Consider the following 60948-nt stretch of genomic DNA (forward strand, 5'->3'; position numbering starts at 1 on the left):
TTTTCAGGTGCACTGCAAATAGTTCATAAATAATTTCCCCATTAGTCCAGGCGATGCACTTTTTGGGTGAATGTTTCGTCTGTTAGGTCCCTGCCACACCACTCCCTCCTCCTGGCCTCGACACCACCACTACCAACAACGAGAAATAGCCTCGCATCCTTCCTCAATCCCTGCACCCCCGTCAGCCCTAACCTTAGTCCTTTAGGAGCTTAAGGAGTCAAATACCATTTAGTGGCTGTGTGAGTTTTCTGTTGAAGCAGTGAGAAAGGCTGGCCATTGCTCGGCTCTGTCAATCCTTTAAGGAGCCCCACAGTCGGGGATACACAGCTTCGCCATTACAGGATTAGTGAATTAAAATAAATCCAGCCTGAAGAGGCCCAATCACCATTGGCTTATTGGTTGTGACCATGCTGCCACTTTGAATGGCTACCTGCTTTAGTGCACATTACCTCAAACATTCCCATAATCTGCCCGGCTGACCAAAAGGTGTCCAACTCCGGAGGCTTGATTTATATAAATTCCACCTGTAAGATCTCTAAGCATCTGAGTCACAAAGAAAAATTAAATAATTTAGTCAGTTTTACTAAATTATAGGATTTAACTCAGTTTTGTTCAGAAACCCTGGCATATATTAACATCAGAAATGGGTCTTAAAAAATGCGACATTTTTTAAGTTACACTAAATTCACATAATTATGCCTCCCTCAATGTTCGCATTAGTTCAGTATGATCATTAACAATGCTACCCTTTAAAAGTTTTCGAAGGCACCTCTCCAAAATGTGGTCTATTCTGTCAAATCAACATTTTAATGGATAGTGAAAGCCTCCCAGGATCCAGCAATCACAAGACTAATTCAAAACAAACTAATAATAAAAAAAAGAATTGATGCCATCAAAGCACATGTGTTTCCCATTTGCATTCTCAGAGAAGTAGTGGAATCTTGCGGGTCCGTGCCTCGACTTAGCAAGCCGTTAAACCACTTTTTCTTTCAGTCCAAGGCTTTCTGAAGAACTTCATAAAAAAAGAGAGACTGTGAGCACTTTTTGATAGGCAATAACACACAGAAAGCTCCAAGATGAGTTGGACAGCTCTGTAATCGACTGGGCACCGAATCCCACAGACAGGAATACCAAGCCGCGTGCCCATTAAACACCCCTTCCCCCCCTCACAACAACCCACATTCGTCCCCCTTTTTTACATTTCGATGTTATTATTGTTCTATAATTGCATTTCCTTCCCTGCAGCAGACCAAATTCTTTGAAGTGGAAAAAATGGAACACTTCTTTATTGTAAGCAGGCAGGTATTTTGCAATAAACTGGGCTGTTGTCATTGTACAGCTAACACGCTTAATGGGAAAACGGGCCATAAATCACAGCAGTGATAACTGATTACTCTCAGCTCCTCTTCCTCTCGCTCCTCTCTTATTTTTGTTCTCCACCGCTCAGTTTATCTGACACTCCCCCGTCCCACGCCCAGAATGCTGCGGTAGGGCTAAAATGTGGGAACGTGCGTGGCATGAGACTTCAGTGTTTGGTTTGTAAACAAGCTGTTGCATTGAAATGTTTTTTCGTTTTTTCATTTTTTAAAAGAAAAGTGTTATAAGTTAATATGGGTGGTATTTAAAAATGTTCTCTTTTATTTAAAGTGTCTCTTTTATTAACATGTGCACTTTTTACTTGTCCTGTTTATTTATGAAGTAATAATTAGCCGCCAATATAATTTAGGGAAGTTGTGCTCATTTGGGTTTGTATATTATGATACATTTTTTCCTCTTACTGTTATGTGTTGCTTTATCCTGTTGTTAATATAGTAAATAAGCTGACCATCACTCAGGACAGGATGATATTAATAACAGTGTTTCTTGGATTCATTATGTTGCTGTTGAACTATAATGATGGTGATATTAAATCTCTATTATGACCACTGTGTGCTTTATTTTACTGTTCTGTTGGTGTAAACACTCACTTACACTGTAACTAACTTGCTTAAAATATTCCCCCAAACTACTCTCTGTACCATATATATATGTATATGCACTATATGTATGGACAGCTGCTTCTCATATTGCCGCTTTGTTTGCCTGTGTTTGAGATCTGATCAATAATAAAAGACTGATGTGACTCATGATTCATGACTACAGCCACCCTAATTCCCTTACACACACAAACCTTCATTAATGAGTTGTTATTGGAAGAAAGAGAGCCCTCGGTATCTGTTAAACATACATGGGTCCTCTTAATGAGCCCTCTCTCAACACACACAGTCGTCTCTGTGTCAGCTCTTGGGCATAGTCCTACCTCGAGATTCTAACCCGCACTTCCTAAAACACGATGGAGGAGAGCCATTGTTCCACTGCTTTAGGTGAAAATGTTCTTATAGCTGAAAACATTACCTTAACCGTACCTTTGGTTCAACGGCACCTCTCATGTTCCTTGAAGGAAAATGAAAAGCATCTGCTTCAGCTGCTGGGACATTATTCCTCTCCACTGCTGGGATTGAATAGGTCCTTGAGTCGGTTTGATTTTTGATGGATGGAGATATGTCCAGACTGGCTCTGTGTGCTCTTGCAGGCCCTAATCCAGGCCCCAAGAGGCCCCTAGCCATGTCCTTTATCCAATTCAGCCAACTTCCAACAGGAAATGAGGGCTTCAGGGGGCACTGGTAAGGAGACAGGACACTGAGTCACATGGAGGGCCACAGATACACTGCACACCAAGAGCATATGTGAAACAAAAGAATGCACTGATAATATTCAGTGGATCGCTAATAGAAAACAGGACAGCTGCCAAAGAAATACATTCTTTCTTTCTTTCTTTCTTTTGTTGACATAAATCAGTTTGTCTGAACCAGACATGAAGAGCTCCAAATTTCCATCCAGGAATTACTTTCACTCAGCTCTGCCTAAAAAAAAAACACAGCAAAGAAAAGAAAAGGAAAAGAAAAAAAACCATTTTGAGTTCAAAGAATCCTTAAAAAGTTTGGGGGCTTTTGTCTTGTGAAAAGCAACCCGTCCGTAGCGGAGGCAGCCATTAGATGTTCCGGACATAATTAATCAGGAAGAGCAGCACGACACTGATCTGCATCAAACACTCCCCATTTCCAGATATCTCCTCCAGATTTTCCACTAACACTTTCTAATCATAAATAATCACACACAAAAAAGACTCTCAATTAGATTAGTCTCCAAAGTCCTGGCATTACAGGGGGAAAAAGACATTCCTCTGGTCCTTCGCTAACTTTCAAGCTAAAGCGTAATTGCTCTCTGGTGACTTCATGCCAGTTGCAAGCTCGGGGTTTAACTTGCCTTATTAGGGGTTTGCAGAGCTGCATGGATTGAGTATATTGAGTTTAGACTGTCTACTATGAAAGGGAAGATTGGAATCATCCAGTATATGGAGATTAAATTGGCCCTTGTTTTGATTATTGTGCGACATGTTGTGAAGTTATCGTCTGTAACATAATGATGTCTGGAATTTGTGCCCAGAGTTTTCCATTAGTTAGGCAGTTTTTCAGGGAAAAAACTCCAGTGAGTAACAGACAGTCTTAAGATGCCTACTGAGAGTTTTTTATGATGTTGTAGCGGCATTTGATATGTTTTTCAACTTGCATCTTTAATCAATATGACTGACCAGTACAGTGGTTTGCTTTGGAGAAAAGAAAAAAACTCGCCTCTTGGTGCGTCCGCTATGCTTTCACGTAACATCGCCAAAAAGGAAAGAGAACTGAAAACATCGATCACAAATGACAGTCCTGTTGTTGGAAATTGTACTTTGCTACAATCACAGCAAACCAGTTACGACATTGCATATCACAAGTCAGAAACTGTCCTCAAAAGAGTAATGGCAGCATCAGTCATTTCAGCAAGTGCCATTAAAACAACATATGTTTACATTCAAGCGGCTAAAGCTTTTCAGAAGCTATTATTTTAGAGTCTAATCAGGGCAGACGTCAGCGTGGATGGATGGGTTTTTGTTTGTGCATGTATGAGAATGATGGTTACATAACTTTTTGTTGTTTTTGTTTTTATTTTGTTTGAACCAGTAAGGGGGGAACTTTTTGGCTTACAAAAGACTGTTTTTTAGAAAAATGACCCAAGTTCTTAGTGAATATACTGTATGACTACAGTAAACAGTTTTCTAATAAATGTATTTTCTAAATCATGATTTTAAAGAGTTAGATAATACACCATGAGTTTATTTTAAGACATTTTAGGCAATAAAGCACGATAAAGTGCATGGCTACCGTGTGATTAAAGCTGCTATTCTCAGAAAGAGATATTAGAGCAGTATATTAACTAGAGATGCGCTGATCAATTGGCCTGGAACTGGAATTTCGTGAACGTGCAACATTTATGCAAAGTGGTGCTGACTCATAGCCACATGCTAACATCCCATCAGCGTAGAAGATCTATACTGTGAGTGAAGACAAAAAGTTCACCAGAGAAAACCTCAACTGGACCATCACAAAAATATTCATAACAGCAAACTGAAAAAGACATCTCCCAGCTGACCATGGATATTTTAAAGAAGCTAACAAAGGCAAAGTAGCTAAAGCTAAAGCTAGCAGTTAGCAGCAAAGAATGAAAGCAGTTATGAGGAAAATTACAGTGAGTGAAAAAACAGAAAAGGTTTGTTGACTGTTAAAGTTATAAACATACTAGAAAATGATGTAAGTAACTGATTCTATTTGTTATGTTACATAAATCTACTGAATCTGCATTTGTTTGATATGGTAAAATATAGTAGCTAAAGGTTGGTGCGCAGGAAGTCATTTTGAGTTAATGTTTTCTTCCCAATAAAAAAAGACTTTATTTTTGTTGTTTAAGTGAGAGTTGTTAGAGTTTGGGAGAAATTGTAAAGTCTATGATAATTTGTTTTTCATGACAAAAATATATTTTGCAATGAATAAAAGTAGATTTTTGCTTACATATGCTGTTAGCTACAGTTTTTAGAATTAAAATCAGTATCAGCAGGTCACACTTGGAAAAACATCAGAAATTGGAATCAGAAAAGAATATTGAATAGGATATTTTTAATTCATTATCACTACATATGATTTGAGATACCATTACTAGGAAGCGCGTGAACACGGATGGGACCTACAACATCATGTCCCCAGATCCCATCAGCAATAATAGGAGTGATTGGAGTGTTTGGAAGTGGTGTGGGATACTTACTGCCTGGTAAAGGAATCAAGGAGTCACTGCACTGAAAGGAATTCCTTTCCCCAAACCCCAGATTTTTGTTTCTTCCTATGCCAACTGAGATTACTGCATGAGGGTATTTCTCCCTGCATCAGCCCCCCCAGTGAAAGAAATTGCATTGACCTCTTCTATCTATTGCTTCCATATGCGAGCAGTTATCTCTCTTGCAAATGGAAATGAGACCCAAAATTGCAACAAATGGGGCCATGCCACTGAATGCAGATGTTCTCTGCTCCTCGCCCAGAGTACACATGCCCGATCAAATTAACTTTAACCCCTCTGCCGACAGAACAGACAGCTCTTTTACAAACTCTCCACTCCAGCAATTTGTTTTGAGTCGAAGCCCAGGGAACAACTGTATGTCCGCACGTGGTAAATAAGAAGTGATAGTATCAAACACCTGGATTCAGTGTTACCCCACCGGAGGGGCCCAGGCTTCTAAGTCTTCCCCTTCCTATGCAAGGGCCATGTTGGCCTCCTGGTCACTTTCCTCTCATTGCATTTTTCTCTACGCAGGCTGTGAGGAAAATTTTGACTGAGAACACCTGCTTGTGGGGTGATTCTAGGAGGTCGAGGCTGAGGAGCTACAGCGATGGAGGGATGAAAGAACCGCGAGAGAGGGGTTGAGGAGGAAGACCGCGAGAGGCTAACAGGTGCTTCCTCTATGGGACTCTGGGAAAGAAGACGACTGGTAATGTATGTAAATGAGAGCAGACTTTGCGTGCCCATATCCCTTCATGAAGTCCCTCTGTCTTTCTCTCTCTCTACTCCCCCGCCTTCTGAATAATAAGAAAGTCCTATAAAAGTGGCCTCACAGATAATTTACCAAATTGGTTAAATGTTGCTGAGAGCCTGGAGTGTTAATATGCTTCCATTCAGAGCAGGCAGAGGTCAGAGGAGTCACTGGTTACCAGGAACCAGACAGAAACACAACAGCACTCTGATGATCCCATCCCACACAATGCCCTTTAGGGTTGTTCTGTAATGACCAGCATGTCTGAGCACATTTACCGCAACATACATCTACACCGGGATATGAACTGTGTTTTGTTTACCCACACGCACACACTTTTGGAATGACCTTGGTACTATTGTTGATGGCTGTGTTCTTTATCTTTGGGTCATTTTGTGTGTGTTTTTCTTGCATTCATTCATTCATATACGTATAATTCTATAGAAAACAAATTTTTATTTTCTTTTGTCCCTGCCACCATCTGCTCCCCTTCAGGGACAATGATTATGGCTAATGAGTGTTTCCAAGCCCAGTCCCTCATCTATCTCAACATACCCAAAACACAGAACATGTCCCTGCTACTTCTCCACACATAGCCCCCTTTTGCCTCCACACATCCATCTCTCTTCCTCGCCCTCTCACACACAGCAGCAGCAGCAGCATCACGGCGGCTAAATCCATCCCATCATTTATAAGGCTGTCAGCTTAAAACACACACATATTACATATATGTAGAAGGCATGCCGAACTGGAACATACAGGTGCTAACTTATTTAGCCGGGTCTGTTCCTGGTCCAGGCTAATGAGGAGCAGGTGAGTGGCTGTTGCTTTAATCAAGTGGAGAGTGGGCCGCGCACAGATTTGCAGCTTGTTGAAAGGCCAGTCGTACACATGGGCTTCATTATAGGGTTAGGGGAAAATCAGTCAGGGACAATTGTTTTCCCACTCCTGCTGCTAAAGCGAAATACTTTTCTGTCTTTAAGTCTCATGCACACACACACACGACTATGCACAGAAGATGATAGTTTCCAACTCGCCTGCACTGGAGAAGAAGTAAGTCCAGTGTCTTCTCCAAGGGCCCAACACAGTGACTCATCAGCGAGGATAGAGTATTATCAGCTTTGTTAGATGTTGCTCAAGTCAAGTTAAGCATAATATGCAAATAAAGATGCTTTTTTCAGTTATATGCATAAGTAAAGTCCTGATGTGTGGTCGTCTGAACTCAAAATATAATTCATGAGTAAATGTAGGTAGCATTACAGTAGACTGTAACAGCTCTGCAAAGATGTTAATTTTCTGCAAAATGTTTAGGCTGATTTATGGCACGAGGCGGGGGCTTCAAACAAACCACAAAGAGGACTGTCTAAAAGGAATTAACGCACACATCTGCAAATGCTGCATCTTGTTAGAGTCGGGTGATTAAACAGTCGTTAAAGCTGCTCTGATCGAAGCATTCTCAACAAAAGAATTGCAGTTGTTTCAGCATAACACGAGAGTATCCACCACACGTACAATAAAAGGAAACTAAATGACTGAAAATGTCTGAATTTGGTAACTTCTTCTGAATGCAGTTGCACTAAGAAGCAAAAACAACAGTGATAATAGAGCCGTATATTATACATACACTATAAGGTGTGCATTGTTGAAGCTGGTTTAGCTACCATGTAGGTAACACAATATTTTACTTGTTCCTTCACCTGGAGGAAGGTGCGCAACTTCCTTACTGCTCTCTGACACCAACTGCAAATAAAGCTGAACAAGAACTTTCCTTTTTTTTTCATGATTTCTTTGTGTTTCTGGATAGCACGCTGGACGGATGAGCGTCAGACCTGTCTGTGGGGCTCAGGTCATCACCAAAGTCATCAAAGTGGAATGGTGGTGGCTCTGGCTAAAAGGAAATTTATGTCAAAACATATATCTAAAGTGACTCCGTGACAAATTCTGCAAGTAGATTTGTCACACTATGAATCAAGATTATAGTGTCTAAACAAAAGGGAAAATATATATATGTTGGTGGGCCACAAAGAGCCCTTTGTGATTTATGGATCACTGGGGAGGTATAAAAGCACATTCACACAAATTATTCTTACAATTCAGACAAATGAGCAAATAACTCTATGTTAGTCTTGATGGGAATATACGACTGTTTTAAGGAGCTACAACACGGAGCCCCCACATTTCTAGTTTAAATGGAGTGACTTTCAAGAATTATGATGTTAAAGGGTCTTGCGTGGAACTGAGGAGGCCTGTGTTTAAAAGGTTAACATCTGCATTTGATGAATGAAGGTACGAAACTGTTATAAATATGTCGCGGCTGGAAGTAAACAGTTACATTAGTATTTGACAAATTAAGATTTGATTTGCAAATTTATTTTTAGATTTATTAGATGAGTTTCCTGGTTATATTGCCACAGGAAATACACGTATAAATTGAGAAATTCTGCTTTAATTTGAGGTCTAATTTTTAAAAAGTTGCTGTGTCAAATTGTTTCTGAAGCGCATCTTTTTTTTACTGACTTTAGTTGAATATAAAATATAGTCACTGAGTTTATTTTTTCAGACAAAATACAGAAAACATAAATAAAACCCACAGAGGTAAACTCCAGCCTTCTCATTCTTTTTTTCCTCGTGCCGGTTCCTTAAAGATTTCCCATCATCCCAGCTCCCACATACTTAGCAAGGCCACAGAACTTATACCCAAAGCTTCTTCTCATGCAAACCGCATAATTTTTTTCTGTTTACCTTAACAAACTTAACTTCACATTCAGTGTTTTTACGTCTTTAATATTCACGAGAGGGACGTGTAAGGCAGAGTTGGCTTTCTGAGTCTAAACTTTAATGACTACCTAGTACTTAAAAATCATATGCTTTCTTCTGCACTTGAACTTCCTCGGGTGAATTTAAAGGAAGAGCGTGTGTGTGTGTCTAAAGGTGTGTGTGTGCATGCGCGTTTGGGGCCGCGTTAAGCTCGACGATCTCTGCGTGGCATCGTTGAAAAATTAAACTCGACCCAGCGCCGCATCTGCAAGACTTCTAGTGAACTTCGGAAGGTCATCTCCAAGTAAGCGCAAGGCCTGGCTTTGCATAAAACTCACCGGCTGATCTGTGACAAAGCTGCTTAATGTGTCACTCTGCTGACAGCCTCCCATCAGTCCTCATTAAGTCCAGCCGTGTCAAAAGTGTCAGCTGGAGTCTCTCACCATACACTAACACCCCTGCCATATGAAAGCAGGTGACAGGAGGAGTTACTGTCATTGAGGAGGGGCTGTGAACTCTCATCAACCCCTCTGTCTGCTGTTACCACTGGAAAAGTACTGCGCAAAGACGCGATGACAAGAAGCGTTTTTGGGACAGTCACTGGCGCTGAGCACGGGGCATCTGGGAGCATTTTTGTTTTTTCTTGCAGAGGTCTCTCCTTGGAGACAGGTGGCTGTTACAGCCTGCACCTGCAGGGTTGCTCTGGGCAGGCATGGCGATGTGAAAAGAACTTCTCTTCAACCTTTGACCCCTGATCCTAACCTTGCACGAGAGAGTAAAACGGGGGTGGCAGAAAATGACTTCACATGTGATAAAGAATTTGAAGTGGGAAGCGGGAAAACGAAGGAAAAGTAGCAGTTAAACTGATTCTCGTGAGCTGTGTTGGGGGAAATGTGATATCTCTGTGACGCTTGGGCTTTTCATGTGAAAGGGGTCGTGCTTTGCTACAGGTTTTATTCTTGTTTCATTCCACTCAAGGGAGAATTACTTGCAAAACTAAATGGTATATATTTATGCTTAATTTTTGATACACATTCCATACGTAAACTGTGACACTAACATCCAGCTAAACATCATCATCATCTTAGATTGAGCTGAATGACAAGGAGCTGAGCCGAACTCTGATTGTGCCTCTCGGTTGCCGGTAGGTGCAGCTGTAGTTCAAGACAGCAAAAAAAGAGACGCCAGTCCGGGGGCTGGTGGTGAGGGGGAGGAAGAGGGGATAATGTATGGTCTGACTTAAATTAGAGCTAATTGAGGGATGATATTAACAGACCGTGAAATTTTTTGGAGAGCCGTTTTGGAGCTAAACCCTTTGTACCGTAAAGGAACTGAACCACTTGGCAACAGACATGTTAAGGGGGACACTGGGAAACATTTTCCCTGGTATCCCATCGAAGCTGATCAGCTTTCCAAGTACTGAGAGAGAAAACAGACGCTGTTTGATTAGTCAGAGTAAGCATCCAACAGATGCTCGGTTGCAGAGGAGAGCAAATGAATCTTGACTGGAGGAAACTCCCGCAATTGTTTCTTATCACATTTTGTTCCATCTACTGTTGTATCATAGTGATTGTTTAGCTCCACACTGTGGATAAATAAACATGTTGGAAGGTCTTGGTGCACGTCAGGTGGAGTTCTTTGAGCTCCTTAGAGTAGGAAGTTTCACCAGCGGGGTCTGCTAGTCATATGAGCTGCTCCACTTCCTGTGGCTACAACCATGTTTCCTGTTTGGCTGTTGGCCCTCTTTGCACAGTCCTGCATGATGTATAACTGACCGAGTAGCAGAGTGTCTGTTCATGCTTCTACACTTGTGTGTGTCCGCCTGCCCGGCAGACCATAAAGCTGTCTTAGCTTAAGCAGTGATTAATACGCCCATCACTTTCTAAATGCTGCCTGCCTGTTCTCCGGCCTCGGCCTCCACAGAGTAGACCAATGTTTGCCTTTCCCAAAGCACCCTCCCTTTACGACAGCGCGGGGTCAGAGGGAGAAAAGAAGCATTCTTTAATTTGATAATTAGTCTGTGGACTCTTTGGGGTGAAAGAAAAGGATTGGCCTCATTAGCTGTAATTGTCTAATTGCCTTTCATCTAAATAGTCCCTAATTTTCACTTCATGGATTATACAAATACCATAAATGCACCTCTGTGTTATTTGTGTATCTTGCAAGTCACCTCACTGCAAAAAAAGCAAATTCTGCTGTCAGAGCCTGCTCCAGTGAGAGATGAGTGTGTTTAAATAGTGGGACGGGTGGAATGATTGAGAAAGAGACTGAAGGGGTACAATCAAACAGTTGATCTGCCAGTAGAGTTGCTAAGCAGGAAAAAGCAAAGCACTGGTCCTGTGAGTCTGTTATTTTTCACATTTAGTATTCTTCATTAAGTAATACAGTAAGATTGGACTCAATGAAATAAAATGACAAGTCCATCGCATTTATTTTATCACAACTAGTTTTTATCATTTCAATTTTTTAACTCCATGGAGAGAAATGGGCATAAATGTTGCATCCTGTTTTGTTAGTTTTAGGATAAGATGATGGTTTGGGTGTAAACACACCCTTTTAAATGCATGTAGGAAAACCCCATTTTATAAGTACAGGACTTTGTTCATTCTGAAGGTAACAGCACGTGTGTTACATGCACATACACCTCTATAATAGCCCTGTAAATATTTGATGTATCTTAGGTAAGTGCATGTTAGCAGCTGCGTCGTTAACTTTGATCTGTTTCGATATACCAAGCTTGTTTCTTTCTTTATTGAAGAACTTGTTATGCTGTCCTGTGGACAAATGACAGGATTTTGCTGGAGAAATATTTCTCATGCATTAACGCAGACATAAGCATGTCTACAGTACACTCAAGAGTCCCACCTCCTTGCGTGTTACGCCCACGGGAGGCATCATCACTCTCAGAAGGAAACAGGCCAGTAAGTGAGCAGTCTTTCCTTCATTCACACCCCCGCCTCCTTTCCCCCAAAACAGAAAACACACTTATCTATGCTGGGGCCACCTGCCAGCGCCAGCTTGTCCTTTGTGTAGATATCTGTATAAGCCTGGGATTCTGTTACCCTGCTCCCCAGAGGGTTCAGGCTCTGCTGCAGCCGAGCTCCCCTGTGGCTGGATGCTTGAACAGTAAGACACCCGCGCAGGTCAATCACAGGTGGACGTACACCACTTGTTATCTGTGCATTTAGAGCTTAAATCCCTGAACACGTTCAGGTCAGCTCATCTTGCACTAGCTCATTGCCAAGGTCAACTTCTCAACAAAGACTGGATCAGATGTTGTGCACGGAGTGTGGAAACATGTTTGTGGTTGAAATTGAACTATCATCTCCCACTATCTGTTACATTTAAACATCCTTATATTTTATAGGCATTCAACATCTGGTTTGGGATGTGGGTCAAGGTCATGAAGTGTGCTGCTGCGGTGTGCTAATCAACTCGCTTTAATTATTATTTGAATTAAGGTATCATACAATGTAATTAATCCTCCTAAAAAATGGTAGAACTTGAATCCATTAAATTCTCTTTCCCAAAATGGCTAGTGATCATGCATTAAGGTTATTTAAGCTAAGCTACCAAGGTTAAATGCTTCACTATCAAAACAAATATAAAAATAAAAAACAGCAGCGGTGAGACGGAGTCTGAAGTTTACGCCTGCTCTTTTTGAAACACTGCTGTTTCAGAGGGGCGCTAGCCTGAACTTAGCTCCATCAGTCAACCTGAACTCATTTAACTTTGGTAACTGTTACCTAACGGTATATTTGAGAAGCTGGAGAAGAAATGTTGGCCGAATGGGTAGAGTAGCTTGACAGTAAGCAGAAACATGACATTTCTCTGCCAGTATTCTGTGTATCTGAGTTAAGTTACACACTTGAGGTCTATATGCCTAAAATAATGTGTTTTGGGATCTGAGTCATACAAAAAAAGAAAAAGAAAAAAATGTACCACGCATGCTGGGATCTTGCTAGTGGTTATGTGCTGCTGGGCTATCCTGTGATGTTGCGGTTAATTCTGTTAACGCGGTTGTTCCAGCGACTGTAAACGAACATACTCATACAGTAGTATAGATACACAGATGGAGGCAAACATGATCTTAGGTTTAATCCTCCAGACCAACTGTCAAATGTAATTGTAGGAAAGTATTTGGAGGACGGCTCTTTTTCTTAACATCAGTTGAAATTATATAATCATAGGTCTCCAGCAGGAGTATATACGTAAGAAGTTTAATGACTTTTGCATGTCTGAATTAAGGAGCTCTCAGTCTCAGAGGTCTGAATTGGAATTATAGCCCATCTGCTGAACAAGGCAGCAGGGATAGAGATGATTGCACCCCGGGATCATCCATTAGTGCTGTCATCTGGAAGTCACAGTGGGACCACAGTGCAGTGAACTGCTATGCCTGGACCAGTTCACTTAGCAGCACACAGCGTTTACAGCAGCAGCAGTCTATCAGCAGGTCAGATGTTGCTCTGAGCAGCACAGCCCCAACTTTCCGATGAGGCATCTGTTACTTTTCTGATTGAAGCACTTTACTTCTGCTCCCAGCACTGATGCCACTGCAGCTTTTTCTTGTCCCTTTTGGTTGTTCCCTGTGGTCAACATCGCTTCCATAATCTGAGCACTATTTCTGTAATTTGTTGTAATTATATTAATTATAATAACAGTGGCTCAGGAGGTCTTCCGCTAATTGGAGGGTCAGTGATTCAGTCCTCTGCTGTAATGCACTTTAAGTGGTCAATAAGACTTGAAAAAAAGTCCATTTACCAGGAGATCATATCTGTTTCATTTAAAATGAGTCAGTTGTAATGACGAACCACTGAGACTGACACCTGAAGGCAGGAGAGAACACAGTGGAGATTTTATATTTAGCAAATATAATTCAACTCCAAATTAATCCTTAAAAACAAGTGTTTGCTCGCTTGCTCTCAATAGCAGTTTAAGATGGCATGGCGCAGTCTGTAAATGTTTTGCTCATGTCATTTTTATCCCTGTTTCAAATTTTAATACCTTCCTATAAACGCAGTGAGAGCTAAAGTAAAGTTAATTACAAGAACAGTTTTATGTCAGTATATCATACGTGGCATATCCCTCAATAGATTTAAATCTTATATATTTGATCATAAAATTGAAATGAGAGCGCCACAGCTAAGGGATTGGACACCATGGCGTCTGCCTTTGACTGCCACCCAGTCCACAAAGCATCAGAACTCCAAGCATCCTCCTCCTGATGGCCCCACAGGAACAAATCAAGCCTGTGGTACATGATAGCAGATTGGTTATTCAGGATTGGCTTATTGTAGAGTTACTGCTCTCCCACATCAGAGCCAGTTAACATGGTTCAGGGATCTAACTACAGTGCCCACTGGAAGCCTCCTAAGCAAAGGTGCTTAACATACTCATATCTTATCTTGGACACTATGGAGACAGCGATAGATGGATGTTAGTGGTGGGAATATCCGGACACAGCATGATAGAATATTATCACAATACTTCATGCATGATACAATGTTAGTGCAATTTGTAATTTTGTAATATGCTGATTATCATAATAACAAGTATTGTGATTTCTAACATTTTTTCAACTGCAAAGTACGTCCTCAAAAAGAAACTTTGTGAATATCTGTTTTACATCTGTAATATCTGTAAGACAAATTCATCTCGCAAATGAGATCGTCTGAGTCTGCCGGCTAACAGCCTACAATTAAATGGGGTCAGTTAACTATGATAAACTGTCGAAAATCACATCATATCTGTTGCTGTCTACACGGACAGAAATGTGTATTTAACTATTACATTTACTGTTCTGTAGAAATGTAACCAGAATACATCCGGTTGAGTCGAGTCTCATTCAGACTTTATGCAACATGTAATCTGTCTGCATTTATAGATTACCAAGCAATTACTTGCAAACCTTCAACAATGTTCAATTTAAGAAAAAATATTAACATAACAATAAATTTAATATACAACACAAGCTCTATGTGTGTGTAATTTTGCCTTTGTTTTAATGAAATGCTCATTAGAATTATTGGTATATCTCCAATTATTCACTGATAGAGGACAAATGCAGTATTTTACTGCATGTCCTATATATAAAAGAATCCTCATAGTTTGAGTCCAGGCTCTATGTTCTGTGTCACTTTGCATGTGCCATTTTCTTGTACTCTACAATTGCCAAAAAGCTCCACAAGCTGCATTTCTTGTCAATGAATATCATTCCTTTGTCGGCTAATGAGCAGTAAGCTGCTTGGCCTACTAACGAGGTTCTAGTGGCTGTTGACTTGAATAACAACATGTTAGTTACTGAGTGGAGAGAAGAACAAAGAATTTCTCCTCGTTACTGCTGGCGCCTGATTGTTCTCAGGCTTTCTCTGAAGACAGCTCCTAATATCATCTCATAATCTGCCATCTTCTCCTCCAGATGCCCCCGCCGCCACTCGCTTTCATGTCCGACTGTCGTTCAAAGCCTAATCATTAATGTGATTTATTTCTCCCTGTGTATTATTTTGTTCCTCTAATTTGTTTGGGTTTTTCAGCAGTGGTGTAAATCAGAATCAAAGCGATTGCCACTGTTTTTCTCTGTCACCTCTGTTAATGGCCTGTCTGCTGGAGGTTTGCTCTGAAAAGAAGCAGACCTGCTGTCTGCCTAAATCACCTTTCCATCCTCTCCCCTCATCATAAACACAAAGAGCCCATTGGCTACTGGTGCGAGCACCTTCCCGGTCCGACCTCTGGCTATAAATCAACAGCTCTGTGCAAATTCAGAGCCAAAAAGTGAACAAAATACAGCTATTAATCTTCATTAAGTTGGTGAAAGTTTTGATACCAAAGATATTACAGCTCGACACTTTTACCATGAATACAGTTTGACACTTTTTTAAAGATATAAATGGGAACAAAATCTCAGACACACGTATCCCAGAGATGAGGCGACTGGAAGAAACAATAGAGGGAGGGATGATTGTCATCTGTCCATCATGCGTGGAAGGCACGCAGATTCTCAGACGTTATGATGTGTAATGTGATTGGACAGTGCTGTGACAGCGAGCTGTAACCTTCAGCTGCCTGCCTACTCCAAACCCACCTTGCAGGGTTCTAGAAGGGATGTCAATGGTACTGATCAATGGGGGCATTGGCACTCATCATGTCAAATCCACTCTATGTCCGTTTCCCGTCTCTTTTGTCATCGGGCACGTGCTTTCCTTCCGCTAGTCAATCACTCTGAAATATGAACCGAGCCGCTCGGATGTCAGAGAACCAAGTGGTGATACTGCATAAATTCACCTTCATTTTTCAGCTTACATGTAGTTTTAAAGCTACTGTTGTAAAGCTGCTGTTTTCTTGTCGTCTCAAAGCGCTCCACAGACTTATACGCGCCACCATAAGGCTAGTAAACACACACAAATACAGCCGGGAGAGAATTATTGGTGGAGGCACAGAGCCACAGCAGCCCTAAATGAGAATTTCACCAAACAAACACAATCAGGACCCTATTGCATTTCTCTTTCATGATGCTGAAAGGAAATGCAAACGAGATTAGATAACACAAAGGCCACAAGGCTCATTTCTCTCCTGTGTCTGGAGATGGCTAAATGCTCTAATAACCCTCTCCGCTCAGCTCCTCAGGCCAAGTCCCCCTTTTGTTGAACCCAAACCAACTACATTAATGTAATGTAAGTTTTTTTTTCTCTCCTTTTTTAGCACTCCTTTCCTCCATATCCAGCCCTGTTTCCCTTGGACTTTAAATTAACTGAGCGCAAACCACTCTAGCTTTAAGTGGGCATGGCATTATTTTGAACTGTGCGATCAGAGAGAGATCTGTATGTCTGCCAGGGGTTTTGATTCATGGTACAGTCTTGGCAGTTAGAACAATTGGAGGAGTCTGAACAGGATCTAATGGATAAGTCTGGACTGAGAACGGCCAGCTCAAGCGAGGACCTTAACGTCAGAGCTGCTTGCTGGTTCGCAGCAGCAGCGGCGATAAATGGCAGCTATACAGCTTGCCTTAATCAGATTGGAGCAATCACCCTGGAAAAGTTTCCCATATGTTGTCGGAGCTGAGGAAAGTCGGCGGGAGTGGGATGAAGCAAAAACGAGAGGGAGAGAAGGAGTGAAAGCAGGAGTGGGTCAACTTAGCAAAGGCTGATAAAACAGAACGAGAAAAGAAAAGCAAGAGGCCGAAATGGAGAAAAAGAAGTGCCAGGGTTAGAGCCAGGACACAGGCCACAGGGAGGTTAGTGTGTCTGGCTACAATTAGCCAGTCACAAGAGAGATTAAGATGATGCTTCGGGGAGCTATTGGTCCTCAGTCATTAGTGATTATTCAGTCAGAAATTACTGACTCTGAAAGTAACGTGTGGCTGCATCTGGTAGTTTACTAACACATGTTTCCTTCCTGCAGCAGCGGCCTTTCAGCGAGATCCAAATCTGAAAATACTTCTTGCAGGAAGTGCTTTGGAAGACATGCTAATTGTGGTTTTGATTTGGTCCCTTTTCAGATGGCAATATTGATATCTTAAAATGAAGTGTGACATCAGTGACACTTTTGAAAATTACCACAAGCGCACACATAAAGCTCTTGCTTTGTGGCACCGACTGCCCCCCCTCCAACTTTGCCAAACGCCACATCGAGAACGCCGATTATCAAAAGCGTAGCAGCAGCCTGTGTTAATGTGGGTGTCCTTAGGAAATCTTATTAACTCTGAGGTCTTTATGAGCTGTGGGTGCTATCGTTTAATTAAATAAGCAGCGTGTTTTTAAACTCACAAAGAAGAGTTTTTGTTTTCTATTTCCTTTGCTTTCAACAATCCCCGATAATTAAAACCCCGTAAGTGTTTCATAACTGAGAGCTCATTTAATGCCCAACACTTGCTCTCTCTCTCTGCTTAAGTGCCTATGGAGAGGGAAATCTAGCCAAAATGAGATTGCTGCATACCTAGGCTTGTGCTGTCCTCAGATGTGTCCTGATGTTAGTGACATAACCAAAGTTAACTTTAAGCCAAGCATAACAACTCCCAGATTTTATTAATATCCATGTGCGTTATGACGAACTCACACACAGAGTAAAGAAAACACTTTTATACACATCCATATCTCTTCTGCGCTAACTTTTGTCATCTCCTCTGTGAGCCACTGTGTATTTATTTATTATTGCAGCTGATGCGTAATGTGGTGAATAAACACAGCATCTGCATCTTGGCACAGTATGCAAGGTACCTTCAAAGTCTCAAACATGCTGTATCCAGGGACTGTACTCACACATGCGTGCACACAAATGGGTCCAAAAGGCACACATTTTGTAAGTTGCTGCAGAGTTGAATGGAAGTGCTAGTTCTGATGATTTTACTATAAACATAACTGTAAGAAATGGCGATGATCATGCGGTTTGCGAGACGCGTGCGTGTGCCCACAGCTCGCCGGAGCTCCGCTCAACATCTAAAGGACTCAGCCGGCTCTAACTTGCAGCTCCAGATGTGGCTTCGGCTCTCAACCCCTGGATCGTCTCCCACACCTGATTTATATCCCACTCTTAGAGACAAGCACATGTGAGCACACCCACACGCAGTGCATGCACAACCAATTATACACACATGTAAGCGTATGTGCACACACGCACGCATGCACGAGCTCACCCACTCACAAGCATTCGCAAATAAAATCAAGAAATCAATGTAACCTGTAATTTTTACAGGCTTGATTTGAGTGTGTGTGACAGGCCAAATCCAATAGCTGCAGCGGGGCTGACAGGCCTGACATGAGTCTTGCCTTGCCGGCCCCTCAATTATGCATGGCCCAATGTTTCCCCGGATCTTAATTGAATCACAGTGTCTCAAACTTGTTATTTCTAATTTGTTGCATTTGATTTCTGACATCAGCGCTGCCGTGTCATGAATTATGCAAACCGGAGGACCTTTAATTGTGAGTGTTATTAAAACAAAACTAATTGCAGATGATTCAAATGTGACTGGGAAGCGAGATGTTGGGGGCTTACTCTGACATGGTTTCGCTACTTCTGCCAAATAATGATTAGGTCTCACAGCTGTCTGAGCTGTTGTTGTTTTGTGGTTGTGACTGCAACCTTTGGGTGTCGGATGGTTTAATAGAGGGGTATGATGCGGCCTGTTGGTGGGCTGCGCGCTACATAGGGGCTCTTTGGTGATATGATGCACGGCGATGACACGCGCTCATCTGACAGCACGCGTGCGGATTCTCACACGCACAACTCCCACAGTATTGGAGAAAGCAAAATGGGTATAATTCATCATCATAGTCTTATCATCCAACTTATCTCACTTTTATTGATTATGGTTGATGCATTTTGATTAGTTCTCGTTCCAGAAATTGTTTGACTCGCCCCTAAATACACAGAAAATTGCTTTCAATATTGCCATCTTTGAGGCTGACGATATACAGGCACTGACATAAAATGAGAACTCCTTGGAATTCATTCGGTTTAAGTGTATTGTCGGGCAAAAGCAATAAGGCATTTTGATTAAATAATGAAAGTGCAATGGAGAGAGCCCCATAAAAGTGGAATCAGTCAATATAATGTATGCCTGTAACATTTCAAAGTGATTACCAAACATTGAGGACACTGAGTTTTTAAACTGAGGAACTGAAAACTTAAAATGTTATAAGCTCTTTTTTCTTTAGACTTTTTTTTCTTCTTTATGTAACTAAAAGCAGCGAGGCAGAACATGATTAAAAAATAAGATAGTGTGTAAAATAATTGTGCAATTAAACCAACAAAGTCAAAACATGGACGTGGAAGGTTGTAAGCGGTAAAATGAACCCTCCTGTTCTATTCATAAGAGATTTAACAATTGAATCGTGCCTTCAGGGCAACAGCTCAGCACCTGACTGTAAGGTAGGGATCCTCACGGCTGTGTTCCATACGGGACGTTGGAGATGTCTGGAAGTCATTTCCACATGTGAGAAGGGGGTGGGGGTGTGAGGGAGGGCGCACTTTAGTTTCATGAATGTTCAATCAATTCAATAGGACAGCTTAACTTTCTCTTTCCCTCGCATAGCACATTTATAGGCCCACAGGCATTCACAGGCAACATTCAAAGGCTGACTGTGCCTCATACAAAAGCTGGGTAATTTCACCTTTTGGGGTGGGGGGCAACAGCTGAAGCCTGTAGGAAAGGGAGGAAAATAAAGGAAACAAAGCTAGTAAAAAAAAGGGAACTGAAACAAGGGTAATCTGTAACATTTTGTCGGTTTGATATATGACATAAGGAGTCCAAGGCATGTTAGCAGCAATTGTCGACGACAGTTGTGTACATAAATTCGTGGTTCGCATAGGATGGCTATGGTGGCTGTCTGTGTTTTTTCCTGTAGTGCCAAAGGAAGGTTATGTGTATTGGTTCTTCAGTAAAATATTTGAAATGCTAGATTATGAACATTCAAGGTGTCCATGAGATGTTGCTTTTAAGTGCTAGTGGCATGCTAATATGTTAAGCCAAGATAATGACCATAGCTAATGATGTTCCTTTTGACTGTTAATGGTATGCTAACATGCTAAGTCAAGATGCTGACCATAGCTAATAACGTTGCTTTTGAATGCCAGTGGCATGCTAACCTGCTAAGCCAACACACTAGCCATTGCCAATGATGTTCTTTTTGATTGCTAATGGCATGCTAACATGCTAAGCCAAGATGCTGGCCATAGCTAATAATGTTGCTTTTGAATGCCAGTGGCATGCTAACATGCTAAGCCAAGACACTGGCCATAGCTAACACTAATAGCTTCATCTTTGGATATCATTATTAATTTATATGTTTTAATTTTATTTTATTTTATTTTGCTCAAAATGTTTCCTATAGTTGCATATACATTCCAGCCTGATAGCTTCCATTGGGAAAGGACTGTTGAGACGACACAACGTCAGGCTCAGACTAATGCTATTGAGCACTGAACATTTGGTAAAATTCTCTACTCTGAGCTAACACAATCTTCTATAACCAGCCCAGGTCCACGAGATGAGGCAGGGAATATATACATTGCCTTGAACTTCCAAACCCTACCTGTCAGATGCTTGTGTCTCAGCCAGGACGTAAAAAGGTTTTATTCTCATTATGTATGCATGCTAAGGAGCGGGTGACGTGACCTGCCAATTCAAAAAGTCTATCTTTGCATAAAAGTCTATGTCAATAGGGTGCCTCGATGGTTGGGTTCTGTCTAAATGATAAAGTAGCTAAGTATATTTTGCCCATGCCTCCAGGATGGCTGCAGAATCTTGTCTGTTGAGATGACAATTAGAGTCACTTTCCACCCGGGTTAGACCAGACAGGCCCTGTCAACCACCGGCAGAAAAGAATGGAACGAGACAGAGAGTAATATGTGTACCACTCTGATTCTTCTTCACCTCGTGATCCTTGCACTGACCACCAAAAGAAGGGGAGGAGGCTGAGACAGGGACGAAGGAGGCAAGTGGAGAAAAATAGAGGCAAATACATCTCAGCAGTTACTGTGGATCTATTTCTAGTTTTAAAATGGTTGTGAGCTGTCAGTGAGTCATTCTTATACTGTTCCGTTACCTTGTTTCTCATATCATCTTTCATGGACTCTCAATGTTCTCTGACCAATAAAAGTGTCAAAGTAACCATCTCTGAGATTGTAAAGAGACATGATATATGATACACTGGGAGATTATTTGTTGGAGTTTGTACGAGGCTCACGGTGATGCACACTGTGTAAATGAAACATTCATTGTACAAAGAAAAAAACCCAAAATACTTTCCCGTGTTTTAATGCCATGCAGTCCAGCCAACAATAGTGCACACGGCACGCAGCAAGGATCTCAGATCAGCTTTTGAATCGGGCTCACACTCAGCCCCACTGTCTTCTTAACAAATCTAAAGTAGTGCAGGCTGTCAAACGTTTTGGCACAGCAGTGCAACTGTCAGGGTGGAGTGTGTACGAGATGTGCTGTATGCCTCTGTGTTGCAACTTTCCCCCTGAAAGGATTAATAATTTACATGGGATTACTCTAAAATTCCACTATTTGCCACAAAACTATGTAACAGTGATTTGTTGAACTGTCATAATAGCACATCACTCAAAGTAAACAATCATCACCTCACCGAGAGGTGGAGGTAAATGTCTCTTTCTGAGAAAGTAAGACAGCGGAGGAGGGGAGGTTTTCCTTTCTCGTGGTTTCCCATCATGTGGCTCTCTCCTAGCTAGAGAAGGTTGGGGTGGGGTGGAGGGTGGGGGGAAGAGAAAGCTGTAATTGCTGTCAGTCTCTCCTGAGCACAACCTTAAAGGAAGCTGCTTTTTCACAGTGAAAGGAGTTTGGGGTGTGTGGCTTCCCCTCCAGGCCTCTGGAGGATTTGGTGAGTCGCCCCCCCCTTCTTGTTTACCTCTCATTGTCAACAGCGGCGCATAGCTTTTGGATGCAGAGGAATCACAAGGCTAAGAGCCTAAGACACTCAGAAACAGAGACGTGGGTAATTGGAAAGATTATCCTCAACGTGCCAGCTATGATTTGGAGGGTTTTCAAGTGGTGAAAGTTTACCCTCTCTAAAATGTTGCACACAAATATCAAAACACAAAAGGCTTTTCCCCAAAATTTCAATGCACGGCTTTTGACACGTCTGCGTTTACTCCAGATGACTTGTCAACCACTTTGGCAGATGTATATTCATCCAAGCTCCCCCACTTTTCCACAAAGCAACTAACCTGACAGACTATATCATCCGTTTATGTGCATTCAAAACATGCCCTGCAACCTCTTAGCTGCCCCGATCCCTTGATTCCAAGAGCAGTCGTGTTGACACTGGAGACTTATGGTAAATGCATCTTTTTTACATGCATGTATGGTATTTGACTGAAAATATATTTTTAGATAGATGCGCTTCTGTCTAACACACATGCATAAATGCATGTTTGTTAATGGCAAAGAGGACATTCCCATTCTCTCCCACCTTTTCTGGCAGACTTAATCCCTCCTTATTGGCAAACATTCGAATTTGTTTTAAGCGTTAGCCACAGAGGTCAAATCCCCCTCTTAGGGTGAAAAGCTGCAGGAAATTGCCTGCATTAGAGAGATGTATTGGTGTGAAAAGATCCCATGACATGCTGCTGAACAGGTCAGCTCAGTGAAATTTGTTCTCCCCCCTACATTCCTTTTCTCTTGCTTTCTGTCTGCTCGAGAAAGGGAAGCAACAAGAAGTCAAATCCCTCTATTTATATGCCTTTATTCTTAAGGACATTTGGAGAATTCCTTAACTCTGCCTCATATCTGTAATTGTCTTTGTACTGGTCAGATCACTTGGGGCGCTCTCCAAAAGACATGGTTCATGCTACCCATTTCCTGCAGACTTCACAGCATGCTCGTGCCAAAGTCCCTGCACAGCACCTCATACCAAATGTGCAGCGCTGGTTACCTCTGTCATGTTTCTTGAGCTGCCTAAAAAATAATAATACAACAGTTTCTATGCATTTGAATACTTAACCAGAATCAGCTGTTTGATTTTGTGACACAGTAGTTTGGGAAGGTTAAGATATTTTGGAACAGAAAAATCCCACTTATGTGAAATTTGAAACAGCATATAGTTTCAAAGTGCTGTCAAAATAAGCCTAGCTGAGACTGTGATATGATTAGCAAAAGTTCTATTTGAATCAACTTTTTCTAAGCGGGTCAAGATGAGGACTTTTACTACAGCATGTCAGCAAAAACACTGGCCCTAGAAAAAAAATCCTCCATCTTTTGCAAGGAATATAAATAAATAAATAAATAAATCAAACCCTTAGATGTTAATCAACACGTCTGAATTAGTTTTGAAAGTTAATGAGTTTTTAAGCAGCCTTTGGGACTTCCCGTCAATAAACTACAAACTCATTTTATTTTCTCTTTTAAATCCCCATAAAGAGAACTTCCCCTCCAATGCTGCGAAGCTTTACTTTGAAATGCCTTTACTTTGATAAGAAATAAATTAACACTTTGGAGAAAGGCAACAGCGGTAGGAGGATGCGATGGGCTCCTCTGCTTCTATTTGATACATATTCTAATTGCTGAAGTGCTGACCCCTACTAACCACCCCCCACCCCACCCCTTCCCCGATGAGCAGCCAGAGAGATTTTGACCTTGTGGTGTGTGTGAATCGATGGGAAGTTGATAAAGCCAAGTTCATTGCTGCCTAACATAAAACAAAGCTGATTTGTTTACCTAGCTAAGCCCGCGCATGTCAATCCCATTACGGAATGATTTATAGACCAGCACCCAATGAAATTGTTTAAAGCAGATTAGGTAGAGCCAACGATCACCACTAATATGACAAGCTGATACGCTGTGACAGGTAACCAAGCAAACAAGTTCCTGAAATTCAGATTGAATTAGAATCCTAATAATCCTACAGGGAGCAGCAGATTTAATCAGGAGAGGAGAGGAGGAAGGGAGGAAAGAGAAGGAGGCTGAAGGAAGGATGCTGGCTCTTCAGCGGCGTGGGGAAATGCCACCTCTTTTGTGATTTACTTGTCAGGAAGCATCACTCAGCGTGAGCGAGAGGAAGAGAGTGAGAAGAAAGCACTAGAGATTAAGAGCGGGAAAGCGGTCGCCATGCTAATATAAGGCCAATAATTTCAAAGTTGCTTTGATAAAGGAAATCATTTCCCTATAAACACCAACATTTCTTTTCTCTCTGTCTCTCTGACTTGCTGTGTATACGTCCATATATCTATACGCACGTCTGAGCCCGTGTTTCAGAAATTAATTCAGTTAAAAAAAAATGTATTATAGTATCAACTCTCCCAAGAGAAAATATTTGTGTTTAGTGTTATACAATATGCATGTGGTGTATTGCGTTACATGTGAATATGGCGCCACAAATAGAAATATTAATGTAATTTAATGTGCAAAGACTCCACTAAAGGATACAAGGAGGCGGTGTCCCTCTCAGCATGATAAAAGACTCCCCTAATGTTATGGATATTGTGTTCCAATAAAATCTTGTTTAAGGTCATAGTACAACTGGAACATCAAGTATTTAAAAGCAGAAAAGTAATCAGAGGATGTAGTTTAAAGCCCGCTAATATCTCCAAGAGTTTCTACATATTCATCATTTGTCTGTTCGCTCCCTGTTTTCCGCACATAGTGTCCTGTTTATTTGAAAATAATGAGAACAAAATGAGGAATAATACTTCTTTTCCTGGACACATTAAACGGATTGTATCTAAATTATGATATTAATGTTTAACTAAGGTGTATTGTTTGGACATTTGAATATGCATGATAATCATTACATTTTTGGGGACAGAAATTCTCCCCATCTTGCTGCACACACACATATCTATGTATATATTATGCATGTTTAATATATTTGGTTCTCACCGAACACAATTAAAAACTTTTGATAGATATTATCCTCAGAGTTGAATATTGGTCTCTGCAATGTAACCAAATTAATCGGCCGCATTTGTGCATCTCGTGGATGAATTTGTGTATTTTAATGCATGAACTACAAACTAAGACGATGAAAAATGGGTGAGGGGGGGGAGTTCTGGATAAAACTAAAGACTTTTCATAGGTCGCAACATTTTTTGACAGTTGCCAGAGCTTAACCTCTTTAGAGTGCTAAAGAAATACATTTCCTTTGTATGCACATATCACAGGCCTAAACTTTCCCTTATAACCCCTGCATATACAGCTGATTAAACAGCCTTCCATAAATGTCAGCAGTCTTTTTCCCTGTGATGCAGGGACATGGAGGGAGGGAGGATGAGGGATGAAGGGAAGACTGAAAGTTTTAGATGGGGGACCTAATTAGGGAGCACGCGGCCCAGTTCTCTCCCCACTCCTAATGAGGAGTTTGTTATGGCACGGGTGAGCGGCGTGTGTCACAGCGAGGCCGAAGTGGAAGACTATGGAGCGCGGCGCGACCGACGAGCGGATCCCCTGCGCAGTGTGTGTGCGATTCTACACCTGCAAATCCCCAACACATTGAAACCAGGCCTCGTTTGATGTGCTATTCTTTTCATGTTGAGAAACGGGAGGGACCGCGGAGCAGGGACCTAGTTGAAAAGAGGCAGGGGGGCTTGGGAGGAGTGCCGCGGTCTATTAGACGTTTTAATAATGTTAATTAATGAATAATAGGGTTTGTAATGAGCTACCGGCTGCATTTTATTCATCTGATTATCTCACCAGCTCTCTAATTCTCTCTATGAGCACTGTCAAGGGAAAGCGGTGATCAAGTCGAACACAAACAGACACACGTACTTAATTTCGCACATGAACACAGACAAAGTTGCACATGAACTGCAGGGTACACCGAGGTACAAAGATCCAAGTATTGATAGTATAAACATTGGTTCTGGTATCAGATTGATATTAGCCCAACAGATAATCGATACTTTGTTTCTACATCTACTTTATTTAAAGCACATTTAACAAAGTTGACCCAAAGTGCTTGAGAGACGCAAGAGGCGCATTTACACTCCAACTTTCCTCCCAAAAAATCCAGATTCAAAAGACATGAAAAGCTGAAAGGTGTTTTATGGTATAGTTGGTAGTATTAATTGTGGAAAGTAAAAATCACAGTGAATCACGGTGGTCATTAAAATGTGTTCAGACACACTGCTCTCCCCTACATAAGCTGCTTTATTGGTATCGGCAACACCGGCCCTGTCCTTGCTCGGTATCTGAGCCATACCAAAACTTCCAGTCTTGCACGCCACTGGTGTGTGAAGCTCCAGACGGACCCCATATGCCCCCCAATACATTGTTCTTCATCTACACAGGAAATGAGAGTATTATTAGGCACCAATTAGACCAAGGGGTGATTTACACACTGAGCAGTACAGACATGCATTCACTCACACACAGACACACACATGATTTACAGGGCTTAAACAGGTGGGTCTGTCTTTTTCGTTATTATCTCTCCTCCCTGTGGTGTGAGCATCGACCAAGTCCAGAGAGAAAAGACTGAGGTTATCTCTCTCTCTCTCTATCCCTGAATCTTTAATCTTTCTCCTCTCCTCATGGTTGTCATCTGCTCTGCCCCTCAGATGAAGCAGCAGAGGCAAGGAGCAACCACTAGTGGGCCCCAGGAAGACGTCCTCACTCCTCTCGCTGTCTCACCACTGCATCAACCGAGTCGGACCCCCTCCTCCCCGTCCTTTGTCTCTCTCCTGCTGTCTCAACAGCACTCGCTGCGTGTTGGAAGGTGCAGAAGGGCCTGTTGCCAGAGAGACAATTCAATAAGAACACAATAGGCAGTGGTGAGTAATTAGAAAGAGTTTGAAAACACAGTCAGTATTTATTGATCCGCCTCTTCGTTTATTAGTTTAATGGTGAACGGCAGCTTCGCCACTTTACTTTTTTTCTGTCTTAATGAATGGCTGAGAAAACAAAAGATAAGTTGAGTTTTCAAAAATTCTGTGAAGAATTGAATTCATGAAAAAAGGCTTATGATAATAAAAGTTAAACACTGACATGCTTCAAAAAAAGAAAGAAAAAAACGTATGCTATACCCACACCTGGAGCTCCTGACATTTTCCCTGCTAGCCCAATTCCAAGCCATTTCCACCCCATCTCCCTTCACTTTCTATTGATTTGAAAATCAATAGTGGCTCCAGCAGAGCTGTCTGTGTGAAATAGTGTTACACCGAACCTGCTTCTTTCTTTCTTTTTTTTTGGAGAAAGAATTTCAAACTTCAACCAGGGGCCAAATCTCCACACTTCAAGCTACATAATAACGGGAATAAATTAATGAGGTCAGTCTGGCGACGTTATGTAGCGGTGACTAAGAAAAGAAATCAAGTGCAGACTGAAAGCAATCACGGAGCTCTTCCTTCAGAGCGAAACCTGAAAGATTCCCAAAGCTGGCTCCATCTGTTTGCTCGGTAGTTGTAATGAAGTTATCAGTGGGCGTTGGACTTCTATAAACCTTCATCCAGGACTGTAAAGATTCTCATTACGCCCGTCCTCATTGTCAGGAGGAACACAAAGTCAGCCAACATTGTTCCTGTCCTTTCTTCCTCTGCAACCCTTTCCCTCTCTCCTCTTTCTGGGAGCAGGAGAACAAAAGACAGCCTGGCTCCCAATCAGTGCCTCGTGAAGGGGGGGATCCCACTCAGGTCTTAATCAGTGCTCTGCTTAATAGAGCAACACTTCCCAAATATTATTAACCTCATCTGTCTGTATTAGGCCCTAATGGCCTCCCTCTCTGTATTGTCTTTGCAGCAGCTGGTAATGTACATATATATTAATCCACTCTCTCTTCTCCTTTGCTGAGAGATTGCGCAGCGCTCTCAGAACAAACGGTGCCCTTCAGAGAGCGAGGCAGACACAGGTTAGGAAGCCACTAATTAAATGTCAGACTTGACAGATTAAAATTATGAAATTTAAAATCTGCAAGTGGCTCTTTGTCATTGTCAAATTAAGGGCTGCACTGTGTGATGAAGGGGAAGGGGACGGTGCGCTCTAATGGATTGAAAGGGAATGTGCTTTAGCAGCAAGCAGCTCTCAGTGAATAAAGATTTGCCGCTCCTGCCTTAGGTAGAACGCCCGCGCGTTCAATTCCTCCCATATTCTCCCAAGTCTGGAGGTTGAGAGGTCACTCCAGCACTGCCAAGCCCATCCTGACCACTCCATTTAGACGTTTCATTCCTCTGGCAACACAAAAATCTGGCCACGAACCCTGCGTTCCAGGAAAGCTATTCCACCTTTGGCTTTCTGTAGGCTGTAGGCTATCTCTGCTTTAGGTGCAATGTAAGGAGATGACAGCAGGAATTGTTTTCGCCTCCAAGAGACATCTGATTGCTGCGAGACAAACGGCAAGTGGAGTAGTGATTTGTGAAAATATACTGTAAAACAAAAAATTAAAAATGAAAGCGATTGATCTTCCATTACAAGCACAATGAAGAAAATCTATGTACAAACTTTACAGGCTGGATTCATAATGAGTAAATCCAGCGCAGACACACTCGTCTCCTTACCACTAATTTGCAACCAGGAAAAGCACCTCTGTTATATAAAACAGCTGATCTGTGTTTTTCTTCTGAGGTGCTTGATAACAGAATTATTCTAACCTGCTTTCCACTCCTCTGCAGTGAAACCTGGTGCAAGACCAGGCAGAGGCAATTCCAGATATTACCTAGAAATACTAATGATCTAATGCCAAATTACAGCAGTTTCTTTTGCACTCATCCAGCGTTCAAGGTTCAAAGCACTTCCAGCTTCAACCGGGTCTATGCGCATTCGGTCCTGGCAAGGTCGAGGACACAGACTAATAAAGCTCAGTATGAAGCGCGGGCAGCAAACACTCAACACGGATCAAAACACCGCCAGCATAAAAAGTGACAAGATCCAATTAAATTTAATTACTTGAGCTGTAGTTTCATTTTAACTGACAATTTTGATTAAGGTAGCTACACACTCCTAAAGCTAAAAGCAGAGGCCAAATTGTATCAGAGTAACAGTATTAGTGTACAGTGAACCTTGACTAGCTAATAGGGTTTAATTAAAGCAGGGCCAAGAGGACTGTAACGAGTTCAATAATAAAAGGTGAACGGGAGAGCCGTGGCTCCATTCTGTGTGTGTTTCTTTGTGTTCATCAGCACACTACAGTTAAAACCTGGATTACAGAAAATCAACTTAGCGACGCCGTTTGTTCCTTTTTTAATTTTTATCAGTGAGCTCAGGTTTTCCCTCGTGTTGGAAAGACTTTTCGGCGGTTGTTTTATACTTTCTGTCTGGCAACAAACTTGACCAGTCAAAATAGTTAATGGCTAAGTTAGATTTTTAATATTACAAGGGATGTTTGTGTCATTCAAATAAATGTGAGTTTATTACAACTATAAAAAAAAATGTAAAAAGTCCTTAATATAGCTCCGCTATTTGACTATTTGAGCATGTCTCTTTTGATTTATGGTTACAAGACGAGGCATACAGAGGGTATAAACATATACGTTTACACTTTAGATAAAAAGGTGCACCTGACAGATACAAACTGTCCAGATTGTGTTCAATAACTACACGACTCTATTCACAACTCCAACTGCACAAAAACATGAGCGCTCATGATCAGATTTTCCTGCCACTAATTTGGTTTATTCTGTAGGGAAAATATGACCACAGTTATACTGGGGACGAAAAAAAAGAAAAGAAAACATGTTTGTGTTCAGCCACAGGCCAAATAACATGATTGTGGTGGCTTTTTAATACAGTTGCCTCACTGTAACTCTGAGAGCATTGTTTGGTAGGTTTGTTGTATGCGGTCAAATGACCTCATATAAACGGTTCCTGGATTCCAGCGTGTCCTGTTATGATTATTTTCATTTCTGTATTTAGACCAAGATCTGCTGCTCGGATCCAGAGTTTAGTTTTCACAGAGAGTGAAAAGGCAGAGCTGCCCATCAAATACTCACGGTGCGAGTTTGTAATGTGACAGGATAAAAAGGGATGAATTAAGCAGAGTATTACTACTGCTGTGCTGGACTTTGATTCTGTGAGATAACACTGAAATGGAGACAGAGGTACTATTCAGTACGGTCAGTCTTAGCTCTCCAACTTTTTCCTTTAAATTTGCTCTTATAAAAGTTATTTTTGTGTGTTTTGTGCGCTGGCTAAAAGATTCATAATCTGACATGGACATATGATGTTTCTCTAACATAAAAATTTATATATGGTGGAATTGTACATTTATATCTTCATGTGTTGTGAATCATTTATTGTCGATTGACAGCATGTGAAGTGCTTCACATTCGTGTATTTAGCAGTGGCTGAAGACTGAACCAAGAGGAAACTGCAGGGAAAATCTTAATGTATCTTCAGATATATAAAGTATTTCAACCTAGTTCTTTTTGACAAAGTTGTTAGATTATGTGACTTAATCATTTCACTTTTGATCAAGCATGGAGGACTGCTCGCCTGCAAATTCCTGCAAGCTTAAGGGAAACTCAAAGCCAAAAGGGGTTTCTGCTAGCCAAATGCCTCAGCTCTCTACATCTGAGATGCTGCCAAACGTGATCACCTGGTTGATTGACTTTAGTGGATCTTCTGGCAGAGTTTGGCTGTGAAACTTCACTAAGCTGTGATGTCAGGTGGTTCGGTTCCAAAATCCTCCTGTGCGTACTTTCAGTGAATTATATCTGGAAATATATTTCTCGCAACAAGCTCACACTAGTGAAAATTATCATGCCTTGTGGACTGAGGCTTGTGGTTTTAACTTTTCACTTCATGGCAAAATAAGAGTTACAGCTATAAAACCAAGCCCTGGAGACAATTTCATTCAAAAGTGACCGATGTATAGCAAAAGTATGAACAGCGGCAGTGTAAATAGAGCCAAAATTAGCAAAAAAGTACTAAAATGACACTAAAAGTGATCAAAAGTGTCTATATATTAAAAGCTGGTATATGACTCATCTCTTAATGTCATCAAGCGTCACCCCTGAGTCACCCCCAAATGTGAGATGACACCTATAAGGCTGGATGGTGTGTGTTCGAAAGGTTAGTGGGGAGTGTGAGTGGCAGGAACAGCACTTAGCCTAAGGTGTTTCACTTTTATAGTCACATGCTCCGCTGTAACACCCTGACACACACACTAGTGCACGTTTACACAAAGAGAGAGACACATCTTCCACTGGGATGAGGCTCATCTGCCTGCCCTCTGGTGCTATGCACTGTTTTCAAAGCACCTGCAGCATTTGTTTTCTAGCTGTCATCGAGAGACGCTCCAACCTGTTTGTCAATGAGCGGATTTGTTCTTCTAGTTAAGATTTTGCCTGTCATATAGTTTCACAAAATGAAAAGGACTCACTCAGTTCAAGCAATATTGCCTAAAAGCTTATTTTAGGCATTTTAAGACTTTATCAGACAGTTACAGCGAAAGGAAGTGTAAACATGAGGCAGACGGAGCAGCCAGCCAGCATTTGAACCTCTGACTTCATGTGGGATGGTATGCACTCTACCGCTCAGCTATCAGATCTCCCTGACCACAAATATATTCTTGCACAACACCGCTGTTTTATACCACGGTTGTCAGTAGTTTTATTTATGAGATGCTGAGTATTATTCTAAAGCTAAGATTGGATGTTTTTGCAAGTCTGAATGTGTGTATGTGAGAATGCATGTGAACATGTTGTTAATTTAAGTGTTATGTCTTTGTTATGCTCCATGCTTCTCTGTTCCAGTGCTGTCAGTGGTGTGTGTGTGTGTGTGTGTGTGTGTGTGCAGGGAGGTCAGTCAGGTCAGGCCTGACACCATCTTTAACTCTTATTTACTGTGATTCCACGACAAGACAGATACCAGCTCCTACGACTCTACTGATGTATGTTAAGCGCGCTCCAAATTACCCGCCTGATGGATCTATTGATGGCCCATTCCAACCTGTCACCTAGTCTCCATCAGCCTCTCAGTTATCCTCCTCCTCCGCCCCCTTGCAAACCCTTCTCTCTCTCTCCTTTCTCACCCCCCCCCTCCACCCACTCTCCCTTCTGTCCCTGTGGGTCTGAATAAGAAATGAGGAAGCAGGCAGATAGAGACCTCTGTAACCCACAGTGTGCCGCCTGCTACAAGACAATAGCCACCACTGACGCTGTTGCAAAAGTTAAGCAGGTCTGTGTGAAAGCACAGCTGGAGCGCACACACGCAGTCAAGCGAGCACAAAGACACACACGCACACTTGCACTTGTCCCTGGAGAGACAAAAAGGGCAATGTAGACCATGACCGTGCCTGCTAACGGCCTCGTCTTTTCAAATCCTGTCATTTATTATTCTCTATGCAGGCTCCTGCTCCACATAGTAGACCCTGTCATAAGGGAGATGAAGATCCCAGAGGTATCTGTTACAGGTCTTGTAATATGCTGTCACCTGTGTGCCACGCTGATAATATCCTGCAAGCACTGATTGAGGGGGAATCCAGGTTAACACACTTATACCATTATAAACTGAAATGATCAGGGGAGAGTAAAATCAACTCTTAAAAGACTTGTTAGTGCTGCAAATCAACAGCTACTCAATTTCAAAACTCCCCACAGGCTTTTCAAAAAGAGAAGAAAAAAAAAACCTTACACTGTATTTTAGAGTGGAGTTGATGATGGGCCCTGTGGTCCCATTAGCTGAAAGATAAGATGAAGATGGTCAATATGGTGCGTGTGTTCTGGTGTGTGTAGTTGCCAGGTCTGCTCTATCAGATAAATACTGCACTGAATCTAGCTGCGCTAATTGACTCTCGCAGGCATTACTGGGATTAAGTTAGCTAGCGTCCAAAGTTCATTACGCAGATAAATGCATCTCTTAGCCTGCTAAAGAGCTCCCGAGCAAACTTAACTCCCACACAATGCGAGCTACAAAAAAGAAAAAAGAGGTTTGCAATTTATAGTAAAGGTAAAAGGTTTAGCGCTCGTGATACTTACCTGAATATTTGCATTTGAAAGAACTTGACCTTTCAAAGAGAATTGCTTCACTAATTTTGATCGCAGCTGCAGATTAATATTTTATCTGAAAATCGTTGCCTCTGTAAGGTATGACTCTTTATTTATTCGACAATCGAGCGATAAACAAATATTTAACGTTAGCTCCGCCTCAGCAAGCTGCAACCCGACACACGTGTACAAGCTAATGAAGATGCAGGAAGACTCTGAGAGCAGCCAGTCATCACAATCGTGCTTTTACTGGTGCTTGAATACAAGATACACCTTAATTCAGCTGCTGGAACCACAAATGAAAACTCCACAGGAAGACCATTTTGTCATTAAGCGTTGTAAACAACACAGATTTTTCAGACTTGACCTTTCCCCTGTTTTGCAACTGAGGATTATTCTGATGCCGTTACGCATGCTTGACAAAAAAAAAGAAGCTGCAGCGACATCTGAGTTGATAATGGCGCAGCAATTGAACATGTGATCTTTGAGACACTTGTTCTCTCTCCCTCCTTCTCACTTTCTGTATCTGCAGTGATGAGTGACACAACAGCAGGTGCTCAGAGAACCGTGGAGAGTGCTTTCATTTTGCCACTTATAGGACAAATTACCCAGACAATGGACCTGGCGAGCCGGGACCCTAATTCAATTCCAACTGTTGACTCTGGGCATTCGCCTGCATGCATTCGCAGGGCTCGGGAAAGGAGATTCCCCTCCATAAAAACAGGGGGGGAAAAGAAAGAGAAGAAAGAGAAAAAATATATAATTTGAACACAGTCAAACAAAATGAAAGGTAATATTCTTTATCTGGCTGAAGATAGCAGCAGATGAACTGCCCTAATATGAGCACAAATATGATTTAGGAATTCCATGCTTCAGAAAGCCCTCAACTCAAAGTGATTTGGATCAATAGTGTTTGCAAGGCACAGCAGAAACAGAGTGAGTACGAACAAATTAGAGATAAAGGGAGAGGAAGAAAGAAGGAGAGGAAGAGGGGAAACACGTAGGTTTCACCATGGGGGAGCAGGAGAGCGCAGCGGCAGAGTCGTAGTCAAATTTCACTGGTGTCAAATTAATTTCCGTGTTATCTGGAAATTCAATTAGAAAGGACCACCACCCCCCTCCCCTCCTCTCCCCTCACTCTACTCCCTCCTCCCCTCCTTTGTGAGTAAGAGAGTGTCGGACATCCCAGCGTGACAGATTACACTGCTCAGAGTGCATATCAGGCCGAAGTGTTGAGGCCCACTAATCCGCCCTCTAATTCTCAATTAGTGTAAAATGAGCCCATAAATCACGCAGACAGGCCGATCGATGGAAACGTTGTTTTAGGAGTGATTGGCAGCCTCCCCAAAGGTTACTGTTTAAGTTGGTTTAAGGTTACAGCTCTCTCCGGGGTGGAGGAAGGCTCTGTGTGTGCGTGCGTGTGTGTGCGTGTGTGCGTGCGTGCGTGCGCGCGTTGGCGTGGCTTGTGGTTGGGAGGGCTGGGGGGGTCGAACTCAATCTATATGATGCAGGGCCTCGGTCCTTTGGGGATACAGCAGAGGGACAGCACCAATTTTTAGCCCATCAGCCGTCCAATTTTTCTCCTTTTCATACCTGCTGTAGTAAATGAGAAACAAATTAAATTTCACCCCACTATCTCCACAGAAACCATTTAAATCCTTTATGGAAACCAAATTGTCCCCAGACAAATCGCCCCTGGTTCTGTAGAAATACACTATGGCGCTGCAACCGAAATAAATTTGTGTCACTCTGGATATGGCTTTGTCTGTAATGCCATTCATTGGAGGATCCTGGTGAAAGAGAGAGGGAAATAAAATAAGGGGCACTTTTGGAGGAACAAAAGGGGTGAAAAAGACCCCAGCTCCCCATTCTCCTTTTTTACTCTCCTCTCCATCTCTCTCTGTCTTTCCTTCTCTCTCCCTTGCGCCCACTTTTCCCCTGCGTGGTGTTATTAATTTTCGGCCAGAGTTTTTGCATTCATGAGCTCGAGATTGAAATGGAAATGAGGACTGGCTGAGTGAGCGAAGCGAGCAGCCTCAGCAGTGGCCGCGGCCAAACAGGGGGCCCCAGCGCAGCACAGCAGTGTGCGGCTCAGCCGACACGTGTCAGAGACAGAGGGGGACTCGGCGGCCACCATCCAGCCTCTCATTCCCCCAGATTACCAGCCCCTGACATCAATCACTGCATCAGGGAAACAATGCATAAAACAGCCCCAACAAGGGCGATGAAAAATCACTGACAGTGCAGGAGTGGAGCGTGTAGAGTGGTGGAGGAAGGGGAGGAAGGGGAGGAAGGAGGGGACCGAGTGCCATTCTACCTTCACCGAGCTCAACGATTAGTCACATTCACAGGGGAGAAAGGAAAGAAAGAGGCAGACAAGGAGAACAAGACAGCCAGAAAGGACATCAGGCGATAATGAAAACTAGAATAAGAAAAGGAGTGAAATAAGTGGAGAAGTTGGAAGCCATACTGACAAGCTAATGGTTGAAATTGCTTTAATGGGTCGCTGTGTGTTCTCTCTTAGTGTATCTGTTGATATTTATGTTACAGAAAAAACCAAAAGCTCTCTGAATGCAATCTTTAGGGAAAAGTCCAGGGCAAGGTGTCTAATTACGAACACCATCAGGTACACTGAAGAAAATAATTATTTTATCCCCCTGAGTTCATAAATTTGCTCACTTACAAAGTAATTAACAGTCTTTAGTTATTATGGTAGTTTCATTTTAATGTAGAGAGATAAAATATCAGGAAAATACCCAGAAAAAAAACGGAATATGAAAGTTACATAGTATCCAATCCTGTACAACACAGCCAGAATTCTGGCTCCTGCATATTGTAATTAATCAATCAATGACAGACACTTCTGATTTCAACTCATTATGTGTATATAACACACGTGTCTACAGAGTTTCTTTCATCGAGCCTCTCCCCCACCATGGGCAAGAGCAAAGAGCTGTCAAAGGACGTCAGGGACAAGACTGTAGACCTGCACAAGGCTCGAAATCACTACAAGACCATCAGCAGGATGCTTAGTGAGAAGGTGACAACTGTTGGTGTGATTATTCAGACATATAAGAAATATAATATGATCATCAGTCGCTCTCGATCTGGGGTGCGGATGATCATGAGAGGAGCTTGTTAATGATCTGAAGTCAGCTGGAACCACAGTCACAAAAACACCAGCACAGCGCAGTAAACAAGGAGGCCCATCTTAAGTTTGCCAGGTAACATCTAAATGATTCGGAGGAAATTGAAGTCTTTGGCATCAGCTTGATTCACCGTGTTTGGAGCGAGAGAAATGCTGAGTATTACCCAACAGTCACCATCCCCACAGTCAAGTGGAAACATTATGCTTTGGGGCTGTTTTTCTACTAAGGGGACAGGATGACTTCACTGCACTGAGGGTCACACACTGTAAAATCTTAGATGAAAACCTTCTTCAGCCAGAACACTGAAGATGGGTCATGGTTGGGTCTTCCAGCATGACAATGACTCAAAACATACCACCAAGATAAGAAAGGAGTGATAAAGAAGAAGCACATTAAGGTCATGGAGTGGCCTAGCCGGGCTCCAGACCGCAGTCTTATAGAAAATCTGTGGAGCTGAAGCTTGGAGTCCCAAGCAGCAGCCAAGAAACCTAAAGGATTCAGAGAGTTTCTGTAAAGACGAGTGGACCAATATGTTGGTCAACCTGGTGCCCAACTGCAAGAAATGTCACATTAAAACCATGTAAGAGTAAATTAATGATTAAGTTGGATAGTTGGTTAAACTGGCAGCATGTCACCTTAATAAGAACAGATGGCTAACTTTGTAAAAAGGAGTAGTGGTTAATGTCCCTAAAAGACTTGGGATCTTAGCAAATGTCTGACTGATATCCAAAATAATCCAAGCGCTGTTAATAAAGCAGTATGCATTTTAAATAATAAGTATATGAAGTATCCAGGATTAAAGCTGATATTATAAATAATCATCTTTGGCGCCTGCAAAGCTGTTTGCTAAATCTGGATGGATTGTATTTGCCTCTTTAGCTGCTAAATGCTACTCTGGGTTCACCAAGCTCCTCTCCGACATAAATTTATAAAGCATTAATCTTTTATTTGTGTTGGCGCAGGCAAAAAAAACCAAAAACAGTCGTTCACCACCTCTGAATTTAAATCTGTGCCCTATTGACCACAGATATAGCCACAGTGTGAGAGGGGAATAACATGCACTTGGCTTCCGTCAACAAATAGCAAGTGGTGTAAGTGATTTTTTGGTTCGGTGCATTTTGCACTAACGAGAACAATAACACAACTTTCCAAGAAGTTGGCTTGCTTCAAGAACTAGCTGCCAATTTTGGTTTTGAGCTGGATGTGGGTATGGAGTGGGTTTATCGTAACTTGTGTGTCGTTCTAAAAACATCATTGATGAGATGGTAAGTAAAGTTGAATCAACAACCAAAGCAATGAGCTGATAAATGATAGAGAGCTCTGAAGCAAAGAAAAACAGCACATGCAGTCATTTGCTTCACTCTTATTGTAAAAATAGCTGATAACAGCAGCTTTAACCATTCATCATTCAGTCATAGTTCTGTTCCAATGCTCCGTCGACCGTCATTAATAATGAAAAACCATCCAATCATGCGTTTGAATTTTTGGCAGCCAAGGGAGACCCCTTTGTTTACATCCGGGTCCTGGATCCTGCTTTTACAAATACTTAGGGTGACCTTTGACATATGTCAACTGCCTCCAAAAAGACCTCTTTTGACTGCTGTTTTAAAAGGCCCCGTCTCTGGCGTTGCCTGTGGTGGAGGGGTCAGCTTTTACGACAGTGTCACCTCAGGTTCACGTCTAACCTAATCTGGTCCATTACTGATGACATCATCACTCACTGAGCCTTTTTCTTTCTTTTTCTGTGGTGGTGGTGGGGGGGGGACAGTGGAATTTCATTTTAGCAGTGCCAGACCGGTCTATTATTATGATCATTATAAACCGTGCGTCTCCCTCCCGCAGTTGTTCTGCATCTGCTTTGTGTCCTCTGCAGCAAAAAGCTAATGCGCTGAAAGGCTGGTTCTTGTCTCCCTGAGCTTATTGAAATCATGTGAATGCCATTTGCGCTTAATCCTTCTGGGTGTGCCATAAAGAGAAGAGAGTCGGCAGCTCCTGAAGAGAGATGAGAGGACCTCAGGGGATTCACTTTGCTTTGCCTCGCCTGCTGAGAAAAAGAAGGAGAGGGAGAGAGAGACTGAGAGCGTCAAACAAGTGACAGCCTAACCAAAATACGTCTCATAATTTGATTAGGTTACAATGACAATTTTTATTTATAGTCGTCTCAGATGCAAGGAGGTGGGTGGATTTTTTTTCCCTTTTTTTGGAGCCTTTAATTCATGATTATGTTTCATAGCTGGAATCTAAATAAAAACAAGCAATGATCTATGTAGCTAGGGGCTAATTACAGACAGCAGTATGTCCATCTGACACCTGGTCTCAACTGCTCGAAACACTCGTTTGCCTCATTAGGTTTGTGATCACTCATTTTATTTAGTGTGTGTGGGGGTCCCCTACTCCTCCAAAACCAGGATATCAAGTCACTGGAACACCTTCCATATGCATGAGAATTACATCAGAGACTGTGCTGTTGTCTGAGCTTTTGAAATAATAATGCGGCAAATGATAACGCCTCGGGACGCTACAACACCTCATTACAGCTCAGAGTAGTTCTTGTAAAGGAGAAAACAGGCTGGAATGAATAGGAAACATGGCGGCGCTTGAACAACAGTGGTATTTATATTCATCCCGTTTACATCAAATTGTTGCTTTCCCACAAAAGCCTGGAACGGCAGCAGGGTTTGAACTCGGGGTTAATGAAAAAGTCCCTGGCGTCAAGTTACCTGCTCGTCTGCAGGCGAAGCCGTCTGTCGAAACAAACATTTCATTTGTGCGCCACATGTTTCTCAGACAAGACCCTTGTAAAAGTTGTTCAATAAATTTTACCGTCTGTTTTACAGACCTCCCCTTTCCCCCCGTGTCATTTTTTTAATTGAAAGTGGATTCTAACTCGGCTGTAAACATCATTCCACCCAATCAGAGCTGGTTTAGATCAAATGGTTGTTTCAATGGGCCGCGCGCTTACAGATGCCTTCAACCTCGCCTTGTCTCCCAGGCTCTCGTACTGTTAAACACTCTGGCACTCTTTTAAGGCTGGGTGATGGCTGTCACTGTATTTTGTCAGCAAAGCATAATATTTCTTCAGGAGTTCTGAACCTGGCACTCAGCGGGGTAGAAATGAAAATAAGGCAGTACATAAACGGAGGGAGTCAGCCGTAAATCACCTAACACGCAGAGGAGGCAGCAGGTAGACGAGCTGCTGGCTGTCACAGCACTCCCCTGGAAAGCAGATTGGACACCAGCCATCATGCTTTAATCAAACTGCACATAACAGACATGTCCCTGCTCTTTATGACACACATGTACAGTGTGCAGCGCACACACCAGAGAAGCGCGCTTTCAGACTTTTCCAACTTGTGCTATTTAAATGTGGCTTGTGTTTGTTTGTTTGGGTGTCAGAGGTTATTCTTTTGTGGTATCCTAAAAGCGATCTTTGAAGCTTTAAAATCAGTTGGTTCACGCACACACGTGCACACGCACGCTTTCTTCAAAGGTCGGTTCTCTTAACTGTGATATGAAGCAGTTTTTTTTTTTTTGACATGCTGCGTGTCAAACGATAATGTTATTGTTGGCAAGACTCTTTTATAGCAGTATAATTTTATTCTGACTTTTCCCTTTCTTTCTTTTTTTTTTTAATTAAACAGTAAATGTCTCACATGGCTGTGGGTTTGCAGCTAAGTGTGGGTTTGAAAGCTAATACCAAACAGATGGGGAAGTATTCATATTCTTATGAGAGCAGAATTATGCAGACCACTGAAACAATAGCAACCTTATTATACCCCCGAATGATGAATTGTCCCACTGAACTGGGACACTGAGACAGTCCGCTGCACTTCATTCAGGACGTAATGTTGTGCTCAGGTCTGTTTTAGTTCTGGCTTTCATGACAGGTTGTGTTTGAAACCCATCTTTCAGTGCAATGTTATTACGGAATCTGCTTTTCTGCTCATAAATCAGGTCTTGCTCATTTTCGGCATTTTCCACTGAATGTCACGTCTTTGGAAATGTCAAAAAATTACTTACAGCCTCTAAGAAACAGAATGACACTCCTGTTGTAAAGTCGCTCTGTGCAATACTTCATATCAGTCAAAAATAGGACTTAAAAAAAAAATACAGCCCCAACACCTTCCTAGCTGTTAGACATCTACCGATCAAGCAAGGCTGCGGCTAATGATGCTCTCATTATGTGGGTGGTTCACTCTAAGGCACTCTGAGGTTGTCTAGCATTTGATTACTGTAGTCACTTCATAAGCAGTGCTGATTGTGTAGAAGCTCTTTAAAAGCAAGTATGCTCAGAGGCCCCACGGGGGGGGGAAAGTCATCAGATTTGGAATTACGCTGCCTTTTTGCTGTTTTAATTCTCCACCTGCCGATAATTAGCAAATGCACCTCTTTGATGGGAAAAGGTATGTTAGGTAGGTGTGTTCTGCAAGTGTGCCTGGGTGCAAGTGATGTAAATTTTGTCATCAGATTTCAAGCATGAGGGTCAGTGGTAAATGGATTGGTGCTTTCTCAAAGTGCTAGCACACCACTCACTCTACCTGTGTGAATGTGCACAGAGCCCAGAGCAGAGAATCGCCTGTTATCTCCAACTGGGTTTTAGGTTATATCAAGCCAGCTAAGGCAAAGGAATCCTGACTGTGTTGCACTTTGTAGCATACCCCTCAGGCAAACTTCAAAAAACTATCAGAGAAATGACTACTCAGCCATAATGTCTTCAGTAAAATACAGCAGAAAGTGAGAGATACAAGATTATTTGGCTAACATTAACAGCACCTCGGCAAAGAAGTACTAACGCATAGCTTGAAAAGTGAAAATGACTCATCAACAATCTCTGGTCCCTGAGGGCAGGCAGACAGATGCAAGCTGATTTGGTAAACTAATGGCAATTGAGTTACAGCTTCATTACATAAAGCCAGTGAAGGTGGTTTAAGCTATATGAGTGATGACCCAATATGTTGGACATTAGCTGCACAGATTGACATGTGACAGGGGGAGCAGATGGCTCCCACTCCTCACTCCGTTCCTGTGCTGTAACACGGTATATCTCGTTGAGGGGTGAGCTTTATTGATTGAATTCCTGCCCTCAGACATGAGGGGACCTATAGCTACATGTGTCAGAGCTGCTACTGACTGCTGGAAACCCAACACCGGAGCACAGGTTGTGCAGCGGGGTGGGGAGTGGCTTATTCTGTAAGTCACCGAGTGGGTCCCATCTGTCATCTGAAACAGTGCCTCGCTGTTGTCAGACGCAGACTCGAGCCTCATTATCACTTACAAATGTAAGCAAAAACATCTCCCTGAATTATCTTTTGAGTTTGCTGAGTTTTATTTTGCATATTTCAGCTGAGATTTTATTTAGCATCTTAAAAAGAAAACAGAATTCAAAGTCTCATCCCGCAGAAGATGAAGGGGTTATTAAAAAAAATGCCTTAGATGTGATCGTGTTGTTTGTGTTTGTGTTTTGTTATCCTGTCAGAAGGGTAATTGCTGCGGTTGCAATAGATTAAGGTCTTGCGAGAAAACATAAGTATTGAGAGGATGCAGTTATGCCGCTAACCACAGCTTAATCACGAGAGCGCGGACTGACCCCAGTCCCGCAAACATTCCTCTTAATTGCACACACAAGGCAGCGAAAATGTTTCCCTTCAACAACCAGTTCATCATTTGTTGTAAACTATAAAATGATGTTGTATAATGATAACCATCAACAGTGATCCAGTGCACCCAAAGACCTTTCTCATCAATTATCTGTTATTGGAGCCTCTGTATCCTGTGTATTGTGATATTCGTTTACGTTTGATGAATGTTACGCTCTGCGGGTGTTTTGGTCCCCAGGATATCTTTCTCCCAGTGATGTACTTATTAATAATAAATTGAGCGAGGAATGTGTGAGTTCTGCCTCCCTGCTCTGTGATTATAGAGACAAAAGAGCGTTTGAAGTATCCATCTTAATACAGAGACACTTTATTAGATAAAGCTAACTCACCCAAGACAAATAGTGACGCTCGGGCACTGGAGGAACAGCAGTGCTCTGGTTCTTTCTTTGCCTTTCTCTGTGTCTTTTTCTTTCTTAGTCTTTTTTAAATACATGTGTTTTGTTTTGCTTTTTTTTACTCATAAATCCATCTCACAGTGATGCTTGTAAGGAGGGCAAGACCTCCACGGTGTCAGGTGAGGAGAGATCCAGAGGGTAGGATGTGGTCTGAGGTTGGGCTAAATCAGTTTCTGGCTGTGTAAACCACCAGAGGTTGTCTTCAGAGTCATATGTCATTCATTTATATTACCACATTTGCCACCAACTGCCCCCGATTCCCAACCCCCCTGCCGTTCTAACACTAACAATACATAATCTTCATGTGTCAGACATTCAAATGAAAATACAGGGAGCGTTATTTATGCCTTCATCGCACTCCTCGGATGTATGTTTTTCTCCCGCTCTATCAAAGAGCAGTCAGTCACCTCAGCCATATAAATCACCCTCAAGCTGCACTTTGTGAAAACATGCCGATTAAGTTTGTGCACCGTGGTCGGCCGGGAAAGCAGTAAATTTCCCAAGTAACAAAGTTAACATTGATTCAGATATAAGCACTTGTCCATGTGTAACAACGATAACCTTTTAGTAGATTTGGAAAACATATTTGACACCCATTAAAATAACGAATGATTTTTCTCCTCCCTAGAGGAAGGCAGGGAAGGTGTGTTTGAACAGGAAGGGATGGGAAGGGCGAGGGGGGGTGACTATGCTGTGACTTTGCAGGACTCCTGCATCCTGAGCCCAGTGACTCTCCAGCATGTGGGGATAGGAAAAGACAGAAAATACAGAAATGAGAAAGAGAAATTATTTAGGATATATATTTATGCGTGTGTGTGTTGGGCTTTGGCATAATTAGGAAGCAATAAATTGGAAAACAAGCTGCGATTTTATGTAAACAAACATTTCACAAACCATTTAAAGAGGAAAGAAAAATTTAGATTTAAAAATGCATTTTGGGCAAAGATGGAAAGATGGATCCACTCATGCTATTTACAACTTCATACTGAACATTTTGGCTGTTTCTGTCTTGCATTTGTGATGAGCAAGTTATGGAACTGACTGATCGAGGACACTGCACGCTGATATAGTAGCGACCTTTCATCCAAAAGTCATCCATGCACTAAAGAATCCCCTGACTTATTGTCTTATTTTGTATTTTCATCCACATGATACCAATAAGACTTGAAACGTGAGAACTTTGAGAACATACAGTCACCAGGAAGGTTTTTACTGATGCCATACATCAATAACCACATGGATCTTCTTTAATATAGTCAGACCTCTTTTTGCAGCCAGAGGAGTCACCCTCATCTGACTGTTTGAGAGAAAAGACTTTAGTAACTTTTACAGGCTGAACTCTCATATATGTGAAAGTCTGATGAAAAACGAATCCAAAAAGGAAATGTACATTTCTTATTCAACCTATTGTTGTGACTCCATGAGCCCATTTCCATCAGCAAACCCCAACAGCCTTAGTAACTTCAAATTAACATGAATTTTGTGTAATTTTTTGCAGGCCTGAAGTCATGAACTTATACCACTGAACATGACACTGAGGTTATATGAATTGTTGTGATAGCAGTTCAAGGATGGTGACCGCTGGACTGGTGAGATCATCACATAAAACCACAAATCACAAAAAAAACATAACAAAATTACCCCCAAGCTTCACTTTGTTCCGATTATTGAGTTAAGTTAAGTTAAGTTATCTTGATTCAGTCCACTAGGAACCAGGAATCACGAAGTACTGTCATCTATCACAACGGTCTCCAACCTTTTTGCGCCACGGACCACCATGTCCAAAAATATATTCACAGACCAGCCTTTAAGGTGTCGCAGATAAATACAACAAAATAAAACCAGTACCGGTACCAAAAAAAGATTTACTCATAACACACAGGAAAAGACCCCGGGAAACCGAGTTAATGATAAAAACGATTTCAAAAAATAACGCTAAAAACCGCTAAAAACCCTCAAAACCATAAATTTCACACCCGAGCCTCAATCTCGCGGCCCAGTACCAAACGACCCAACCCCCAGGCCACGGACCTGCCATGTGCCATGTTGCTTGCTCATCTGATTGTTGTGGTTTTCTCTGTATTATTGTAGGTCTTTACCTTACAAAATAAAGCACCTTGTTGCGATTTGGCATTTTATAAATTAAACTGAATTGAAATTGAATTAGTTCATCCCAGCACATCCCCCATGGTGACTATAGAGGCCATTTGAGTACAGTGAGGTTCATTGTCATGTTCAAGAAATCAGTTTGAGATTATTTGAGCTTTATGACTTAGAGGGGAAATGAAGAGACCAAAGTGTGCCAGGAAAAAAACACCACCACCACGAGTGACAATTTGAGTTACGGTTGCCTTCCTATCAACTTGAAGCATGACCTCTGGCATCAACAGGACATTTCTGCCAGCACTCACTGGATAGTTTCTATTTTTCAGATCATTCTCTGTAAACCCCAGATGTTGTTTTGTGGGAAAATCCCAGTCAGTCACCTGACAGCTCAGTTTGAACTTCAGCAGGTCGTCTCGACCATGTCTACATCCCTACAACAACTGAGTTGCTGCCATGCGATTGGCTGGTGAGTGTAATGGGCCTGGTCAGTGCGACTTTTTGAAACGAACTGAATGGTTTTTTAAAACAAGAAAAATAGAAGTCAAGGCGATTTAATCATCTGATGTGACTCCAGGAAAACATCACCACTGTGTTCCAAAAACTGTAAAATAAACTCAATCTGTCTCCCTGAATAAACAGCTGATTAACAGGAACCTTTATAACCACAGCCATTTACACTTCACGCACTTAATTAGATACACCTGAATGTTCTGTGTCTACACTGCGGGGCCTTTGTGCGTTGCATGTATGTGTACTCTTTGCGGTGCATGCCGACGTGTTTGAACGCCTTTAAATAATTTCCAAGCGGTGAAACCAAACCCAGCGAAACTTTGTCTTCTTGTCTTTTCATGATCTCCCGCTGCTCAGATGTTCGCTCAGTAGTTTCCATTTAAAGTGTATACATAAGAGAGTATGTACGCGTGTCCATTCTTTTACAGCTGATACAGTCAGGAATGTATTTTCATAATGTCACATTTCAGGTTAGCTTCAACTTCAATGAGTTATGACAAGAAGTGCTCATAGTCTTGAATTTGTAGAAGTATCAAAGAACAAAAGAAAGAACACGTATGGCTCTCTCATTTTTTTCTCACCCAAAAAGCGGGAACACATGTCAGTCGGCTGTGTGTTCTTCCCAAGGTAAAATATTTTTCCTAGCCAAAGCGCCGATGTGACAAGTCCATCACTGAAAGTAGTTTGTCCTCAGTGAAAATATTATGAGAAGCCGAAGAAGCAGAACTAAGGAGGAGGGGGCTGGGATGAGTGACGGACAGCTTTGACACACCGGAGCACTTAGACAATTACTAACAGTTTCTGCCAGTCACCACATCTGACACAACACAAACAAGGCAAGGATAATTTTACATTACACTGCCGGGCACGGGTCACTTTAAAGGAACACAGGGAAGCCCGTTTCAGCTTGCATTTCAAGGCCAATCATCTAAATTGGCCCCACAACACAATCCGGCTGCCTGAGACTAGTTCCCCCTCTCTCTCTCTCTCTCCTTCTCGCTCCTTCTCTCCATCTCCCAACAACATATGATAACCATGAGTGCAAGAGAGGGAGCAGATCTTTGAAGTGCAGCTGTCAGTCAACGTGTTTCCACAGTGGGAAGGATGAGGGTAAAATAGTGCCCAGGTGTGGAAGCAGACACAGCTGGACCCCACCAGGTCAAAGTGATGCAGAGGAGAGGGGGTGGGGGTGGGGCGCAGTTAAGGTGACAGCAAAGCACGAAGAGACGAGAAGTAACAACATTAAGAAAGCAATGAATTTAAACTGGGGAATAAGCTACAATGCAAAGCATGCTTATTTGCTGTAGCCTCTGTACACAGTTTAATCCCACTGCACACAAACGCAGTCAAAAGCATATTTTTTGCATCAGGTCTGTATGCACATGACTTGCAACAGCCAAAAGCTAGCTTAACTTAGCGTGAGGAAAACAGTTAGCATGGATCTGTCTGTAGATCGTAAGGTTATTGTACAAATGCTTGACCTGCGAACTTGAAAATAATCCGTGGACAAAATACAAAAACATACATTTGTTGTGTAGATTGCACTTGCTCTAAGATAAAATGTAAACCTCGTTGTTCAAAAAGTGTTTCTTAAATATAAATAAAATACAAAATAACTCTCAAGAGCGCCCCAAAATTTTTCTCTTGCTCCAACTTCTTGATTACCAAACTGCATGTCAAATGTAAAAGTTAAGATAAGTTAGAAATACACTTTTTCTGTTTTGTTTTCATTCATTCATTTTCATTCAATTATGCACTGCAAGTTTAGTCCCACAATGTAGCTTTGCTCCCAAAACCTATTTAGCCCCGAAGATCATGTTGTGTGCTAACACCATGTTTAAACTCTTTGTTGTATTTTGTATTTTTTGTATTATTTGTTTGAGTGCGTCACTCCAAACAATGCAACACTTTTGCCAACATTAGTAAAAGAAGACGAGTGTAACAGTTTCTTTCCTTTGCATTTATCCTTGACCTTCGCAGTTTATTACACTCCACAAATCACATCTTTTCTGAGAAAACGCTGTTACAAGCAAGCCTGGCAACTTTACAAACATATGTTACAATCATATAAATTATTAGATGTTTCTGTGGACCTGAGAATTTTCCTTGTTGCATTTATGTCATAATCTCCAAATAAAGGTAATATATTCATTTAACCCTGATGTCCCTGTGAAACCACGTTGCTCTAATTTTAATCCTGTTACCATATTATATTTTAAAAAAATAATCTGTTTAATATATGGTCTTTATTAGTTTGAATGTTTATGTTAACATTCAAACTAATTTAAAAATAGTTTGAATGTAATAATAATTACATCATTTAAAAATAAATTATGAGATTTCTAAAAAAAAAAAAAAAGTGTGACAATTTAAGCCTTATCCAGAGCTGGATGAGTATTCAGTATGAAGCTTTAACTTAATCATCGTTAATTTATTAAACAATATTTTTTAATGTATTTTTTCAGGTTCTAGAGTATTAGTAACAGGGTTGCCACAAAGATAGCACACAACAACTAAAATATGTCTTCGATGCTCAAACTGGACAAATCCATTTTTTGTAGTTTGCTAATTGTTTTTCCTAAATATGTAAGAGAAAATTATAAAATAAGGGACCATTTTTATCATTTTGATAAAAATATTAATAATCAATTGTCCTCCAATTGTAGAATGCCTTAGTAAATCTATCGCTGAAATTTAAAAAGACGCAATGTGTTAATTTGTAAGCTTTATTTGTAAGGTCATTATGGATTTTCTTGGCTTTGTACAAAGCTATGCTAGGTGTTTGCTAATGCAGTAACTGTATATTTACAGGCTGGGAGTCGTAGCTTCTCAGGAAATAAGCACATTTCCTAAAACGCTGAACTGTTACTTGAAATTCTGGTCACTGTAGACAATTCTGTTCGAGCAAATTTCATCTCCTGAATTTTGCCATAGGCTTGTGAGCAAGTAATTATTATATTTTTACCCCAAGGGCAGTGTTATGTCTTAATGAGCATTCTGTACAAAAAGTTCATCAGGCTTATGTGATCTTCAGCTAATGTAAATTCTGTCCTCCTGAAAAAAATAACTTTATGGGTTTTATATATATATATTTACATATATATATATATATATATATATATATATATATATATATATATATGTAAATATATATATATATATATATATATATATATATATATATATACATATATATAAAAGATGCACTTTCTGGACAGATCCCGATGTTGTTTCCGGGATCTGCTGGAGACACTCGCCTGGCATGGGAGTCACCTCAACTAGTGCTCCAATTACCACTGGGACCACTGTTACCTTCACCCTCCAAATCTTCTGTGAGCCCTTGGTACTTCTCAGATAGATAGATAGATAGATAGATAGATAGATAGATAGATAGATAGATAGATAGATAGATAGATAGATAGATAGATAGATAGATAGATAGATTAGTTGAATAGCATTTATCTATATTTTGTGCTTTATTATAAGAACTTGTAAGAAACTCTTTAGCTGCTAAGTGATCATGATAATTTTACCACTTAAACCAAAAACACTAAAGTGCTAATAACCTTTGCGTTCGAACTACAACTGTAAATGCTAAACAGACTGTTTCTTATACAATGCTTTTCTACTCCACTTGAGCACTCACAGCACTTTACACAACATGGCATTCACAGCACCTTTTTTCTACATCTAAGTGCTTTTTATTACCCACATTCACACTGCAGTGAATACATTGATGGCAACTTGTGGTTGGTATTCAGTTATGGCATGTTATTTTAGAAATACAAATTATTATAGAAACTTTATTTCTGCTCGTCCCTCTTAAGAGTGGGCCACAGGTGATGATTATCTGCAGTCATGTGTGTGGCTGATGTGCAAGGCTCTATAATTCAGCATGGAGTACACACTGTATATCCACCACATACATAAAAAAGAAGACAGTGTTGTTCAAGTTTCAAATCTTTACATGTCACATGTTCAAGATTTTATCTGTTTGCTCTTCAGGTTTGACCCCTCCCTCGGGCAAAAACTGCTGAGAAGTAATTAGCAGGCAGCAGGAGAGTTCGAGGGGGTGGGGGGGTGGGGTGTCGCAGATTCTAATTTGTATTGTTAAAGTTTTTGGACGATCTTGAAGAACAATGCTGACTCTCTTTCATACATTCACTAATGAAGACAGCATGTCATCAAATAATGTACTTCAAAGAGTGTTTTCTCTCTCTGCTCACATCCTCTCATTCAATCGACTTCATCAAACATCCAGCTGACTGGCATCCTTGTCACTTCATCACTGGTAACTCACCAATGTCCATTTTCTGAAAGGATACCACTTCTTTTTGTTTTCCCAACTTTCATATCAACTAGCTGTTCTTCAAAAAGAAAGCATGGAACAAAATATTTTTGTGTGACACTTTAGCTATTAGAAGCCGCTGCAGCTTTGTTTTTTCCACTGTATGACTCCAGTTGAGTGAATTAAAAATGTCTAAGTTCAGGTTAAAGAAACAATTTAAAGGTCTTTTGAGACCATCTCTGCTAGGACTGTTCTACCCTTCAGGATTTGAAAGTCCTTCCATTGTTCCCACGTCATCCTCAATAAGCAGAACCTGGAAATGTATCATATGGAGTTCTCCCCAAGACAGACTGAACAGGCTTAAGTCAGCTGCATCCATAAATGTCGGATGATGTGCACATTTCTTCTAGCTGATCAAAAATCTGACAGATGCTTAGAGAACTGGACACTGTATGTAAAGTGCTACCTTTGGGGAAATCATACCCTGCATTGTCAAAACGACCAAACTTAGCAGTCAGCAGGAGTATTTTTTTTTTCCACTTCCAAACCACAACAAATTTGGCATTTACATTTATTACAGTTCTTTTATGTGCTCCTATGAGCTGACAGTGGTTCCCAAGGCAAAGTGACCCTTTTTCGTTTCACGTGTCTTTGACCCGATTTCACCCCTGCTGTAACTTCAATGGCTCTAAATTTGGAACAGCTCAAGTCACTTGTCAAATCTGGCAGCACTGTCACTTCTGTTCACTCCAGCTCGGCTGTGCATCCGGGCTAATTGTTCCCCAGATGTGAACATCCACAGTCATCTAATCACTCCCCATTCTGATGTCTGTGTCGGAGTCCAGGTTAATCTGAACTGAGCGTGGATTTCAAGAAAAATCAAAAACATCCTGATTGGCTGACAGTCCTGGTTAGCTGTGTGATTTCAGAGTGAATACGCCATCTCCAATGGACCTGGACCTCCTACTGATGAGTCCTCAATGGAAATTTGTTTGAAAGACACTCCTCAGAGAGGCACGCGCACACACGCGCATTCACAAACACGCATGTATGCAATGACTATCACAGAGAGTCCAAACCCATAACTGTCAGTGATGGACGAGTTGATGCGGAGACTTTTTTGAAGTGACAGAACGGTCCAGGTTTCCGCTGCAGACCCCTTTCTGATTGTTTTTGCATTTTCGTGTGTTTGGCTGCGCTCAGATGTTCACTGGGAAATCACAATATTTCTATTGTTGGTATTTTTATACAATTTCTGTCTGGATTGTTTGACTGGGCAAATTAACAGGTCTAATGGTAGCAGTAATTAGGAAGGTAATGTTTTGTTCCAACAAGCACGCTGCCAGACAGCTGAAAGAAAAGGTAAAAAGCAATTCCCTTGTTGCGCACACATGCCAACACATGAAAGTCATTTAGCTGCACTTAACTGTCGAAAAACAATTAGGGCAAAACATAACAACATCTGCATGCACGACTTCTCTAACATGTTTTCTGTATCCTCCTCCTATCCGCCAGCAGAACAAGTATTGGCAATCCTCAAATGCTAGGTACACTTCATGAATTTTACATCACGCCCGATCATTACCATAACGATGCTATCAAAGATATTAGGAGCCTTCAACGCTGCTTTCTCTTACACCGGGATCTCTCTTAGATCTCTTGTCAAGAGGGTGGGTATCATCTACCATCATCTAGCATATAGCACGCACGAGCCCCCTCTCCTAATGAGTGTGTATGCATGTCTGAGTGTGCAATATGTAAATCCTTGGGTTGAGGGCTCGAGAGGGGGGTCGGCGCTGTCTGTTGGTGTGTATGCGAGCGTGTTTGTAATAAATCCTTATAAAAGAGGCAGCATTGTCTCCAACACTGTGTTGTCTGATTTTTTTCTCTTTTCCTTTTTTTTACTAGCCTTAATATTCCAGCTGTTTGGAGGAAGAAGCTGCGAGAGGCGTGTTTTGCACACAACATTTTAGTTTGCTGTGAAGTGGTCTGTTTGACAGATGTCCAATAAAAGGTGGAGTAATTAGCATTCTCATCTATCTCACTCTCTTGCTGTTGTCCTCTTCTTCCTGGGTGATGTGACGTCCTCTGAAGCGGCAAAACGAGGCTGGTTTCTATGTTGTCCTTCCACTGCTCGCAACAACAGGCTGTAATTATTTTCTGTCGGGGACAGGATCAGCACGGAGAACAAAGTGCACACAAAACACCCTTGTGACAATTGGACTGCGTTTTCTTTTTTTTTTTGCACACAATATGAGCCACACGCACTGAAGTGCACACAAACACATCATCACCATCATCACAAGCTGGCGGGCATGTTTCCGCAGACACATGCACACACACAGACACACACCAGAAAAACAAATTGTACATGAACAGAGACACCGAAGGAGCCCAACTTTTCCGCTGGTTGTCTTGTTACGCTGTGATTCTTCCTGGAAAAAAAATGATTTGCCTATTAATGCGACAAATGATGCCTGTTTTCTGATGTATTTAGCAAAAGTTGTCTACGTGGCTTACATGGAGTAGCGTGTTGTTCTGCTGGTATTAACAGCCCTGGAAACAAGACTTTCCACATACAGGGTCATGCATACACACAAACTGCATGCATGCACAGCAGCCAGCCATCTAACAATCATTCAGCACACTGCGGGTTTCTTCCTTCTATCTGCTGGCAGCAAATTGGATGGTCTCCCATACATACAGTATTTTCATATGCTGATGGCCACATTACTGGTGCAGGCATCCCGCTGAAGTGATTTGTGGTGCTCATTTGAAAGTGATAGGACGCAGGCAGCCACTGAACTCCTACTCAGCGGTGGCTGGAATCAGGCTGTCTTTATTGCTTTACAGCTAGCGCGGTAACCTGGGCACATTGATAATGGGCTGTTGTGCTAATAGGCAGATAACACATCCAATCCATCACCGACTTCCCAGAATGCATGTGTTGTTTGCTTTTAAGTAACAAATATAGCCCCGTAGCTACTGAAATACCTGCGTATTTGTAAGGAGCCATCCATAAACGAACAATGGATCCATTAGATTTTGCCAAGTTGGTTTTAACTATGTGTAACAGGAGGTTTAAAGCAAGAACACACAGTTGTTACTGACAAATGATGTAGCACATATAGTCATAAGTACTATGTACAAAGTTGCTCATTATTCAGTCTGAACTCTTTTTCTTTTCAAACTGTCAGACTCTGTGGTTGTTATACGATGTGATTACCTTCCTCTCTCTCCTTACCCCATATCCCATACTCTCCCTGTCCCGCTCTCCTCCGTGATTACCACACTGCCTCGAGCAAGTGAATTTGAATTGGGGCCGCCTATTATTTCCCTCCATGTGATAGTAATTATTTACAAATTTGTGAGTGTTCATGTGAAATACAGGCTGTTCTATTAGGAGTTATGTGTAAAAGTGGGGGAAGGTGGCAGAGTCCTGATTTTGAATATGCAATTAGTGGAATTGGATTAAAACACAGCCACAGGTAGCAAGGAAGTCAAGCTCGAGCAGCCCCAGAGACAATGTTAACCCAATCAGATTAATATTACAGATTGTCATGACCACCTTTGTTTTCCATTTGGGAGAAGCTTGTGCTCAGAGCGTTAGGACATGAATGTGATTAGCCACAAGAAACAATAGGGTACAACAGGAGCATCGCTTTTGGCGCTGCTCTATTCAATAACCAGGAAAACGGACCGGATTCTCACCCATTATATTTCTTAATTTGGCGAATCTTCACGCAAATTACTCAGGCTGGTCTCATTTGGGTGGAAGTACAGATTACAGAGGGAGGATGTAATTGCGGGAGACGTGGGGCCACTCGCTGGCAAGCCGGTGGAGCTGATTGCACAGGAAGTAGTATTATTGGTCATGCACAAGTAGCTGCTGTAATGTAGGATCTGCAGAAACTATGAACCTGTGAATCTCCAATGAGGTCATATGGCTCAGCGTTTAAACTTAACTTCAAAGATTCGAGCTCATTCACAAACACTGAATTGAGCATGCGTATACACACAAATTTTTCCTACTCTTCGGCACCCAGCAGTTTAGCTCATGGCCTGAAGCGCGCCACAAGGCGTATAAAAGCACACACTCTAAGCTAGCTCGTTCTGCCTGAGAAACACACAAGGCACAGATATCCTGCAGAGGTAATATTTTGTTACAAAAAGCCTTTTACATCCTCTGACACAACAGAATAGGATATTACACGGATAAAAGCATGGATTCCTAGGCATTAAATCTTCAGCAAATGAATATGATCTCCTCTCTTTAGGGGCTTTCAAACAACAGCATGGCTTGCACTGCATTGACTGCAGGATTTAGCACATTCTTGGAAGGGGTCACTAAGATCAGATTAAAATTAGCTGGACAGAAGAAAATATTTTACATGAAAACAATGAATATTGATATTGTTGCTGAATTCATGTCTGCAGAGCTATTGATGGCAAAGATAATAACAAACCTCAAATATATTTACAAAGATTGCCAACTTAAAGTAAGCTACCTGACTTTTAAAACTGCTAACATGCCTCATATAGTCCATTGTTTTCCTTGCATGACTAGATACGTGTATTTGTATTTTCCACTGTGGGTATTCAGTGAAAATTCATCTTGACAAAATGTCCAAAAAAGTAGGTTTCAGAGTGTAATGGTGCTCTTGTCACGCCGTGCTCTTTAAGTCTGACATGATCTCTGCAGTTATCGGTCAGTTAATAAGAGTCCTGCACACTAAACAGTCTTACAGGCTAAGTTTTGATTATGGACAAACCCATGAATCCTGCACACACCTCCTCTGTGCACCAACTAGCCACAGCATTGAAATCACTGACAGGTGAAGTAAAGTTGACATTGGTCAAGTTATTACAATGCAGTGTTCTGCTGGGAAACCTTAAGCCCAGGCATTCACCTAACCATGTTTACAGACCAGCAACCCTGCAAGGCAGCATCCTCCAGCAACAGGTCAGTGCACACTGCTGTACCACAAAAACTGCTCAGGCACACTTTGGGGAAGCCAATAAATACTCACCTTTAAACTCCCCAAATCCTGATCCAACTGAGCATGCATCTAATGCACCAGAAAATTGATAAGACCACATTTGTTCTTCAGAACAGTCTGAACTTTCCTCAGGAACAGTTCTCCAGGCTCCAAGGACATTCAAAGCTCTTCTTTGGATGATCCCACACTTCTACTTTGTCATACTATATTCTTTTCACCCTTTTTCATTACTTTGTGACTTCTTGACAGTCACTTTTCCACTGAGACCATTTCTGACGAACAGTAGACGGATCAGCTAAAGAGTCAGATGCATCTCTCAGGTCCTTTACTGGATTTGTTTCCTATTTCTTAAGGACATGACTTCTAGATACTGTCCATCTGTTGTCAAACTCTGTTATTCAGGTCAGTGTTAAATAGCTGAAAAGTGTCAGGTACTAGGATTAGACTTTAAAATAAGTGAAAAAGCATCCTGGAGAACTATTACAAGAAAGTGTGGCTTTTTGAAAGCAAAATTTAAAGAAAGGAAGGGCGGTGAGAATCAAGACTTTTGCACAGTACGATATACAATTAATAGTATTCAGGGCTGTTTGTTCCTTCACCCTTTTCCTGTTGACTTCAGTGTAGGCACAGAGCTTAGTCTTAATCGAATCCCATGTGGCACAAATCATTTTATTTGTGCTCTGACTGTCAACCTCAGCGATAACCACTTGAACAAAGGAAATTTGACTCTTACCCTATTTCCATACGTTACTAGAATCCCTCCTAAATGCTGATCTGTTTTAAATTGGATCATCAAGTATCCTGATACCCAGATTGTTTACCACGCCAGTCTAAAAACACGTTCTAAAACCCTGAAATAATGCTTTTACCCCAAGAATTAGACGGCAGTGTCAAAACTATTTTCATTTCTATCTATACATGCATTAAACATCTACAGGTAGGAGTCAAAGCATCTCTAAAGCCCTCTGATTAACACTTGTGTTAACACTTGATGTGTTTGCTTAATCCACACACAAAAAACTAAGAGTAAAAATGAAGATCAGTGCGTTTCATTCTGATTTTACAAGTGTATGTAATTTGTTAAAATCCTCTGTGATAAAGAAATAGTTTTCTCATTAAGCTAAACTTGCATTCAGGGCAGCATACAGTCCTCTGTGCAATTCTGTATTTCTCTGGTACAGAGCAGCTGCTATGGCCAACATGCTGAAGGGTGTAGAAAGGCCTCGCATGAAGTCGATTCAAAATCACATATACTACACCTTAAAACAAAACAAAAGAGCACAATGTTATTGCCCGAAAACACCCAGTAATAGCCAATTAGATCATCAAAAACCCTATTCCCAGCAATACACCCTCGCACAAATACACACAGCCAGGGCTCCAAAAAAATAAAAAATAAAAACCAAGGAACCCTAGGGCTGTTAAACTTTAAAGCTCCTGCTTCAAAAACTACATAAAATAAATAATCTGACTAAAGCCATAACCCTGGGAGACCTCGCTCACTGCCTGATAATTGTCCTCTTTCATGACACAATCCATCCAGAACATTAGGCCTGTGTTCACAGGCCTGCTGGGTGATATCACATAGGGCAATCGCAAATGAGGGAGGGGGGGCTTCAGAGAGGTTGACCTCCACAGGGAACTCTACAGCCCCGTGCTTATCCGACCGTAGGGATCTGGGCCCACATAAACAATTTCAAAGACAAGGCAAGATTGTTGCAAACAGACAGTTACACTGCTGGGGCCGATTATACACTCATGAACTGTACACATGCATGATTATACACGCAAAAACCCACAAACTCACACACTGGCTTCGGTTCTTCACTCAGTCTTTCTTTGAGGCAATTGCTGGTTTCAAACAGGATCTATAAAAGATGAAACAACCTTTGCACTCGTCTCCCTCTGATGTTCAGAGACATACCTGCAGCCAGTGTTATTAGTTACTGCTTGTATTGATATGCGCCGTGCCCAGTGCAGCGTGTTGGCGGGTAAAACCACTATGTGTTTCTCCCACGTCTCTTCCCTTTGGACAAACAGGCGCACTTTGGCCTCCAACCGCAGCGTTGTGTGGGATATGTGCGTCTAATTGGGTCTCAGAATAACAGCAGAAAGAGGAAAAGTTCATCAAGTTAGCATCCAAACTGCACAGGTTCAGCCAAACGATTCATCGGAGGATTGCGGACAAACGCATGTTTGACTGAATAAACAGATTATAAAGGTGTTTGTTCCTGCAGAGGGGTTATGCATTACCTCAGAGTTTCTGTAATAAGCACTCTGTGTGATGATAAATTCATTCCAAATTGATATGCTGCTGAGCATTCATCATAACAAGCACAACTCAATTTAGCCCAAGCCAATTTCCTGCTTCCCACTGAAAGTCATCTGGCGTGGGCTGTGCTATTTAAATCAAAATTGAATTCATAGAATCCTCTCTAGTCAAATCAAACTCTGTTCATTTGCCCATCAATATAGCAAAAGCATGCCTGTAGGGACAGGCAGTACAGTAACTTAACAGGAGCAATTGTGTTTCATCACTGTGTGCCACATTATCTACCTGCCACATTTATTTGCTGTGCACACAGAAGCAGCCATCAGGCTCAGCCAGGGAAAAAAATGCTTTCTGAGGGTGATTATACAGTACATTTGTTTTGGGGCTTTATTTATTTATTTATTGCTTTTTTTGTTGGTGCGTTAATCTGTATGTGTGTCTGTGGCATCCCTGTGGGTTTGCAGGCGTCAATAACACTCTATAAATTCCACCAGCACATCCATAATAACTCACGATGGGGTTCTCTGCCCTTTACTTCAAAGATGTATTTTTGCGTGTATCTGATTGCCAGCAAAGCAGTAATATCCACACGGCATAGCTGGAGGAGTGAAAATCCTAATGATCACATTTATTAGGCAAGTAAATCTGTCACAGCAAGATAATATAATGCTTTATTCCGAAGCGTCCTGTAAATAAGGGTAATTAGGTACTCTGTTCACTTCAAAGCAAACAGCAGCCTTGCTGGATTTACTGATGTCTCTTTCACGGGTGGATAATCATCACCGCAGTGACTGAAATCAAGGATGTCCTTACAAATCTCTGTACAATCCAGCACACAATAGAGCTTTTGCAAAGCTGACAAGCATGACCTAATAATTATTTTGTTAGCGCCTCTGCAAATGTGGCAGCACTTATTTTAAAAGTTTGCGGATTTCTGTAAATTTGATAAATAATTCATAAATTATTTGTAGATTAGCGATGACCAGAGACAATAATGCTTGTGCATCCATCCTTCTGTTTCTACTGAGGGCACATGTGTAGTCCCAAAAGGTTGGTACCAAAACAACCAAAAGGTACCATTGAGCATGCATCAAGTTAATATGAGGCTTCAGCAGTCTGAGACAAACAAAGCAAACCAAAATCTTTGGTAATAAAAAAATTGCCCCTTTTGCTAAAAGTGCATTTGTAAAGGTTAAACAGAGAGTTTGATATTGTCTCTGATACATGGGCCTAGAGCACAGGTGTCGAACTCCAGGCCTTGAGGGCCGGTGTCCTGCAGGTTTGAGATGTTTCCTTGATCCAACACAGCTGATTTAAATGGCTAAATTACCTCCTCAACATGTCTTGATGTTCTCCAGAGGCCTGGTAATGAACTAATCATTTGATTCAGATGTGTTGACCCAGGGTGTTATCTAAAACCTGCAGGACAGCGGCCCTCGAGGCCTGGAGTTCGACACCCATGGCCTAGAGACTGGTTGGCAAGTTATTGCTGGAGGTTGCCAGATGTTAATGCAGTAAATTGGTCATAAAGACAGTGCTGAACAAAAAAACTCTTTAAGACTGCTCTGATTTTTAGCAGATTGCCATTGTCGCCAATGGGAGCTGCCAACTTGTCTGCAAACACTTGCCATTAATCCTCTGAGCTATATTGAAACCTGGAAACGATGACCATTCACCTTCAAACTGCTGAGTTGCAATGATCTGAGATCAACATGTTTCAAAAGGTGCAATTTTTAAAATGTGTTGGTGACTTTCCAGTTTCCTTCGCCCTCTTCAGAGTTTTGCAACAGTTTAGCGAGTCGTTAGCAAGTGTTTGAGACAAGTCAGCAACTTCCATGCAATCGGATACATGTAGCAACTGAAGCAACTGTAAAGAGTGTTTCACGTGCAGGAAGATGAACCTCTTCGCAATTAATTTCAACTAGTGGCAGCAAGAAAAAACACAACAGCCAACATAATCGAGACATCCAGCTTATTGACTCAACTAATCCCTAATAATGATGCATTAATATAATTTAAACTGGCGAGAAATTAAAAAATCATTCATGTAGAGTTGACAAGAAGGGTTTAAAGAGGTAAGGACACAAAAACTATTTGATGTAGCAGGCTGTAAACATGGTCATTTCTCCTGAAAAGTCAGACATTATAACATGGGAGGCTATCAGGACTGACCTGCTCTTGGTCTTTGAGCCCCAAAAGTTATCACATGGACAATATGTTGTTCAAAAGATCATTTGACCATTCAACATGTGGAAAATTGATAAAAAGCACACATTGAACTGAATTTGAACTTAATATTATTTTTAGTACAGTCACTTAAATTAATTAGATGGTATCATTTTTAAAAACAGTCTCTATCAAAAAACAGAAATAAATCAAACATAAAAATATTTGGACTGTGGCATTACACAGCTGACAGGAAAAGCATCCATCTGTCCACATGCAGCCTCAATCTATTTATAAGGTTGCCAATGACTGACAACTACTCCTTAGGCATACTATAAAAGACCAGTGCTGGCTGAGAGGCTGCATGTGTAGCTATTGATTACCAGTCAGAAGAGTATAAAACATTTGGGAAACTGTGAGATGAGAAGCAATCAGGAAAGCTAGCTTCCCCTCAGGCAATTTATAGACCCATTTGCCTTTATTGTATGAAATATTTTCCAATTCTACACCTTAAGGGGAAGCTATAAGTTACACATTGTGCAGAGAGCATGTGCTGGAAGTCTCGAGGCCCCCCCTAAGGGCACTGCTCTTCACCAGTAAAAAATCCTTGCAAGGTGAGAGGTCAGTTTTGTGTGTATGACATACTGTTACTTTACATGTTTGGAGATAACCCCAGAGCACTGTCATGGGAATTGTTTAGTTCTCTTGAATGTATTTTGTGTGATTTAAATTCAGATTTATCTCATTTTGCCACATGCAGTGCATTCAGTAGTATGCTGAGGATACGACCAAAGCCCAAGGTTAAGGCTCTGATTCATCTAAGAGGTCAAAATGCCATGGTAGCAGTGTGTGATATACATGTAGTGTGTTATACCTACAACTGATGGCTTCAAAAATGTGTTTATTGACTTTTAATTATTATTAATCCATCGTGCACTGGATATAAACAAATCATATATCATAACCTCGTCGGTTTTTGCAAACAAACGTTGCAGTGCATGTTGATCTGTAGGAAACTGAGGGCTGTCTAATTTCACTGAAGTGCATTTTGCTGTCCATCTGTTTTCCATTGAGGGAAAATATGCATAATTCATAATCATTAAATATATGAATTGGTTGCTGAGCGTCACTGAAGCGATGTTACACTCTGAATTCAGCCGTGTTCACACTTGTTTAGAATCTGACAGTCAGGCTGCTGTTTTTATTTTCTTAATGACCACAACAAAGATGAGGAGTCACGGTGCTGTACGCTGATATCATTAGAGAGGAGCCACGACCCGTCTGGTCAAATGAGATCATTTTTCCAAAGCATGCCCTGGGCCAAGTCTGATTAATTTGTTACACATTGTGTTGGCTTATTGTACCAGCTGCATGATTCGCCCTCATTTTGTTGCTGGTCATGATGAATTCCTACTGAGCAGGGAAGTTTTTAAGCACAAATGTGGGAAATAAGCACAAACTATGGTGTCAGCGAATCAAGTTTTAGTATGAAAACTTTAAAAGTGGAGGAGAATCTTTTCTTATTTGGGGAAAGATGGGGTGGACAGTTTAATTAATGCATGTTAAAGATTTAGTCTGGTAGACTATCTGTGTCTATTAGAAAAATGTTTTTATAAGACTTAACATTAGATTATTATATTTCCAGTGAACACATCATTTACATTGTTTAAAAAAAAAATTAATATGTTAGAAAAGTGTAAGAAGTGGGACTGGGTTTTGTAAATTTACATCATCTACTTGTAAATGCAGTCAGTTAATACAAATTCCAAATAATTAGTAACATAATTAATTGCAAAACAAAAAAGTGTAATTGAATGAATTTCACCTTATATAAAAAACTTTATTTCTCTTTAAAAAATAATAAAGCGTCACCACTGCAAATTAAATTTATTCGATTGACAAACAGGTTCAAGTACATGCATATGTCTAGGACATACATAAACACATAGATATATGCACACATGAAATCTAAATGTCATCAAAGTGAGTTTTTCTTACTGTGCACAGAGACCAGGGGTTATCTTTTTACCTTGGAAAATGTGGATTATGACCAGTGATGGGGGCCTAATCTGTTCATCCACACTTTGTGGATTTACACCAATTTTAAATCATTAGTGACAAATGTTTCTTTAATCATAGTGCTGACAAACAAAATCACCATGAGCATTTTATTTATTTATTTATTTATTTTTATTTATTTTTTTTAGTTTGAGAAGCCAAAACTTGGCACAAGTTTGCCTGCTAGTTTCCCATCAGATAGTTTTGATCACAATGAAAGAAAAAAGCTTTTTGCACTGTCTATTTGCATTTCTTTCCATTTAATTACCAAAACTCCAAAACT

General features: G+C 41.3%; 1 long non-coding RNA gene across 2 annotated transcripts; it reads left to right on the forward strand.

Moving 5' to 3' along the window:
• The first annotated feature begins 4317 nt into the window (after positions 1–4317).
• LOC112844113 (uncharacterized) lies at positions 4318–51189 on the forward strand. Of its 2 annotated transcripts, XR_003216711.1 has the most exons (4): positions 4342–4608; positions 5722–5901; positions 26705–26917; positions 51078–51189. It is a non-coding gene; the product is annotated as an uncharacterized LOC112844113 (long non-coding RNA). The 2 variants fall into 2 exon arrangements; XR_003216712.1 differs by lacking the exons at positions 26705–26917; positions 51078–51189 and adding an exon at positions 6922–7266 and having other exon boundaries at positions 4318–4608.
• The last annotated feature ends 9759 nt before the right edge of the window (positions 51190–60948 follow it).

The sequence above is a fragment of the Oreochromis niloticus genome, linkage group LG16 (assembly GCF_001858045.2).
Source record: "Oreochromis niloticus isolate F11D_XX linkage group LG16, O_niloticus_UMD_NMBU, whole genome shotgun sequence".
Classification (NCBI taxonomy): Eukaryota; Metazoa; Chordata; class Actinopteri; order Cichliformes; family Cichlidae; genus Oreochromis; species Oreochromis niloticus.